General features: G+C 45.2%; 4 protein-coding genes across 7 annotated transcripts in view; all 4 read left to right on the forward strand.

Moving 5' to 3' along the window:
* Positions 1 to 3,759: 3,759 nt before the first annotated feature.
* LOC311118318 (protein capicua homolog) lies at positions 3,760 to 38,132 on the forward strand. 2 transcript variants are annotated; one of them, XM_084157612.1, is made up of 19 exons: positions 3,760 to 7,615; positions 15,826 to 15,957; positions 16,455 to 16,623; positions 17,201 to 17,300; positions 17,592 to 17,774; positions 20,061 to 20,193; positions 20,675 to 20,850; positions 21,158 to 21,296; positions 21,789 to 21,871; positions 22,175 to 23,072; positions 23,974 to 24,113; positions 26,141 to 26,301; positions 28,099 to 28,658; positions 30,449 to 30,672; positions 30,851 to 30,996; positions 34,590 to 34,741; positions 35,861 to 36,004; positions 36,296 to 36,421; positions 36,634 to 38,132. In XM_084157612.1, the coding sequence occupies exons 1-19, from the start codon at positions 3,856 to 3,858 to the stop codon at positions 36,918 to 36,920; spliced, it is 7,713 nt and encodes a 2,570-aa protein (XP_084013738.1). In that variant the 5' UTR covers positions 3,760 to 3,855; the 3' UTR covers positions 36,921 to 38,132. The 2 variants fall into 2 exon arrangements, with proteins under 2 accessions (XP_084013738.1, XP_084013739.1); XM_084157613.1 differs by having other exon boundaries at positions 22,175 to 22,628.
* Positions 38,133 to 40,707: 2,575 nt separating this feature from the next.
* Positions 40,708 to 56,163, forward strand: LOC311124283 (glycogen synthase kinase-3 beta-like). Of its 2 annotated transcripts, none has more exons than XM_084158279.1 (10): positions 40,708 to 41,055; positions 44,916 to 45,103; positions 48,990 to 49,073; positions 49,299 to 49,409; positions 49,639 to 49,769; positions 51,403 to 51,607; positions 51,832 to 51,927; positions 52,034 to 52,220; positions 52,386 to 52,457; positions 53,022 to 56,163. In XM_084158279.1, exons 1-10 carry the CDS (start codon positions 40,881 to 40,883, stop codon positions 53,090 to 53,092), a joined length of 1,320 nt encoding a protein of 439 aa, XP_084014405.1. In that variant the 5' UTR covers positions 40,708 to 40,880; the 3' UTR covers positions 53,093 to 56,163. The 2 variants fall into 2 exon arrangements, with proteins under 2 accessions (XP_084014405.1, XP_084014404.1); XM_084158278.1 differs by having other exon boundaries at positions 40,743 to 41,055; positions 53,025 to 56,163.
* A 2,298-nt stretch (positions 56,164 to 58,461) lies between these two features.
* On the forward strand, positions 58,462 to 59,959 carry LOC311106921 (ladderlectin-like; the record flags this gene model as incomplete). The annotated part of the gene is made up of 5 exons (XM_084149313.1): positions 58,462 to 58,489; positions 58,683 to 58,810; positions 59,224 to 59,358; positions 59,574 to 59,685; positions 59,859 to 59,959. The coding sequence occupies 5 exons, from the start codon at positions 58,462 to 58,464 to the stop codon at positions 59,942 to 59,944; spliced, it is 489 nt and encodes a 162-aa protein (XP_084005439.1). The 3' UTR covers positions 59,945 to 59,959.
* A 5,244-nt stretch (positions 59,960 to 65,203) lies between these two features.
* Positions 65,204 to 71,303, forward strand: part of LOC311126894 (ladderlectin-like) — an 18,615-nt gene continuing 12,515 nt past the window's right edge. The window contains exons 1-2 of one of the 2 annotated variants that reach the window (XM_084158586.1): positions 65,204 to 65,406; positions 65,513 to 65,602. In XM_084158586.1, coding sequence (XP_084014712.1) covers positions 65,548 to 65,602 — 55 coding nt within the window. In that variant the 5' untranslated portion in view covers positions 65,204 to 65,406; positions 65,513 to 65,547. The remainder of the gene's footprint in view (positions 65,407 to 65,512; positions 65,603 to 71,303) is intronic. The other variant, XM_084158585.1, reaches the window with a different exon arrangement.

Consider the following 71,303-nt stretch of genomic DNA (forward strand, 5'->3'; position numbering starts at 1 on the left):
AATTTCCCGTGTTAAATGTTGCACGAAGAAGATTTTTCTAAGCGGCCTTGTGTTGTTAGACCTGCGTCACTGGACTTCACGGCCCTGTTGTGTAGTAAGCTGATAGTAATCGCAAAGCACTACGACCAATAAGAGTGCTTGACACATATACCGTACGGTACTATTTAGCGAAACTAACAGTGACGCCATTCTTGCATTCGTTTGCATTTTACAGTACTTCACTTTAGGGTTGTTGTTAATAATAATAATAATCTACATTCAGCCTAAGTACTTTGGTAGGTAGGCCCTACGTGACGTTTGTAAGTTATCCGGTAGTTGCACGATAGATCCATATTCTCCACTAGTTATCATGGTTTTATAGTTATGTATTGATGAATCGAAATTGTCGAGGTGTAAATTCATCCCACTGTGCACACACTGGTTGAATCAACGTTTTTTCCACGTGATTTAAATGAAATTATGTTTAACCAACGTAGAATAGACGTTGAATAGACGTCTGCCCAGTGGGATGTTATGCGAATATTGATTTTAATTATGCTCACATAGGATATTACCACAAGTTATCCAATGGTGACAAATGGCAATGCTATAACATGGTAATAGTTCAGCATGCTAGTTTTATACAGCATTGAAATGACAACATTTATTGAACATTGATATAACACAAGATTGAACATTGATGCAATATTGATAAATGGATAAGGCTCATACATTTAGAAGGGAAATGCGTTGTGCCTTCTTTTTTCGAAATTGTTATCACTATGACACTCACCCACATACTTGCTGGTGTGCATAGTGCACTATTGAGTAAACAATGTGCACACTTTCAACTTGAAAAAAGTGAGGCAACAAATTATTTTTATGATGACAGTTCTTTGAATGCAATCTCAAGTCTCCTGAATATAATTTCCATAATACAGATACTGGGTTGTAACTGTGTATTATCAAACAGCAGTTTACATGTAGTGTGGTCACAACAATACAGGTCTGTAGTTTCTCATTATAAGTAGATAGATACCTTGGAGTTCTGTAGAGCTAAATTAATTAAATTACTAGACGTACATGACACTAATATTCAATAAATATCATAATTTGTCCCAGACATGATGTACATGTCTCAAACATTCCATGACATTTAGCATTAAATCCCATGTGATAAAAGCAAACTCATACTCCACAACATAATTTTGTCTAGACTTTGATGTTTGTCTTTGGTCGTGCTTTGTTAGAGGATTAGATAGGCTTTTTGTTGAATCATGGCGTTGTGTTGTCTGAAACTCTGAGGCGGATGGGAACTGTGTGCTGGAATAAGGCAAGATAGGCCTACAACACATGGCGCTGCCTGTTTCAATGGAAAACCCAAATCAAACCTGTTGGTTTTCAGTTAGTTTCTGTCATCCACATAGGTCAGCATTCCAGCAACATGAAAAATGCCTCTAAATGAGAGAGTGGTTGGTATGAAATCTAAGGGGAAAGAGAGGACTAAAGAGAGAGGGTAATGAAGTAGCAGGAAGTTAGGTAATGTTCCATGACAGGAAGTGTGGATTGTAGGGGTGGATTGGTTCAGCTATGAAATAGATAAAGGTCACCACGAGAACGAGTGAGAGAGAAAGAGAAAAAGAGAAATGCTAGTGAACAAGAAGGAATTCCCCCTCCTCAACTGCCATAGCCAAGAAACCAGAGAGAGGGGGAGAGTGTGTGTATGTGGGTGCAGACTTGTCTGGACAAGCACTTCCAAATGTGCTCCCCACTATTCTGCTAAATTGTTATATTACTTTACACACTATATAAGATTGCTTCATTATGGTTTAATTTGTATTCACACAGTGTTAGGTGTATAATTATATGTGATATACAGTTTAAGTTGGAAGTTTACATACACCTTAGCCAAATACATTTAAACTCAGTTTTTCACAATTCCTGACATTTAATCCTAGTAAAAATTCCCTGTCTTAGGTCAGTTAGAATCACCACTTTATTTTAAGAATGTGAAATGTCAGAATAATAGTAGAGAGAGATTTATTTCAGGTTTTATTTCTTTCATCACATTCCCAATTGGTCAGAAGTTTACATACACTCAATTAGTATTTGGTAGCATTGCCTTTCAATTGTTTAACTTTGGTCAAACGTTTCGGGTAGCCTTCCACAAGCTTCCCACAATAAGTTGGGTGAATTTTGGACCATTCATCCTGACAGAGCTGGTGTACTGAGTCACACGCTTGTTCAGTTCTGCCCACACATTTTCTATAGGATTGAGGTCAGGGCTTTGTGATGGCCACTCCAATACCTTGACTTTGTTGTCCTTAAGCCATTTTGCCACAACTTTGGAAGTATGCTTGGGGTCATTGTCCATTTGGAAGCCCCATTTGCGACCAAGCTTTAACTTCCTGACTGATGTCTTGAGATGTTGCTTCAATACAATAAATTGTCTACAATTCATTTTGATTTTCCCATGATGTCAAGCAAAGAGGCACTGAGTTTGAAGGTAGGCCTTGAAATACATCCACAGGTACACCTCCAATTGACTCAAATTATGTCAATTAGCCTATCAGAAGCTTCTAAAGCCATGACATCATTTTCTGGAATTGTCCAAGCTGTTCAAAGGCACAGTCAACTTAGTGTATGTAAACTTCTGACCCACTGGAATTGTGATACAATGAATTATAAGTGAAATAATCTGTCTGTAAACAATTGTTGGAAAAATTACTTGTGTCATGCACAAAGTAGATGTCCTAGCCGACTTGCCAAAACTATAGTTTGTTAACAAGACATTTGTGGAGTGGTTGAAAAACAAGTTTTAATGACTCCAACCTAAGTGTATGTTAACTTCCGACTTCAACTGTAGGCAACATTATGTAATGTACACATTATACACTGAGCGTACGAAAAAGTAGGAACACCTTCTTAATATTGAGTTGTACCCCCTTTTGCCCTCAGAACAGCCTCAATTCGTCAAGGCATGGACTCTACAAGGTGTCGAAAGCATTCCACAGGGATGCTGGCCCATGTTGACTCCAATTCTGGCCCATGTTGACACCACCCAAAGGACATCCAGTTGGCTGGATGTCCTTTGGGTGGTGGACCATTCTTGATACACACGGGAAACTGTTGGGCGTGAAAAACTCAGCAGCGTTGCAGTTCTTGACACACTCAAACCGATGCGCCTGGCACCTACTACCGTACCCTGTTCAAAGGCATTGAAATATTTTCTCTTGCCCATTCACCCGCTGAATGGCACACATACACAATTGTCTCAAGGCTTAAAAATCATTCTTTAACCTGTCTCCTCCCCTTCATCTACACTGATTGAAGTGGATTTAACAGGTGACATCAATAAGGGATCATAGCTTTCACTTGGATTCACCTGGTCAGTCTATGTCATGGACAGAGTAGGTTTTCCTAATGTATATTCATGTGAAATTATTTTGTAATAAAATGGTAATACCCATTACTTCTTGAGTTGAATTATATATCATTCCTATCAATAATAAATGCATTACCAAGGACTCAAACTATATGGTTTTATAGAATAGGCTTGTATTTGAAATTATTTTGAAAAACTGGGCCCAGTTTTGCTTTGACAACCACTTCACCCCACCGCTACCTTGTCCGGTGAATAGGCTTTGTATAATGTCACAATGCATTCAAACATGAATAATCCAGCCCTTGTTACGTTCTGCTCTGTTTCAGGGTCTGGAATAAGGTGGAAAGAGCTGGAGAAACAGAAAGAGGAAAGGACGTGATGAGAAAGAGAGTGGCTAGAAGAGCAGGGAAGTAGAGGGAGGAGAGAGGAACAAAGATTCTGGATTCTGGAAAAATAAGCCACTGTAAATAGTAAAGAACTCCAATGCAGAGATGAAGCCGATTAAAAAGCAAGGAAGGCGCCTGCCCCCGTCGACCCGGGCCAAAGGGGGGAAGAGACGGGGGGCGGGGGACAATGGGGAGAAAAGAGACTCGGACGAGAACAAAGATAGGTCCCCCAAAAGTCAGACCTCACCCCAAACCTCATCTCACTCAGAGTCTTCTCAGGAGGAGTCGGTGACACTCAAGGCGAGGGCCACGCCAGAGAGGGATGACCACAGAGAGGGGCCCCGGCTCCCAGAGACAGCGGCCGCAGCAGCAGGGTCCCTCCCTGGGAAGTTGGAGGACTCCCACCCAGGGAGCGTCAAGTCGCTGAGCACCCACAGCACAGACAGCAGCAGCAGCACCGCCAGTGCTGCCAACAGCCCCAACCCCTCGTCTAACCGCAAGACGGCCACCTTCAAGGCCCGCGTCCCCAAGAAGAAGTACACCTCTGAGCACTGTGCTGCCGCCGCTGCCGCCGCCAACCACGGCAACCCCGGCACGCCTCCACTGAGCAGCAATAGTGCTCACTGTGGCAGTAACACCGGAAGTCAGTCGTCGGGCTTCTCTTCGGCAGCGAGTGAGGGCGGTTCGCTCACTGACATCAACAGTCAGATCAGGAGACCAGCGGAGGACTACACTACCACTATAGCTCCATCACAGGACAGGGACAGCACACCTGGACCCCCTCCCATAGGAGACAGAGATAGGAGAGTCCCAGAGGGAGGCAGAGAAATCTCCCCCAGCCCTGTCCGCTGCTCTTCTACAGACACAGCCAGCGAACACGACCTGGATGTGAGCGAGCCACACCGCTCCAACTCTCACCACACCAATCCCACCACCGAAGCACACACCCTAGCCCTGGTGCAATGTAGCACCCCACACACTCCGACCCCACAGAGCCTGTCGGACGCGCTAGCTGACGCCCTGGCCAAAGGTTTAAAAAACCAGCGGGTGCTAGCCAGGCAGGCTAGGAGAAGGAGTGGAAAAGAGGAAGAGGAGAACGGAGGAGGGGGGAGGGAGAGCATGGACTCAGTGTTCCGAGCGGGTGTGGTGCGGAGGGTGAGCGGCGAGCATGGTAGCCTGGAGGTGCAGCTGAACGGCGAGAAGGAGCTGTACCGGTACCCGTTCCGTGAGGGTGCCCAGGGGCCAGTGGACATCATCATGGATGCCCCGCCGCCTGGCTCCCAGGCCGTGCCCATCGGCACCCCTGTGTGCGTGCCCTTCGGAGGTAACGAGGACAGCGGCACCACAGAGGCCCAGCGCCAGTGGTACCGAGAGGGCCTGGTAACCCAGGTGGACACCCACCCGGCTGTGTCCTACCCCTATAGAGTGTTGTTGGAGGATAGAGCGCCGCCAGGGGATGAGGAGGGGGATGGCAGTGTGGGCACTCCGACGGCTGTGTGGGTGTCCCGTCAGAGCCTCCGCCTGCTGGTGCCCCCCTGGGACCTCGACCTGGGACCCTCCGGAGGGGGGCGAGAGGAAAGCAATGCCGCCGCCGAGAGAGGGAGAGAGAGGGAGAGAGAGAGAGAGGACAGGGACGAGATAGAGGTGGAGCAGGAGCTGTGTCGACTCAGCCATGGGATGGGGCTCAGCGCGACTGTGACTGGGTCCGTGTTGGGGAGGCTTTCATACCCTGGAACGGCCCCCGCCTCCTCATCTTCCTCTACTGTCAGCTCCCCCGTTACCCCTGCCTCGGTGCTGAGTCTGGTGCCCGGAAGAGAATGGGAGCGAGAGAAGGACCTGATGGAGAGAGAGAGGGAGATCAAGAGGAAACAAGAGAGAGATAACCGAGAGAGGGCCAAACAGCACCACCACTTCATGCCCCTGACCCCTGAGGAGGACATAGAGGTGTCCAACTTCAGCATGGTGCCCATGGGGGCAGCGGGGGGGGAGGTCAAGGCCCTGGCGGTGTCCCAGCACAGGCACATACTCTCCAAGCCGCCCCCTGGCTACCCTAGCCCCCACCTGTCCGTGGTCCGGGGCCTCGGAGGCACTCCGCTGGTGGGCCCCCACCTGGCCCTCAACCACCACCCCCCTCCCTCCCCCACGGTGCTACTGGGCCTGGAGTCGGGAACGCTGGCAGTTGGGGCGGCCGTCATCGCCACCCCTCAGCTGCCCCCTCTGCCCCCCTTGTCCTCCTCGTCCTCCTCGTCCTCCCGCGGCTCCCTGGATAAGCCGCCCTCTTCAAACTCCAGCTCCCACGGTGCATCTGGAGGAGGTGGAGGCTCGTGCTCGGGTTCGGCGTCCTCATCGCGCTCCCGCACCCCGCTCACGGCAGCCCAGCAGAAGTACAAGAAGGGCGACGTGGTGTGTACCCCCACAGGCATCCGCAAGAAGTTCAACGGCAAGCAGTGGAGGAGGCTGTGCTCCAGAGAGGGCTGCTCTAAGGAGTCCCAGAGAAGAGGCTACTGCTCGCGTCATCTCTCCATGAGAACTAAAGAGATGGAGGCCAGCGGAGGGGGCAGAGAACGTGGCGGGGCCAGCAGTACGGGCACCCTAACCCCGTCAGACCTGAGACTGGGCGGCGGCCGGACCAGTTCGGAGTTCGACTGGGACAACACGTCGCGAGACAGCAGCGAAGCGAGCAGTAGGGGAGGGGATTCACGCCCCCGCCTGGTCCTGCCCTCGCTCCTGCCCCAGGACTTATCACGCTTCGACTTTGATGAGTGCGAGGCGGCCACCATGCTGGTGTCTCTGGGCAGCTCCCGCTCGGGCACGCCCTCCTTCTCTCCCATCTCCAACCAGTCGCCCTTCTCGCCCACGCCGTCGCCCTCGCCTTCCCCGCTTTTCGTCTTCCGCCCGGCCACCTTCAGCCCCATCACGGCGCCGCCTTCGCTCACCCCTCGCCGCCACCGTCACCTGAGCGGCACTAAGATTGGCACGCCGGGCTCGGAGCGTGAACGCCACCTGTCGGGCATCGTACCCACCTTCCAGACCAACCTCACCTTCACCGTGCCCATGAGCCCCAGCAAGCGGAAACTTGATGCCCTTCCTCCGCCCCTGCCCCTCTCTGCCCAGGATTACGCTAAGCCCGACCAGCAGTTAGGGGAGACTATAGGCCTCAGCCCAGCTGCCTTCAGGGTGCTCTCTCCTCAGAGCCAGCCCACCACTCCCTCCTCCCTCTCCTTCCCCCGGCCACGGAGCGCCACTAGCCGCCCCCCGTCCTCCGCCGCCTCCACCCCCCCACCCATGCTGGTGTCCCCCACCCCTCCCTCCCCCCTGCCCCAGGACCCCAGCCCCCGCCGCATTGTGCCCCTGCGAGACTCCCCTGTCATCGTGCGGAACCCCGACGTCCCCCTGGCCAAGTTCACAGATGGACCCCTGGGGAGGAGGGGAGGAGGGGGCCGCTCCTCCAGAGAGCACATCCAGCCCCTGCACCTTGCCACCGGCCTCCAAGCACCCGTGCCCATCAACGGCGCCGCCACCAATGGAGCAGTCCTCCTGCGAAACCCCGCCTCCACCCTGGTCCTTGTAACCTCCTCCCAGTCCCTGATCCCAGCCGTCGCCGGACGCCCTGCTCACTCCAGCCCAGCCCTCAGTGGTGGCTCCGCCTCCATCTCCTCTACTGGCTCCGCCCTCTCCAGCTCTGGATCAGGCGGTAGGGAGTGGGAGAGGAAGCCCGGCGGGCACCAGGACGCCATTGGAGGGGCACTGCCCCAGCCGGTAGCCTGCCACCCCTCGCCAACCGCCCTGCTGCCACTTATCCTACCAGCCGAGTCCCCTCACCCTGCACCCCGCAAGGACATCATCATTGGACGGCCCGGGACAGGTAAGACAACAATCATTATAGGGGTGTATAGGGTTTAGTATATAGGGGTTAGTATATAGGGGTTAGTATGTAGGGGTGTATAGGGGTTAGTATGTAGGGCTGAATAGGGGTTAATATATAGGGGTTAGTATATAGGGGTGTATATAGGGGTTAGTCTATAGGGGTTAGTATATAGTGGTTAGTATATAGGGGTGTATAGGGGTTAGTATATAGGGGTTAGTATATAGAGGTGTATAGGGGTTAGAATATAGACGTGTATAGGGGTTAGTATATAGAGGTATATAGGGGTAGGTGTATAGGGGTGTATAGGGGTTAGTATATAGAGGTGTATGGGGTTAGTATATAGAGGTATATAGGGGTAGGTATATAGGGGTGTATAGGGGTTAGTATATAGAGGTGTATGGGGTTAGTACAGTGCATACAGAAAGTATTCAGACCCCTTGACCTTTTCCACGTTTTGTTACGTTACAGCCTTATTAAAAAATCGATGAAATTGTTTATTTTCCTCATCAATCTACGCACAATACCCCATAATGACAAAGCAAAAACAGTTTTTTTGATTTTTTAAAGAAAAAATACATTTACATACAGTTACAGTCGAAAGTTTACATACACTTAGGTTAGAGTCATTAAAACTTGTTTTTCAACCACTCCACAAATTTCTTGTTAACAAACTATTGTTTTGGCAAGTCGGTTAGGACATCAAGTAATTTTTCCAACAATTGTTTACAGACAGATTATTTCACTTATAATTCACTGTATCACAATTCCAGTGGGTCAGAAGTTTACATACACTAAGTTGACTGTGCCTTTAAACAGTTTGGAAAATTCCAGAAAATGATGTCATGGCTTTAGAAGCTTCTGAAAGGCTAATTGACATAATTTGAGTCAATTGGAGGTGTACCTGTGGATGTATTTCAAGGCCTACCTTCAAACTCAGTGCCTCTTTGCTTGACATCATGGGAAAATCAAAATAATTCAGCCAAGACCTCAGATTTTTTTTTTGTAGAACTCCACAAGTCTGGTTCATCCTTTGGAGCAATTTCCAAACGCCTGAAGGTACCACTTTCATCTGTACAAACAATAGTACGCAAGTATAAACACCACAGGACCACGCAGCCGTCATACCACTCAGGAAGTAGACGCGTTCTGTCTCCTAGAGATGAACGTACTTTGGTGCGAAAAGTGCAAATCAGTCCCAGAACAACAGCAAAGGACCTTGTGAAGATGCTGGAGGAAACAGGTACAAAAGTATCTATATCCACAGTAAAACGAGTCCTATATCAACATAACCTGAAAGGCCACTCAGCAAGGAAGAAGCCACTGCTCCAAAACCGCCATAAAAAACCCAGACTACGGTTTGCAACTGCACATGGGGACAAAGATTGTACTTTTTGGAGAAATGTCCTCTTGTCTGATGAAACAAAAATAGAACTGTTTGGCCATAATGACCATCGTTATGTTTGGAGGAAAAAGGGGAATGCTTGCAAACCGAAGAACACCATACCATCTGTGAAGCACAGGGTGGCAGCATCATGCTGTGGGGGTGCTTTGCTGCAGGAGGGACTGGTGCATTTCACAAAATAGATGGCATCATGAGGAAGGAAAATTATGTGGATATATTGAAGCAACATCTCAAGACATCAGTCAAGTTAAAGCTTGGTCGCAAATGGGTCTTCCAAATGGACAATGACCCCAAGCATACTTCCAAGGTTGTGCCAAAATTGCTTAAGGACAACAAAGTCAAGGTATTGGAGTGGCCATCACAAAGCCCTGACCTCAATCCTATAGAAAATGTGTGGGCAGAACTGAAAAAGCGGGTGCGCGCAATGAGGCCTACAAACCTGACTCAGTTACACCAGCTCTGTCAGGAGGAATGGGCCAAAATTCACGCAACTTATTGTGGGAAGCTTGTGGAAGGCTACCCGAAACGTTTGACCCAAGTTAAACAATTTGAAGGCAATGCTATCAAATACTAATTGAGTGTATGTAAACTTCTGACCCACTGGGAATGTGATGAAAGAAATAAAAGCTGAAATAAATCATTCTCTCTACTATTATTCTGACATTTCACATTCTTAAAATAAAGTGGTGATCCTAACTGATCTAAGACAGGGAAACTGAGTTTAAATGTATTTGTCTAAGATGTATGTAAACTTCCGACTTCAACTTTAAGTATTCAGACCCTTTACTCAGTACTTTGTTGAAGCAGCTTTGGCAGCGATTACAGCCTTGAGTCTTCTTGGGTATGACGCTACAAGCTTTGCACACCCGTATTTGGGGAGTTTCTCCCATTCTTCTCTGCAGATCCTCTCAAGCTCTGTCAGGTTGGATGGGGAGTGTCGCTGCACAGCTATTTTCAGGTCTCTCCAGAGATGTTAGATCAGGTTAAAGTCCGGGCTGTGGCTGGGCCACTCAAGGACATTCAGAGACTTGTCCCGAAGCCACTCCTGCGTTGTCTTGGCTGTGTGATTAGGGTCGGTGTCCTGTTGGAAGGTGAACCTTCGCCTTAGTCTGAGGTCCTGAGCGCTCTGGAGCAGGTTTTCATCAAGGATCTCTCTGTACTTTGCTCCGTTCATCTTTCCCTCGATCCTGACTAGTCTCCCAGTCCCTGCCACTGAAAAAGATCCCCACATCATTGTGCTGCCATCACCATGCTTCACCGTAGGGTGGTGCCAGGTTTCCTCCAGACGTGATGCTTGGCATTCAGGCCAAAGAATTCAATCTTGGTTTCATCAGACCAGAGCATCTTGTTTCTCATGGTCTGAGAGTCTTTTAGGTGCCTTTTGGCAAACTCCAAGCGGGCAGTTATGTGCCTTTTACTGAGGAGTGGCTTCCATCTGGCCACTCTACCATAATGGCCTGATTGGTGGAGTGCTGCAGAGATGGTTGTCCTTCTGGAAGGTTCTCCCATCTCCACAGAGGAACTCTGGAGCTCTGTCAGAGTGACCATCACATTATTGGTCACCTCCCTAACCAAGGCCCTTCTACCCCGATTGCTCAGTTTGGCCGGGCGGCCAGCTCTAAGTAGAGTCTTGGTGGTTCCAAACTTCTTCCATTTAAGAATGATGGAGGCCACTGTTTTCTTGGGGACCTTCAATGCTGCAGAATTTTTTTGTCAACTGTGGGACCTTATATAGACAGGTGTGTGCCTTTCCAAATCATGTCCAATCAATTGAATTTACCACAGATGGACTCCAATCAAGTTGCAGAAATATCTCAAGGATGATCAATAGAAACAGGATGCACCTGAGCTCAATTTCGAGTCTCATAGCAAAGGGTCTGAATACTTATGTAAATTAGGTATTTCAGTTTTTTTTTATTCTTAATACATTTGCAAACATTTCTAAAAACCTGTTTTCACTTTGTCATTATGTTGTATTGTGTGTGGATTGATGAGGGGAAAAAATATTTTATCAATTTTAGAATAAGGCTGTAACGTAACAAAATGTAGAAAAAGTCAAAGGGTCTGAATGCTTTCTGAATTCACTGTATATAGAGGTGTATGGGGTTAGTATATAGGGGTATTTAGGGGTTAGTATATAGAGCTGTATAGGGGTTAGTATATGGAGGTGTATAGGGATTAGTATATGGGGGTATATAGGGGTTAATATATAGAGGCTTACGTGGTTAGTATATAGGGGTGTATGGGGTTAGTATATAGGGGTGTATGGGGTTAGTATATAGAGGTGTATATAGGGGTTATTATATAGGGTGTATAGGGGTTAGTATATAGGGGTGAATGGGGTTAGTATATAGAGGTGTATATAGGGGTTAGTATATAGGGGTGTATGGGGTTAGTATATAGAGGTGTATATAGGGGTTATTATATAGGGTGTATAGGGGTTAGTATATAGAGGTGTATATAGGGGTTAGTATATAGGGGTGTATGGGGTTAGTATATAGAGGTGTATATAGGGGTTATTATATAGGGTGTATATGGGTTAGTATATAGACGTGTAAAGGGGTTAGTAAATAGGGGTGTATAGGGGTTCGTATATAGAGGTGGTTATATAGGGGTTAGTATATAGGGGTGTATGGGGTTAGTTTATAGAGGTGTATAGGGATTAGTGTATAGGGGTTCGTATATAGAGGTGTATAGGGGTTAGTATATAGAGGTGTATGGGGTTAGTATATAGGGGTTATTATATAGGGTGTATAGGGGTTAGTATATAGAGGTGTATAGGGGTTAGTATATAGAGGTGTATGGGGTTAGTATATAGGGGTTATTATATAGGGTGTATAGGGGTTAGTATATAGAGGTGTATAGGGGTTAGTATATAGAGGTGTATGGGGTTAGTATATAGGGGTTAGTATATAGAGGTGTATAGGGGTTAGGGGTGTACAGACATCATAGTAACATACATCAGTGATAAGGGAAATGGGAAGAGTTATTATTGCAGGTATGCGACACCATTCTTCCACAATAAATTCCATCATTTGGTGTTTTGTTGACGGTGGTGGAAAACGTTCCAGAATCTCCCATAAGTGTTCAATTGGGTTTAGATCTGGTGACTGAGACGGCCATGGCATATGGTTTACATCGTTTTCATGCTCATCAAACCATTCAGTGACCACTCGTGCCCTGTGGATGGGGGCATTGTCATCCTGGAAGAGAGTGAGACCACTCCCATCGGGATAGAAATGATTCACCACAGGTTGAAGGTGATCACTCAGAATGGCTGTGTATTTATTGGCGTTTACCTTGCCCTCTAAGGGGTTGAGTGGATCTAAACCATGCCAGGAAAATGCACCCCACACCAATAACAGAGACGTCAGAACCCTCATTTACTCAAGTGTTTTCTTTATTTTGGCAGTTACCTGTGTGTAAAAATGAGTGACTTCAGTGACAAGAAATGTACATTTGAGTGTGGTGAAATTGTTCAACATGGCTGCAAGAATGCTGTGTCAGGCATAAGGTAGTAGGCAGACAAATATAATGTTTGTGGTTCAGTCGTTCTGGTATGTCTTTCATAATGTTTGTACTGGTGTGGCTCAGTGTGTGTGTGGTGTAGTTTGGTGTGGGGATGGGTGGGGGTCAACGAGTGTGTGAGAAGGGGTGTTGGTCTGTGTGCTTCAGTTTCAGTTAAACTTTTAAAAGGACTTGTCTAGACATGCAAGGCTGCTGAGCACAGGGAGGACACTCACACACAGTTCTTAATATAGCAGACAATACACAACCTCGGGCAGAGCACCAAGGGCATGTTTTTTTTTTTATCCCACTGAACTGAAAAGGAGTAATGGTATTTCAGTGTTGTCATGGATACTTTGTCTCTGGATAGAAATAGTGCAGTTAAGTGTAGAGCTCTTTCTGCTTATTGGATTGTGCTTCTCTCCTCTATTCTATCAGTTATTCTCTATGGGGGCGAATCCTAACTTCCACTTCAAATCTTCACTTAGTCCCGTTGAAGTCAATGGGAGATGAACGGTTAAAGCTAGCCCGTCTAGACCAGTAGTCTCAATTTGTGTGAAATAACAAGCTCCCCCATGACCCTCCCACATGTCATGAGATTATCTGAGGAGCTGTCGCAAGTTTAAGTTCAAACACTTCTGAGAAGAAACCCCTCTATCCTGGAAACACAACTCATGTACAGTATCTCACCTGACCAACATCAAATCAAATGTTATTTGTCACATGCTTCATAAACAACAGGTGTAGACTAACAGTGAAATGCTTACTTACGGGCTCTTCCCAACAATACAGAGAAAAAAATAGAAATAATAGAAAAATAATAACAATGAATAAATACACAATAAGTAACGATAACTTGGCTATATACACAGGGTACCAGTACCGAGTAGATGTGCAGGGGTATGAGATAATTGAGGTAGATACACTATATATACAAATTTATGTGGACACCCCTTCAAATTAATAGATTCGGCTATTTCAGCCACACCCGTTGCTGACAGGTGTATAAAATCGAGCACAACGCCATGCAATCTCCATAGACAAACATTGGCAGTAGAATGGCCTTACTGAAGAGCTCAGTGACTTTCAACGTGGCACCGTCATAGGATGCCACCTTTACAACAAGTCAGTTTGTCAAATTTCTTCCCTGCTAGAGCTGCTCCGGTCAACTGCCCCGGTCAACAATGGCTCAGCCGCGAAGTGGAAGGCCACTGGAAGCAACGTCAGCACAAGAACTGTTCGTCGGGAGCTTCATGAAATGGGTTTCCATGGCCGATCAGCCACAAATGCCAAGTGTTGGCTGGAGTGGTGTTTAGCTCGCCGCCATTGGACTTTGGAGAAGTGGAAACGCGTTCTTTGGAGTGATGAATCACCCTTCACCATCTGGCAGTCCGACGGACTAATCTGGGTTTGATGCCAGGAGAACGCTACCTGCCCCAATGCATAGTGCCAACTGTAAAGTTTGGTGGAGGAGGAATAATGGTCTGGGGCTGTTTTTTCATGGTTCGGGCTAGGCCCCTTAGTTCCAGTGAAGGGAAATCTTAACGCTACAGCATACAATGACATTCTAGCCGATTCTGTGCTTCCAACTTTGTGGAAAAAGTTTGGGGAAGGCCCTTTCCTTTTTCAGCATGACAATGCCCCCGTGCACAAAGTGAGGTCCAAATAGAAAGGGTTTGCCGAGATCGGTGTGGAAGAACTTGACTGGCCTGCACAGAGCCCTGACCTCATCCCATCGAACACCTTTGCGATGAATTGGAACACAGACTGCGAGCCAGGGCTAATCGCCCAACATCAGTGCCCGACCTCACTAATGCGCTTGTGACTGAATGGAAGCAAGTCCTCGCAGCAATGTTCCAAAATCTAGTGGAAAGCCTTCCCAGAAGAGCGGAGGCTGTTATAGCAGCAAAGGGGGGACCAACTCCATATTAATGCCCATGATTTTGGAATGAGATGTTCGATGAGCACGTGTCCACATACTTTTGGTTATGTAGTGTATGTGCATATAACTAGGAATAAAGTGACAGATAATAAACAGTAGCAGCAGCGTATTTGATGAGTTAGTGCAAAAAAGGGTCAATAGTCCGGGTAGTTATTTGGTTAACAATTTAACTAACTATTTAGCAGTCTTATGGCTTGGGGGTAGAAGCTGTTCAGGGTCCTGTTGCTTCCAGACTTGGGGCATCAGTACCGCTTGCCATGCTGTAGCAGAGAGAACAGTCTATGACTTGGGTGGCTGGAGTCTTTTACAATTTGCAGGGCCTTCCTCTGACACCGCCTTGTAAAGAGGTCCTGGATGGCAGGAAGCTCGGCCCCAGTGATGTACTGGGCTGTACGCACTACCCTCTGTAGCACCTTTAAGGTCGGATGCCAATCAGTTGCCATACCAAGTGGTGATGCAGCCAGTCAAGATGCTCTCAATGGTGCAGCTGTAAAACTTTTGAGGATCTCAGGTCCCATGCCGAATCTTTTCAGCCTCCTGAGGGGGGCATTGTCGTACCCTCTTCATGACTGTGTTGGTCTGTGTGGACCATGATAGATCCTTAGTGATATGGACACTCAAGGGTCACTTGAAAATGTCAGGGGATCAATCTCAATGTGACTCAAAAATCTTAAGAAGCTGCAATGTGTAAAACCCCATATTAGTATACGTTGTTCTTGACCAACTAGGTTGTCATTGTAAAATATAATTTGTTCTCAATTATATACTTGGCTAAATATCTGAAATAATTGAAGCATATTATATACTAAGCAAGACCTGTGTTGCTTTTCCAATAAGACTCTATATATTAGTGTTCCCTTTGACTGTTTGACTGTATTACTGTTAACCAGTGCACTCTTAGAAGAAAAGGTGCTATCCAGAACCTAAAAGGGTTCTTCGGCTGTCCCCATAGGAGAACCCTTTGGAGAACCCTTTTTTGTTCCAGGTAGAACCCTTTTGAGTTCCCTGTGGAACCCTTTACACAGAGGGTTCTACATGGAACCCAAAAGAGTTCTACCTGTAACCAAAAAGGGTTCTCGAATGGGGACAGCCGAAGAACCCTTTTGGAACCCTTTTTTCCTAAAAGAGTGTGTTTTCCAAAATGGTGGGTCAATACCCAATGGGGCTGAGAGGGTCACGACTAAAGACTGTGCTCAGACAGGAAATATTTTGTTTTTCTTAAGGGTCACAAGAGAATTCAAATGGCGGAGAATTCAGTATAGTCATGCCGTCACTGCACAAATACGTTTGGGACTTAAAATAAATCACCAACTATTCTTAATATTTTCCTTTCGAATCTGCCCTTTCCTCCCACAGTATGGACCAATGTGGAGCCCCGGTCAGTGCCAGTGTTTCCTTGGCATTCATTGGTCCCTTTCCTGGAGCCTAGCCAATCGAGTACGGCTGCCCAGCCCGCTGATGGCCAACAGCTTGTCAATCAGAGCAAAGGTGAGGATTTGTTCAACACTTCACTTATGTGTTGAATAAATAGGCCTATTCTAGTCAGGTTGCATACACAACTCATGTGTTGTACTTACTTCTTTTGTAAAGATAGTTATGGAGAAAAGTTCAGTATACCATATTGCATTTTTCACTGTTTACTGCATCACTTCATAAATAAATAACTGTTAAATAACTGAACTAATATCAATAATTCTCAGTACAAAAAAAACAAAAAAATATTTATGTTGGTGAAATTCAACCTGCCTGTTTTTGCAATTACGTTGAGATTTAGTAACATGGGTTACATTGAGTTGATTATTGAGTCCAATAATCATAATTTCTCTATTAAACCATTTTAGCTACTTAATGTAAGGGATAATCAACAAGGGGCTATGCGTTCTCTGGAAAGAATGCACGGCGCAGAAGGTGGGTGCCACGACACGGAGCAGAGTGATAATAAACCACCAGCATCCACCAACTAACTCCCTTCTCTCTTGTCTCAGAGCCTCGTTGCGGGGTGGCCCTAGTGAGTGACGGATGGGTGGGTCCACCAGACGCAGAGCGAGGGTCTCCATCCTGCCCACCACCCTCCTCCAATGACAACAACCCCCCAGCTGAAAGAGCAGAAAGAGGTGGAGCCGACAGCGAGACAGAGAGCGATGCAGACGACCCGTACGTTTTTTATAGGTTGTTTAATGGTCATTCGAAAGTGTGTCAACTGTTGTATTGCAGGTGACACACTACGAGTGTGTGGTAAAAGGAAATAATGTTGTCTGTAATCTTTGACAGCCCCACTTTGGCTTTCAAGAACATTCCATCACAAAGGCTTGCATTGCAGTAGGAACCAGGAAAGACCAGTTCTCTTTCAATTGCCCTGGTTTCATTGATTGTTGAATCCACTTAGTTTGATGGAGAGACCTACATAGAGAAAATGTCATAGTTGTGTTTGTACACAGTAGAATGTACCACTTAAAACCACAAAACGGACTTAGAAATTAAGTGATGAAGAAGGATAAATTCTTATTTACAATGACGGCCTACCCCAGCCAAACCCGGACGACGCTGGGCAAATTGTGCGCCGCCAATTGAAGAAGATTGGAAAACCTGCCCTTTTTGCTCATACACATTCACACATTATTACATGTTTCTGATTGGCAGGCCATAATCATTAAGTTTCTGATTGGCATGCCATATTCACATTGAGTTTCTGATTGGCAGGCCATAATCATATTGAGTTTCTGATTGGCAGGTTTTTTCCGGGTGTAGCCAATGATCCTGCCCCATCTACGGGCCCTATCAAGAGGCGCACTCAGTCCCTCAGTGCCCTTCCCAAAGATGGAGAAAGAAAGGTGAGCTCTCTGCTTGTCTGTCTCTGGCTTCTATTTTCTTATCTGTGTCTCTCAGTCTAATATCTCCCAGTCACATACAGTATGTGTCCCTCTCTCTGTGTGCTATTAGCTCAAACTAGAAATTGCCATTATCTACAGATCGAGGATCAGATTACCTGACCCCCAATCCCAATCTTACCATTAGGGGGATAAAAAATATCTTACCCTGTATCAGTGATTAGGGGCAAATTCGACCTACTCCTTGTGGCTCATCCCTTCCATGCACCCTCTTACCACATCTCTCTCTCTCAGAGGGAAAAGGACCACATTCGGCGGCCAATGAACGCGTTCATGATCTTCAGCAAGCGTCACCGGGCGCTGGTGCACCAGAGGCACCCCAACCAGGACAACCGCACGGTCAGCAAAATCCTGGGCGAGTGGTGGTACGCCCTGGGGCCCAAAGAGAAGCAGAAGTACCACGATCTTGCCTTCCAGGTACATACCAATGATGTATATAAACCCTGGATGACTGACAGGGGGCGCTGTATTGAAGCCACCGTGCAGCCATCTTGGTACTCCTCCACCATTGTGAAAAACGATTTTGAAAGCTATAGAAATGCATTTATTAATGTCTACATTAATTTTCTATTACAGACACCTTAATGCAAATTCAATTATGTTATCTAAACATAAAAAAATTAATATATACAGTACCAGTCAAAAGTTTGGACACACCTACTCATTCCAGGGTTTTTCTTTATTTTTACTATTTTCTACATTGTAGAATAATAGTGAAGACATCAAAACGATGAAATAACACATATGGAATCATGTAGTAACCAAAAAAGTGTTAAACAAATCAAAATATATTTTATATTTGAGATTCTTCAAATAGCCACCTTTTGCCTTGATGACAGCTTTGCACGCTCTTGGCATTCTCTCAACCAGCTTCATGAGGTAGTCACCTGGAATGCATTTCAATTAACAGGTGTGCCTTGTTAAAAGGTAATTTGTGGAATTTCATTCCTTCTTAATGCGTTTGAGCCAATCAGTTGTGTTGTGACAAGGTAGGGGGGTATACAGAAAATAGCCCTATTTGGTAAAAGGCCAAGTCCATATTATGGCAAGAACAGCTCAAATAAGCAAAGAGAAATGACAGTCCATCATTACTTCAAGACATGAAGGTCAGTCAATCCGGAAAATTTCAAGAACTTTGAAAGTTTCTTCAAGTGCAGTCGCAAAAACCATCAAGCACTATGATGAAACTGGCTCTCATGAGGATCGCCACAGGAAAGGAAGACCCAGAGTTACCTCTGCTGCAGAGGATAAGTTCATTAGAGTTAACTGCACCTCAGATTGTAGACCAAATAAATTCACAGAGTTCAAGTAACAGACACATCTCAACATCAACTGTTTTTTTTTTTTCAACTGTTCAGAGGAGACTGTGTGAATCAGGCCTTCATGGTCGAATTGCTGCAAATAAACCACTACTAAAGGACGCCAATAATAAGAAGAGACTTTCTTGGGCCAAGAAACACGAGCAATGGACATTAGACCGGTGGAAGTCTGTCCTTTGGTCTGATGAGTCCAAATTTGAGATTTTTGGTTCCAACCGCCGTGTCTTTGTGAGACAAAGAGTAGGTGAACGGATGATCTCTGCATGTGTGGTTCCCACCGTGAAGCATGGAGGAGGAGGTGTTATGGTGTGGGGGTGCTTTGCTGGTGACACTGTCTGTGATTTATTTAGAATTCAAGGCACACTTAACCAGCATGGGTACCACAGCATTCTGCAGCGATATGCCATCCTATCTGGTTTGCGCTTAGTGGGACTATAATTTGTTTTTCAACAGGACAATGACCCAACACACCTCCAGGCTGTGTAAGGGCTATTTGACCAAGAAGGAGAGTGATGGAGTGCTGCATCAGATGACCTGGCCTCCGCACTCCCCCGACCTCAACCCAGTTGAAATGGTTTGGGATGAGTTGGACTGCAGAGTGAAGGAAAAGCAGCCAACAAGTGCTCAGCATATGTGGGAACTCCTTCAAGACTGTTGGAAAAGCATTCCAGGCGAAGCTGGTTGAGAGAATGCCAATAGTGTGCAAATCTGTCATCAAGGCAAAGGGTGGTTACTTTCAAGAATATCAAATATATTTGGATTAGTTTTTAAAAAAAATGGTTACTACATGATTCCATATGTGTTATTTCATAGTTTTGATGTCTTCACTATTATTCTACAATGTAGAAAATAGTAAAAATAAAGAAAAACTCTTGAATGAGTAGGTGTCCAAACTTTTGACTGGTACTGTGTATATATAACTACATTTTCCTTAAAGTAAAATTTTGGGGGAGAGTACTAATGTTACTGTCCCCACTACAGCAAAAAAAATACTTAAATACATGTAATTTTGTCCTTGAAACATTTAATTGAAATACTGTAAAATTCCATTCATTCCTATGGAGGACTGCTCCTATTGGGGAGTGCCAATATGGCCGACCGGCGGCTTCAAAGCCTCTCAATGGCCAATACATAGCATCAGCAATCCAGGGTTTATACACATCATTGGTACATACACCATACAGCACAAACAGCTTTGGGACCAGGCTGTAATAATGATGTTAATATCAATAGATTGTATTGTTTATTGTGCCTTTCAAAACACCCAAGGACTCTAAACCAGAGAATAGAATATTCTGTTTTCTTTCCATCCTTCCTTCTATCCTTTTCATGTTATGACTCTGTGTCTGACTCCATTTTCTCTCCCTCCCCCTCTCTCTCCCAGGTGAAAGAGGCTCACTTCAAGGCCCACCCAGACTGGAAGTGGTGCAACAAGGACAGGAGGAAGTCTATCTCTGAGGGCCGAGAGACCCCAGGGGCCAAAGAGACACGCGAGAGGAGCATGTCGGAGAGCACAGGTCAGAGAGTGCGTGTGTTAATGTGTGTGTGTGAGTCTTTTCACTATAGCTGTGTTTGCATTTGTGTGTGCTTATTTATCATCGTACATTTCTTACACTTTACTTACAGGAAAATGTACATAGTAATGAGAGCACTTTGATGAAAAGTGTTACCTACTTATTTGTATATTTCCGTGCTCCACTCCTCTGAGGGTGCGTGTGGGTGGGTTTGTTTTTTCCTGTGCTTGTACAAGCTATTTTTAATCTTCTTCGTTGTGTGTGATTGTGTGCTTGTATGAGTGTATTTACAATTTTGGTATGTCTTGTATACAATGTACTCTATTGACCTGTTTCCCGGACACTGGACTAAATGGCAAGCTCAATTGAAAATCTCCATTGAATGTGCTTTTTAGTCCAGGAGCATGCTTAATCTATGTCCGGGAAACCAGCCCTATTTAATGGGATTTTACTAAGACTCTTTCGCCTCCCTCCTCCACCGTAGAGCCTGAGTCAGGGTCTCAGGGCATGGAGGTGAAGGGTGCGGCAGGCCCGGACTGGCCTGGGGGCTCTGAGCGTTGTGTGGGGGCCAACAGTGGTCAGCTCCCTCGCCCCCGGGCCTTTTCTCAGAGTGCAGTACACAGCCTGGAGAGGAGGGAGCGGGCTAGAGATCTGGAGAAGGTACAGAGGACTGATATAGTTAGTGGCATCACTTTTTCTTCTGTTCTACCTGTTTTGTACGCAATTTCCCCCCCTTTTTGTCTTTTATTTTTTCTTATTTTTCTATCTTTCTTCTCTCTCTGTTTAGTAATAGTTATCCAGTAAAAGACTGCATTATATCTCAAAGCACTTAGCATAGTAAGAAGGGAACTCACTCACCTTCACCACCAATGTATAGCAACCACACCTAGGTGATCCACGGCGGCCATTTTGTGCCAAACCTTCTATCACAGTGGAGCTAACTTCTAGCTCTGTATTTCTCTCTCAGTTGTGTCGAGAAGGGGCAGGCTCATTCCGAAGCCGCCCCCCTACTCTCTCCCTGGCACAGTGTGGGGCCAGCGAGGACGTGACCAGCGACGAGGAGCGCATGGTCATCTGTGAGGAAGAGGGGGACGATGATGTCATGGGTGAGGTCACAGTCATATTTAGTGTGGCTACCATAGAATTAGGAAGTAGAATTTAAAAAGTAAAAGCAGGAAATGCATCACCTATGCCTCTACCGCCATTCATTTCAATTAGACTGGTTTGGATTTCTCCCTGACCAAAATGGCTGCCATTATCATTCCATTCTGGAACTTTGAAGGTTAATGACATGGTGGCTACTCTGTGTGTCCACTGTCTCATTCGTTGAAATAGAATAGAGTAGATTCCCTATTCTATTTATATGGTCTTAATACTGTTCTATAGCTGTTCTAGGGCTTCTCAATGTCTTGCACATGTAGTCTATAGATGTTTTTTCTACAGTAACTATCCTAGAGACAGCTCCTATAGCCGCTATGTTGCTTGTCTGTCTCATATTCGTCCGTTTTTAATGGCACATTCACTGTTGTTTTATTTATTTTATGTCTTTACTGTCCTATCATGTCTGATTGTACCTATTGTATCCTCTTCATTTCCAGAGGACTCGTGCCCTGAGGGATCCATAGACCTCAAGTGTAAAGAGAGAGTGACTGACAGTGACGAGGATGAGCCGGATGGACAGGTACCCTACCCGTTTAGCCATATAGCCTCTTAGCCTTTTGGACTGTAGGTGCTATTAACTTGTTAAAATTTAGATTTCATGGGTAATGGAACTGCCAAATGAAGTAGCATTGCCATACTGAATTTGAACAGATATCTAATAGATAGATATTCAATTGCCACTGTTTCCTCCCACCTATGCTAAGATGGTGTGAGTCTGATCTGTTTCATTCCCCCACCAGTTTAAATTCTACGTTGGTGCACTGAGAGACTTAATTCAGGAGGGACCATAGTTAACGTTTCTCGTTGATCTCTCCCCCTCCAGCGAGCCTTCCAGCCAGTGGTCCGCTCCTCTCTCCCCTATGCCACCAGCACCTCCCACCCTGACTCTCACTCCGACTCTACCAAGGGGAAAACAGGGGGGAGCACCGGAGAGAGCTCTGAGAGGAAGCGAAAGCGAGGGATGGAGGGAGGAGAAGAGGGAAGTGGAGAATCCAAAAGAGGAGGAGGAGGAGGGGGGCAGGTTCCCTCTAATTCCATCCCTGGATCGGCGCCCAACACCCCCGCTCTGGATTATGGACTCACCCAGGTGCTCGGTGCAGTCCGGATGGCCCCCACCATGGTGACCAACGTGGTATGCCCCATCGCCAGCATGCCCATCCCCATCACCAGCAAGCCAATGGAAGGCCCCATCGCCTTCAGTGCCCTCCCCGGGGAGAAGAAAGCCACGCTTCTGATTGGAGGACCGGGAGCAGGAGGCGGGCCTATCACAGCAGGGGGTGGGTACTTGTCCTCGTCCTCTCCCAATCCCGTGAGTGTGGGGCCGGGGGGGCTGCAGGTCACCAGTCTAGTGCTGGGAGGAGCATTCCCCAACCAGTCTATACAGCTCATAGCCCCGCCTCAGCCTCTCTTAAGCCCCACCCACAGCACCCTGCCACTCCCCCTCCCCCTGCTGCAGCCCCAGTTCCTTCCTGCCGCCTCTCTCACCCCTGCTGGCGGTGCCAAGCCTGGCCTCACCCAGGTGCAGTACATCCTGCCCATCCTGTCTTCTGTCAGTGCCAACCCCAAGAGCCCCTCCCCCCAGCTAACCCAGCAGCCAACCGGCGTCCTCACGCTGCCCTCTACTCCACCCACCCATGTCTCCCTGGCCAATGGAATACATTCGGGGGCAGGAGCGGGAATAAGATATGCCGCAGTGGGAGGGGTCAGCCCTGGAGCAAGAGGTGAGAGAGAGGAGTGATTGGCTGACAGGGATGGAAAAGGGGAGGACCTATGGAAAAGGGGAGGGGACTTTGCTATATACAAGGGGATATGCTTACGACCATCCAAAATTCATAGGTCTAAGTGTTATTTTTTGGGAGAAATTAGTTGAATTCCCCTTCAAACCCAGAATAAGTGTAACCTTCTATTTAGTCTCGCATATCCCTACTCTTTAATATTAACTGTCAGTGAGTACGTTTACATGCACACTAATAATTCGACATTAAACGGGAGTAGACAGATTATGCAATAGTCATGTAAACACCTTACTCTGTTTATCTTAATCGGCGTAAGGTCAAAATCGAAGTAAGCATATGCCGATTAAAACACCTGGCTTTCTGAGCAATCTTTTGAATTATTAGGACATGTAAACACCTTAATCGACGTTCGAGCGGTGTATTTTATCTGTGCATGTGCTAGCACCAGCCGAGCGAGCCTCCCTCTTTAGTGTGAGTGAACAACTGAATGTATGCAAGGTAGTTTTCACGTACAAACGTTATATGTCCGAACTCAGAACCAAATTATTTGCTGTGGTAGAACATTTATTTTGATTGCCGATTTTCTGCATTTATCAGAGTGCCATCAGGTAGCCTGATTTCAGTGTGTCCATGTAAACAGGATTATTAGGGCAATCGTTCTTCTTGCAAAGCATGTAAATGTTTTAATCAAACTGCTATGTTAATCTAACTATCCACAATAATCGCATACTCGGTGAGAGATAGAATTCATCACCTTATGGTTGTCATTAGTTATCATGTCAAACCAGTCTTACCTCAACTGCTCTCTCTCCCTGTCTCTCTCTCTCTCTCTCTCTCTCTCTCTCTCTCTCTCTCTCTCTCTCTCTCTCTCTCTTTCTCTCACCAGTCCAAGCCCAGTCTCCAGTCTTACAGAGCAAGATGTTGGTTCCCATGGCAACAGTGAGAACAGGCTCTACTCCTCCTCAGCCCATCTCCCTCGTGGCCCCTCCCCTTCCTGTTCAAAATGGTGCTCTTCCAGGAAACAAGGTAGTGATTATTACACACAAGCATACCACATAACAGCAACTTGTAGACCTCTTTCCGAAAAAAGGCTTGAACATACTCATTCAAGGGTTTTTCTTTATTTTTACTATTTTCTACATTGTAGAATAATAGTGAAGACATCAGAACTATGAAATAACACATATGGAATCATGTAGTAACCAAAAAAGTGTTAAACAAATCAACATATATTTTATATTTGAGATTCTTCAAATAGCCACCTTTTGCCTTGATGACAGCTTTGCACGCTCTTGGCATTCTCTCAACCAGCTTCACCTGGAATGCTTTTCCAACAGTCTTGAAGGAGTTCCCACATATGCTGAGCACTTGTTGGCTGCTTTTCCTTCACTTTGCAGTCCGACTCATCCCAAACCATCTCAATTTGGATGAGGTCAGGGGATTGTGGAGGCCAGGTCATCTGATGCAGCACTCCATCACTCTCCTTCTTAATCAAAGAGCCCTTACACAGCCTGGAGGTGTGTTGGGTCATTGTCCTGTTGAAAAACAAATGATAGTCCCACTAAGCCCAAACCAGATGGGATGGCGTATCGCTGCAGAATGCTGTGGTAGCCATGCTGGTTGTGTGCCTTGAATTCTAAATAAATCACAGACAGTGTTACCAGCAAAGCACCCCCACACCATAACACCTCCTCATCCATGCTTTACGGTGGGAACCACACATGCGGAGATCATCCGTTCACCCACACCGCGTCTCACAAACACATGGCGGTTGGAACCAAAAATCTCAAATTTGGACTCCAGACCAAAGGACAGATTTCCACCGGTCTAATGCTCGAGTTTCTTGGCCCAAGCAAGTCTCTTCTTCTTATTCCTTTAGTAGTGGTTTCGACCATGAAGGCCTAATTCACACAGTCTCCTCTGAACAGTTGATGTTGAGATGTGTCTGTTACTTGAACTCTGTGTAGCATTTATTTGTCCTGCAATTTCTGAGGCTGGTAACTCTAATGAACTTACCCTCTGCAGCAGAGGTAACTTTGGGTCTTCCATTCCTGTGGCGGTCCTCATGAAAGCTAGTTTCATCATAGTGCTTGATGGTTTTTGCGACTGTGCTTAAAGAAACTTTTAAAGTTCTTGAAATTTTCCGGATTGACTGACCTTCATGTCTTAAAGTAATGATTGACTGTCGTTTCTCTTTGCTTATTTGAGCTGTTCTTAAGACCATCTTCTGTGTACCCCCCTACTGTCACAGGTGTAGAGAGGAGTAGGTAGGAGGCAGTCACAGGTTTAGAACTACTGAATTTATTGAAGCACCATATATCAAAGCGGGACAAAACCCAAAGTGAAAAATATAAAGTACTCAGGAAATAGTAGGAGAGATACCTCTCAGGAAAACAAGGAACATTTACAATGACCGACAAAGACAAACGACAGAGGGAGTAAATATACAGTGATAGAGTGGAGATTGGAACCAGGTGTGTGTAATGATGACGAGACAAGTCCGGGGTTGATGAGTGAAGGGCATTTGCCAGCAGCAGGTTCGGCAGCAGCTAGAAGGCTGGCGACGCCGAACGCCTGAGCTGGACAGGAGGGGAAGTCAAAGCGAAGGCTGGTGTGACACCTACCTTGTCACAACACAACTGATTGGCTCAAACACATTACGTGTTTAACTTAATTAACTTTTAAGAAGGCCCACCTGTTAATTGAAATGCATTCCAGGTGACTACCTCATGAAGCTGGTTGATAGAATGCCAAGAGTGTGCAAAGCTATCATCAAAGCAAAGGGTGGCTATTTGAATATTATTTTAACACTTTTTTGGTTACTACATGATTCCATATGTGTTATTTCATAGTTTTGATGTCTTCAATATTATTCTACAAGGTAGAAAATAGTAAAAGTAAAGAAATACCCTTGAATGAGTAGGTGTCCTAAAACTTTTGACCGGTAGTGCGGGAATAAAACCACAACTCTGGTGGTACAAGTATGCATGCAACTGATGCATGGGGACCACTAGCCTCCTGGCTGACCTGTATGTGTGTGTTGTCCTGCACAGATCATCCAGATTGCCCCCATGCCGATGGTCCAGACAAATGTCCACCCTGCTGGAGCATTGCATCCTGGGGGTCCCTTCCCTGTATCCATGGCAACAGCCACTGTGATGACTCCGGGCATCAAACCCCCTCAGACCGTGTTGCTGACCTCGCCTCCAACAAGGTACTCACTTTAACCTACAAGAAACGTCTGATTATACAGTATATTCAGTGCAAGTATTCAGACCCCTTGACTTTTTCCACATTTTGTTACGTTACAGCCTTATTCTAAAATGGATAAAAATAAATACATATTCTCATCAATCTACACACAATACCCCATAATGATAAAGCAAAAACAGGTATTTAGAATTTTTTTGCAATTGTATTAAAAATAATTAAATGAAATACTTTATTTACATAAGTATTCAGACCCTTTGCTATGTGATGCGAAATTGACCTCAGTGGCACCCTGTTTCAATTGATCATCCTTGAGCTGTTTCTACAACTTGATTGGAGTCCACCTGTGGTAAATTCAATTGATTGGACATGATTTGGAAAGGCACACACCTGTCTATATAAGGTCCCACAGTTGACAGTATATGTCAGAGCAAAAACCAAGCCTTGAGGTCAAAGGAATTGTCCGTAGAGCTCCGAGACAGGATTGTGTCGAGGCACAGATCTGGGAAATGTACCAAAACATTTCTGCAGCATTGAAGGTCCCCAAGAACACAGTGGCCTCCATCATTCTTAAATGGAAGAAGTTTGGAACCACCAAGACTCTTCCTAGAGCTGGCTGCCCGGCCAAACTGAGCAATCGGGGGAGAAGGGCCTTGGTCAAGGAGGTGACCAAGAACCCAATGGTCACTCTGACAGAGCTCCAGAGTTCCTCTGTGGAGATGGGAGAACCTTCCAAAAGGACAACCATCTCTGCAGTACTCCACCAATCAGGCCTTTATGGTAGAGAGGCCAGACGGAAGCTACTCCTCAGTAAAAGGTACATGACAGCCCGCTTGGAGTTTGCCAAAAGGCACCTAATGACTCTCAGACCACAACATTCTCTGGTCTGATGAAACCAAGATTGAACTATTTGGCCTGCATGCCAAGCGTCACGTCTGGAGGAAACCTGGCACCATCCCTACGGTAAAGCATGGTGGTGGCAACATCATGCTGTGGAGATGTTTATCAGAGGCAGGGACTGGGAGACTAGTCAGGATTGAGGGAAAGATGAATGGAGCAAAGTACAGAGAGATCCTTGATGAAAACCTGCGCCAGACCCGCTCAGGACCTCAGACTGGGTCTAAGGTTCGCCTTCCAACAGGACAATGACCCTAAGCACACAGCCAAGACAACGCAGGAGTGGCTTCGGGACAAGTCTCTGAATGTCCTTGAGTGGCCCAGCCACAGCCCAGACTTGAACCCGATCGAACATCTCTGGAGAGACCTGAAAATAGCTGTGCAGTGACGCTCCCCATCCAACCTGACAGAGCTTGAGAGGATCTGCAGAGAAGAATGGGAGAAACTCCCCAAATACAGGTGTGCCAAGCTTGTAGCGTCATACCCAAGAAGACTTGAGGCTGTAATCGCTGCCAAAGGTGCTTCAACAAAGTACTGAGTAAAGGGTCTGAATACTTATGTAAATGTGATACATCCAGGTTTTTTTTATATACATTTGCAAGAATTTCTAAAAACCTGTTTTTGCTTTGTCATCATGGGGTACTGTGTGTAGATTGATGGGGGGGGGGGAAACAATTTAATCAATTTTAGAGTAAGGCTGTAACGTAACAAAATGTGGAAAAAGTCAAGGGATCTGAATACTTTCAAAATGCACTGTGTGTCCCACTATTACTTTCACATGGCATGTTTTAATGACAAGAGAAACTCAGCAGACTTTTAGTTTATTGTGGTTGGTCAATTGACGTTCATCAGAACAATGTGTTCATAGCTAAACCATCTGCTTTTTGGCTCTTTTTTACTCTAGGATCACTTATGTCCAATCCAGCACCGGAGTGGTCTCCACAGCAACGGTCCAGGCCCCTCTCTCTCCAGGCCCAGGCTACCTGCCGTCGTCCCTGAGAACCCTGGGCTTCACCACCATTGCCCCGGCCGGCCAAACCCTGATGCAGCCTCTCGTAGCGGGCCAACCGCCCTTGCTAGCCCCAGCCCTTTCCCCTGGAGCCCCGGGGACCGGACGTCAACTCCTAACCGCCATTTACCCAGCCCCGAGCGTCACCCTGGCGCCAGGTATGGTTTCCATTACCTCCGTGCCCCCCAATTTGGCTCAAGAAGTGTCCGGCCAATCATCACTCTCGGCTGTTGGCGTCCAGGGTTCAAAGGTGACCCAGTCACATGAAGAGGGAATGCCACACCTGACTGCAGAGATGGAACACAAGCCACAGGTGGAGGGCCAGGCCCAAAGGAAGACCAAGACTGAGATAAAGAAAGAGCGCATAAAGATAGAGAAGATGATGGAGGATGTCGAGGCACATAGCCAACCCGGTGCTAACTCAATGGGTACGTCCAGCAGCAATATACCAACAGGTACGTCAAAACTGAAGTCCGTCTCCCCTCACTTTCACGCTGTACTTTTGCACCTACCCTCCTCCTCTCTCACCTCCATTTCTCCTTCCATCTCTCCTCTCTTCACTTCTCTGCGTATGGCCTTTTTGAATGTACTTTCAGTGCATCTCTTCTGCTGGTTTTTCAACCACTCCACAAATTTCTTGTTAACAAACTATAATTTTGGCAAGTCGGTTAGGACATCTACTTTGTGCATGACACAAGTAATTTTTCCAACAATTGTTTACAGACAGATTATTTCACTTATAATTCACTGTATCACAATTCCAGTGGGTCAGAAGGTTACATACACTAAGTTGACTGTGCCTTTAAACAGCTTGGAAAATTCCAGAAAATGATGTCATGGCTTTAGAAGCTTCTGATAGGCTAATTGACATCGTTTGAGTAAATTGGAGGTGTACCTGTGGATGTATTTCAAGGCCTACCGTCAAACTCAGTGCCTCTTTGCTTGACATCATGGGAAAATCAAAAGAAATCAGCCAAGACTTCAGAAAAACAATTGTAGACCAGAAGTCTGGTTCATCCTTGGGAGCAATTTCCAAACGCCTGAAGGTACCACGTTCATCTGTACAAACAATAGTACGCAGGTATAAACACCATGGGACCACGCAGCTGTCATACCGCTCAGGAAGGAGACGTGTTCCGTCTCCTTGAGATTAACGTACTTTGGTGCGAAAAGTGCAACTCAATCCCAGAACAACAGCAAAGGACTTTGTGAAGATGCTGGAGGAAACAGGTACAAAAGTATCTATATCCACAGTAAAACGAGTCCTATATCGACATAACCTTAAAGGCCGCTCAGCAAGGAAGAAGCCACTGCTCCAAAACCGCCATAAAAAAGCCAGACTACAGTTTGCAACTGCACATAGGGACAAAGATCGTACTTTTTGGAGAAATGTCCTCTGGTCTGATGAAACAAAAATAGAACTGTTTGGCCATAATGACCAACGTTATATTTAGAGGAAAAAGGGGGTCGCTTGCAAGCCGAAGAACACCATCCCAACCGTGAAGCACGGGGGTGGCAGCATCATGCTGTGGGGGTGCTTTGCTGCAGGAGGGACTGGTGCACTTCACAAAATAGATGGCATCATGAGGAAGGAGAATTATGTGGATATATTGAAGCAACATCTCAAGACATCAGTCAGGAAGTTAAAACTTGGTCGCAAATTGGTCTTCCAAATGGAAAATGACCCCAAGCATACTTCCAAGGTTGTGCCAAAATTGCTTAAGGACAACAAAGTCAAGGTATTGGAGTGGCCATCACAAAGCCTTGACCTCAATCCTATAAAACATTTGTGGGCAGAACTGAAAAAGTGTGTGCGAGCAAGGAGGCCTACAAACCTGACTCAGTTACACCAGCTCTGTCAGGAGGAATGGGCCAAAATTCACCCAACTTATTGTGGGAAGCTTGTGGAAGGCTACCCGAAACGTTTGACCCAAGTTAAACAATTTGAAGGCAATGCTATCAAATACTAATGGAGTGTATGTAAACTTCTGACCCACTGGGAATGTGATGAAAGAAATAAAAGCTGAAATAAATCATTCTCTCTACAATTTATTCTGACATTTCACATTCTTAAAATAAAGTGGTGATCCTAACTGACCTAAGACAGAGCATTTTTACTAGGATTAAATGTCAGGAATTTTGAAAAGCTGAGTTTAAATGTATTTGGCTAAGGTGAATGTAAACTTCCGACTTCAACTGTATTATTACTAGGAATCATGAGCCGCTATTTTGTGTTTTCCTGCAGGGAATGAAGAAGATGGTGGTCGAGCCAGCCACATGAAAGAAGAGAATACGGACGATGACAGAGATTATGCCAGAGAGAAACAGACAGACGTGGATGGAGAGAGGGAGAGGGGGATAAAGAAGGAGAGGGGGACGCCTGAACCAGAGGAGTCCAGGAAGGCAGAGGATTGGCCCCATGAGGGCCACAACAAAGGGGACAGTGGCAACGGGGGCCACAGCAAAGAGGTAAGAGACTCTGGGTTTTGCTGAAGATCGCGCACCCATCGAAAACAATGACTTCTGTAGATATTGCAAAAAGCAATACGAACAATTATATTATCGCGATGCAAGCAATTATCGCAAACACTTATTATAAGGCTGCTGGTAAGGTTACTGATCCCTCTACCTTTTTGTGTCTCTCCAGGCTGGACCGAGGGAACCTCTCCACCCTCCCACAGGACTGGACCCTCCTCTGCCTCCCTCACAGACTGACAGGAACGCGCCCCCCTCAGCCAAGAAGACCAAATTCCGCCCACCGCCACTCAAAAAGCCCTCTGACTCCGTTGAAAAGTGAGTGACAGGGATGGGGGGAGGGGCAATGGGAGGAAATTAAAACACATCACAATCGCGTTGCTTCTCTCTGTGGTCACTATTTGGTAGATTACATAGTTGACAGTAAACGTGTATTGACAGTTATGACCAAGTGGAGAAGAATTTGTAGCCAGGGAATCAGTTGGTTGGAGCTTGGTGCTTACATCACTAGCGTTGAGGGTTCGATCCAGACCAGGATAAAGTGACTAAGGGGGCAGTTGAAATCGGAAAGGGGCTACATTTTTGGGGGTTCTTGCATTGGAATTATATTGGATTCTGTTTAAATGATGCTATACCACAATAAACATGAAGTTCAAATGCAGAGACTCCAAGATCATTGAGTGCTTTTGAAGTGACAGGTTGGCACGAAATCTGTAGCCTTTCTCCGCTGCACTGTATCAACATAAAATAGGGGCCTTCTAGCAGTCGTAAGGACAAAGATTCAACAGGAGGCATACAGGTATAGATGCAAATTATTGTTGGATTTATTTACACAGCGCTGGTGTTTCAAAGATGACGATGATATTTACAAATATATATATACCAAGTTCTGACTTCAAAATGTCAACATTCAAAAGAAAAAGCCTCTCATCAGACAAAACCTGTCTTAACTAATAAACCACAGGTGGGGTCCACCAGGCTCAGATACAGCCTCCCCTTGAGTTACCCAAAAGTGAACTAACTAGAATATCCCCAAACGGGGCATTTAAATACATTTGGCAACACCTATTCTTGGCACGCAGGCCAGGTGTATCTATGCACGCTAAAGCTTGTTCACACATTTTACATTTACGTCATTTAGCAGACGCTCTTATCCAGAGCGACTTACAAATAGGTGCATTCACCTTATAGACAGTGGGATACCCACTTTACAATGTTTTTTTTTATTATAATAAAAAAAAATTTTTGGGGGGGGGGGGGGGGGGGGGAGTAAAGGGGGGGGGGGGGGGGGGGGGGGGTAGAAGGATTACTTTATCCTATCCCAGGTATTCCTTAAAGAGGTGGGGTTTCAAATGTCTCCGGAAGGTGGTGAGTGACTCCGCTGTCCTGGCGTCGTGAGGGAGCTTGTTCCACCATTGGGGTGCCAGAGCAGCTAACAGTTTTGACTGGGCTGAGCGGGAACTATGCTTCCGCAGAGGTAGGGGAGCCAGCAGGCCAGAGGTGGATGAACGCAGTGCCCTCGTTTGGGTGTAGGGACTGATCAGAGCCTGAAGGTACGGAGGTGCCGTTCCCCTCACAGCTCCGTAGGCAAGCACCATGGTCTTGTAGCAGATGCGAGCTTCAACTGGAAGCCAGTGGAGTGTGCGGAGGAGCGGGGTGACGTGAGAGAACTTGGGAAGGTAGAACACCAGACGGGCTGCAGCATTCTGGATGAGTTGTAGGGGTTTAATGGCACAGGCAGGGAGCCCAGCCAACAGCGAGTTGCAGTAATCCAGACGGGAGATGACAAGTGCCTGGATTAGGACCTGTGCCGCTTCCTGTGTAAGGCAGGGTCGTACTCTCCGAATGTTGTAGAGCATGAACCTACAGGATCGGGTCACCGCCTTGATGTTAGCGGAGAACGACAGGGTGTTGTCCAGGGTCACGCCAAGGCTCTTCGCACTCTGGGAGGAGGACACAACGGAGTTGTCAACCGTGATGGCGAGATCATGGAACGGGCAGTCCTTCCCCGGGAGGAAGAGCAGCTCCGTCTTGCCGAGGTTCAGCTTGAGGTGGTGATCCGTCATCCATACTGATATTTCTGCCAGACATGCAGAGATGCGATTCGCCACCTGGTTATCAGAAGGGGGAAAGGAGAAGATTAGTTGTGTGTCGTCAGCGTAGCAATGATAGGAGAGGCCATGTGAGGATATGACAGAGCCAAGTGACTTGGTGTATAGCGAGAATAGGAGAGGGCCTAGAACTGAGCCCTGGGGGACACCAGTGGTGAGAGCACGTGGTGCGCAGACAGCTTCTCGCCACGCCACTTGGTAGGAGCGACCGGTCAGGTAGGACGCAATCCAAGAGTGAGCCGCGCTGGAGATGCCCAGCTCGGAGAGGGTGGAGAGGAGGATCTGATGGTTCACAGTATCAAAGGCAGCAGACAGGTCTAGAAGGACAAGAGCAGAGGAGAGAGAGTTAGCTCAACATTAAACGTGACGGAGAAACCGGGCGTATAGTCTCCAAACAACTACAACAAAGAAATGGACAGTAAACTGGTAAATGCAATTAAATAAACCAAAGGTTCTTCATCACAAGTGTTGCACAGTTTGTGCGCTCTCCAAACGACGTTTCCACTTGGAGAATGAGAATGGGATGAATATATATTATATTTAATGACTTTTCAACATTTCCGTAATCAAATATTCTAAATGAATGCTGGAATATGTTGGGATTAAAGGTAACTTCACTGATGAATGTATATTTCACGGGGCATTGATAAACATGGACAAACAATTGACACGGTGAAACAAATAGTGCTCACGAATTAGCAGGAGTCAGTGCGCAATAGTGGAGAGAGACGTGGCTATAGCGCGTCTTGACCACATACCCCTCCCCTTATTCTGGTCTCGACATTTTAAATTATGTCCGAGACACGTTCCTCACACATAAGCAGTAACCTCATAAACATTGTCAGGATGTAGCAGTGGTCATTTTCCCTTCAACTGAAATCATTACGGTTCAGTATTTCTTACCACCCCCCTTAAATGCACACACAACCCAAACTAATGGACATGTGACAGCGAGACAGAATGGCACATTCCAAACGAGCACTGGGTACATGATACATATTGACCAACATGGTATGGAGAAAATAAAGGAACATCATAGCAGTTGCCCCGAGGCAGATGGCACAAACTTCCCCGCATGGGCCTTTGTTGAAGCAGGTAAGGGAGCATTCTCTCCCGAACGATACACAGTCGACACTGGGGTTGTCTCCAGACCCCCCAGCAGTGACACAACTTCCGTGCCACACCAAGGAACATTTTGCGGTGCAATCATTTTCTCTCCAAGCCGGGGAAAAGGTCAGAGCACAACCTCTCCTCTCCAGGCTCCGGAGAGAGCTCGGTCATAATGAGTCAATGTCGACATGAAAACCTCACACACCCCATCATAGGGCAGACACTCCTGCAGAGCCCCCCATAGGAACAGCAGAGAAGCAGGAAGGAGACAGTTCAGTCTCAAACACGGTGTCCTCACCAGGGCCCGACTGGTAAACTTGAACCTGCCTTTATAAATCAAATCAAATATTAAAGGGTGGAGGCGTAAATCACATTATTCACTTAGCCTACCACAGAGATGAGAAGTGTTTTTACCGCTTTTTATAGAAACCCAAAGGAGTTATACCTAACCACCCCAGTGGCTTTCCAGAGCCCCCCTACACACACTGCGGCGCTCTCTCCACGGCGGAGATACATCTTTTTTGGGCCCAACCTGTCACTCAATCATTTGAACTTTTTTACTCTTTTTATATAGGGACATAAAACTAAAACTGAGGAGGCACAAGCACCCTTTTAGCCCCCTCGTGGAGCCGGGTACAGTTTGATCCCAACATGGGCCTCATAAAATCAAACTATATTTCAACTGTACAGGGTCCTGTTGGGGTCCTATTTCGAGGAGCGCTTTGCCGAGCTGCCAGAGTTCAGGCCGGAAGAGGTGCTGCCCTCTCCCACCCTCCAAAGTCTGGCCACCTCCCCCCGAGCCATACTGGGCAGCTACCGCAAGAAGAGGAGGAACTCTACAGGTGAGAGAGAGAGAGAGAGAGATAAGTAAGACTGTGTTGACATGATAACTCTTGTCGTGATTTGCGTTTTGTCCTACTTTAAAAAAATATGTATATCCCGTCCCCGCAGGAGGCCTTTTGCCTCTTGGTAGGCCGTCATTGTAAATAAGAATTTGTTCTTAATTGACTTGCCTAGTAAAAAAAAAAAAGTGCTTCTGCTTCCACATAAATACATAGAATCAATTGAGAATAACATCATACACCCCCCTCCCCACCCACACAAAAAGTTAATAAGTTAATGTCAGGCAAGGCTGTGACTAGGTGGCAGTTCCACATGATTAAAGGGATACTTTGGGATTTTGGCAATGCTAGCAGATACCCATAGACTTCCAGTCATTGCGCTAACACTAGTTAGTATTGGCTCGCGAAACTACCTCTAACTTACTTCATACTGGACACAGAGACATTAAAATGGTTTCCACAAGTTCATCTGACTCTGGGGAAGTAGATAAAGGGGCTCATTGCCAAAATCCCAAAGTATCCCTTTAAGGCCTGCAGGCCATCTCCAGTCCGTCATTGCCGTCTGCCTCTATGTCTCCCCTGCTGTTAAGCAGTTTTATTGACGGGGACAAGCTAATGTTTATAACTGTTCAGCCTGCATATAGGTACCCTATAACGCCTCATCAATGGCATCAGCTGGAACTCTGTGTTCAGTGCATGTGTGGGGTCCGATATTACCTTTCTGGCCTGTCTGATGATGGTCTCCTGGAAAATGTCCTGGAGAGAGGAGGGAAGTGTCATGCCAATAATCTTCCCTGCTGTCTTGGTCAGTCTCAAGATTTGGGCTTTGAGCTGCACTGTCAGGTTAAGCCATATCCTGAAACAAGCATGACAAGGGAGAGATTTGTCGAACATATTCAAAAGAAAATGTATTAAGAATCTAGCACAGCCACTAACATGAATTTAAACAGATTTCTTTCCTCCATTAAGAACAGAGGTAGAATACATTATTATTCCATGTTCTATTGAATTCTGTGGTTAAAACACCTTCTCTTCATCCTATATCCCCATCCTCTTTCTTCACTCACTCCACCACCACCTCCTTTTCCTCTGTATCTTCCTCCTCCTCCTCCCCTTCAGACCTGGACTCGTCAGCAGAGGACCCCAGCTCTCCCAGGAGGAAGACTGCAGCTCGGAGCCGTCTCTCCAGCTGCAGCTCGGAGCCCAACACACCAAAGAGCGAGGCCAAGTGTGAGGGGGACATCTTCACCTTCGACAGAGCTGGTACGTAGTGTGGAGTGCACGACAGTCTGTTATAGGGTATGTCTTGTGTCCTAAATGGCACCCTATTCCCTATACGGTATAGTGCACTACTTTTGGCTAGACCCCTATAGCTATTTCCTTAGTTACTTGTCCCTTCCTCCTTGCATTATTTTCTCACTCATCCGTTTTGATTCCCCTTGTTACCCCCTCTTTTCTCTATTCTTCACTTCTCTCAATCACCATCTTTTCCCCTCCCTCCTTCCCCTCTCTTCTCTCCTCTCATCTCTCTCCTCTGTCCTGTCATTTCTCTAGGTGCTGAGTCTGAGGATGTCTTGGGGGAGATGGACAGAGTACCGTACTCCTCTCTCCGGAGAACTTTGGACCAGCGCAGGGCTCTTGTTATGCAGCTCTTCCAGGAACATGGCTTTTTCCCTTCAGGTAACCACCCGGCACCATCTGCTTCTCTCATTGGCTCATGTAGCCAAATTGTTTACTGTCATTGGTCACCTTGTATACTGGTTTTGTGGTTGAGCAAGACCAGATTACAACCAACTAGTCTCTGATACAACCAGGCAAAGGTTGCACTGCAATAGTTTTCTTCAGAGGGCTCATCTTCTTTCCCTCTCTTCTCCTCCTGTCCCCCCTTCTAGCCCAGGCCACTGCAGCCTTCCAGGCGCGCTATTCGGACACCTTCCCCACCAAACTGTGTCTGCAGCTGAAGATCAGGGAGGTGAGGCAGAAGATCATGCAGACAGCCACACCTGGAACCCCCGGAATCTCTGAGCCCGGCGGGTCAACAACAGGGGTCATGGGGTCAACAGACTCTGCCTGCGCTGCCAATAGCTCCTCCAATACCAACACTCGAGATGGTACAGGGACGGAGCCCGGAGAAAGAGGGCGGAGTCCCGAGGAGCCCAGGTGCATGGGTAAATTGTAGAAAAGGAAAGAAAGAGAGATGGAAAGAAGGAGAAAAACAACAAGAGAATGGAGATGGTGGAGAGAAAGTGACAAAAGAGAGAAAGGAGTGTTGTTGTGACCCACAGCATGTCCTTGTACATGTAGTAACTGGCACAGTTCTGCACTGGCTGTACTCTCAGCACATTTGTAGTTTGTAATTTGACACAGAAAATTCTGTGGTACACGCCAGTGGAGGCTGGTGGGAGGAGCTATAGGAGGACAGGCTCATTGTAATGACTGGAATGGAATAAATGGAACGGAGTCAACCATGTGATTTCCATATGTTTGATGTGTTTGATACCGTTCCATTGATTCCATTCCAGCCATTACAATGAGCCCGCCCACCAACCTCCTCTGGTACACACATTATTAACGTCTCTCTTGCACATACACACACATCCCACCAACTCAGACTGTTACTTTTGGGTGGCAGTCACAAGCACTGTCACACAAAAGACGACTATACACAATGGCACTTTGTAACAATTTGTGCGGATGCTGTGTGCAGCCCTCTGTTGCCATTGACTTGACTTGCCTCCCTCCACTCCTCAGCACAGTGGTTGGGATGTATGCAATGTAACCTCCACTGAAATTCCACAGCCCCTGTATGCTGCAACAACAGACAGCACTGAACTGGACACACACTGCACACACAGAGTCTGCCAGTCAACTCAACACTCGCCTGACCAAGCCATTGGCCTGCACAGTTTTTAGCGATTGTAGAAAATGAGTCAAGCATGGATACCATTGGCTCCCGAAAAAGGGAGGCTGGAGTCAGTGTGACCATTGACCAATCCCTGGCCCAATCAGTTATCAACGTCACAGACAGACTGAGTTCCGATTGGCTGGAGAGGATGTTGTATATTGAGGTGTCCCCCCTTGTGAACGCCATTATGAGATATGAAATATGTAAAGATTGAAGGGTGATGCGTGACAAAGCAACAAACTCAACATTGGTTGGCTGTAACTGATTACAGAGAAAGGCTGAACGAGACAATCGTCCATTCATTGGTCAACTCAAGAGGCTGCGGATTCCACCAAGGACACTGCAAGCAGATGATGCGACATGGCTTCCAAGTGACAGTTCACAAGCAAAAGTAGATTTTTAACCAACGTCTAGGAGTCACCCAGTGGATATGTTGCTTTATCTTGTATTGTTGCAGTGGAAATAACAAGTTTTCTGTGGCCTGTTTTCTCTCTTGTGGCTCTCATTGGTGTTTCTCCAGCATAAACTTATATAAAAGGGGTTTGGAAACAGCCCACGCGACCCCTCTTCTAAATGTTACTTTGGGCCATTCCCCCTCTCCCATGACTTCTCAGTAGACATGTAGAGGAGGGGGCAGGGAGTTTGTTTTTAAATGTTGAAATCAGGTGTTTGCACAATGTGTGGTCATGTGACTGCAATTTAAATCAGGAAAGTATTGTTTTTAGAGATTGTTTCATAGAAATAACCTTGTTGTTCCATGTTATCAATCCCCCCTCTTCCATTTGGAGCCCCTTTCCCCCTCGCTTCCGCTCCCTGCCCTTCTAGCCAAGTGTTGTTAGAAAGTGCCCTTAAGCACTGGTCCAGGGTCAGTTCTGTTATGTAGCTCAGGATGGCTCTGGTTAGAGTTTAGTTCAGGGAAAGCAGATCCTAGACCAGCCCTGTAGGGCATTCTCTGGAGCCCTCTCTCTTCCCTCTCTGCCACTTTATTTTTTCCTTATTAAATGGTGCAATAGGATATTTGGAATGGGTGGGTTATGTGGGTCTGTGCCATAGATATTTACAGTACAGTCAGAAGACCCATTCTAATAACTATGGTATAAGAAGAACTCTCTGAGATTGCTATATTTGAAGAGATAGAGCATAGCTAACTAACTAAAGTCAAAGAAATTCAAATAGCACTTTTTGCCTCTTCACTTGTTTTGGGAAGAGTTGGGGTAGTTATGGGTATACCTTTATTTCTCTGTATACAGTTGGATGTGTGAAAAAAAAAAAGTATATATATATATATTTCCATATGTGCATATAGATTATGTGTATGTTTGCGCACATGCATGTATGGACTCGGCCACACCCTGATTCCTTCACATACCATACAATAAGACATTATAAATTTTATGTTCTTCACATATTCTAGAGGCAGTATTTTTACAGTCACCAGAACTATTATATGACATCTTGACTGTTATATAATGAGATAGTCCAAGATCAAACACATAGAATTTATCAGAGATTTGTTGAATCTTGCAAAGGTGAGGCCTGAAATGTTTCCATGCACATGCATGTGCGCACGCAAACACACAGACATACATACACACACACACGTATGCGTGTACACTGTATGATTGTGCTTAAAATAAACTGTCCATACTTTGGAGAAGGAATTTTAGAATGAGAGAGATGAGTGTGAGCTCATAAACAGGCATGTTGACCATGTGCAATATTTCTAAACAAAATAAACAACTAAATATTGAAAATATTAAAGACCTAACACAATATCCTTGGTCTTTGACTTTGTTCTGAGTCAGATTAGTGAATGTGAGTGTGCTGGTTTAATGGAATCCATCTCTGTACAACTGATCCAAGATTCCAACGGAAGTGCCCCTGTAAGGTCGGTAATAACAAATAACTACTTTATCCTATGTGGATGGAGACGCCCCATGTTATGCCTAAAGGTGTGAGCGCGTAATGATACTTGAAATGATGACTAGAAGAGAATCTGAATTCAGTGAACGTGAACCAGTGACTCCCCTACACAGTCAACTATGGTTGCTTCCACAAAGTGAAATCACCAGTATTTTGAGATTCCCTTTGTTGATTGATTTTCCATAAACAAGTAGAAGTCTCACACCTGTCCATCAGTCATGTTAAAGTGGGATTACCTGCAATTACAATGTCAAGATCAATCCTGCAAAGGCAGGTGGAGATATTTTACATTTTACGTCATTTAGCAGACGCTCTTATCCAGAGCGACTTACATTATTTATTTATTTTCATACCCCCTGTGGGAATCGAACCCACAACCCTGGCATTGCAAACACCATGCTCTATCAACTGAGCTACATCCCTGCCGGCCATTCCCTCCCCTACCCTGGACGACGCTGGGCCAATTGCGCGCCGCCCCATGGGTCTCCCAGTCACGGCCGGCTACGACAGAGCCTGGATTCGAACCAGGATCTCTAGTGGCACAGCTAGCACTGCGATGCAGTGCCTTAGACCACTGCGCCACTCAGCCTTTAGCAGGCGCTCTTACAGTTAGTGAGAGTGCATTAAAAAAAAAATCATACTGGCCCCCCATGGGAATCGAACCCACAACCCTTGTGTTGCAAGCGCCATGCTCTACCAACTGAGCTACACGGGACTCATAATCTCATGCTCGTTAATCCACAACTTCAATTGGTGTACCAGACCATTCAGAGATCTTGGACAGTGTGTTGAGGAAAGAACCAATACCTGGGTGACACTATTTGCATCATCCATTAGTTGACATCAGGCACTACATTTGAGTCAATTGCCACCTCTGACATCATTGTTGTGGAATTCGTACTCTCCTCTTATCCAAAACATTATGGGATTTGTAGTTTTCATGTCTGTACTCCCTTTCGTGTATACATAATTTTTACAGTAACGGTAGATATCAAGAAATCCCAGACGGAGCGCCACCTCTGGTGAAACTCAACACTGTTATTTTAGCAGTGTAGTTCTATAGGTATTTTCAAAGACAAGGGAACAGTCGTGAGCAGCAGCCAAATCGAACTTCATTTCCCAGGAGAAAATGCAATTTGTCCGTTTCTACTGTCTACGAGCTCAGACAGGCAGCGCAAGGGAGGACTCATCGGAACGGTGTCAATTTTGTCTGTTTTACAACGATTATTGCATTTGCAGTCAAAAGAGACAACATTTAAACTCACTTGGTGTGAATCCCTAGCCCCCCGCCCGCTACCCTTGCACAGAGATATGAGCGGCAGCGGGCGGCCCAGAACTAGCTCGTTTGCTGAGCCACAAGGTAATCTCGGAGCCGCTGCAGCATCCACCGGATCAGCCGCTGCGGTGGGGAGCAGCACAGGAAAGACCGGGGTCCAGCAGGCCTCGGGGAGCAGTTCGTCTGGATGCTCAAATTTAAAGCTGGCCAGTAAGTTCATTATGATGTGTTTTATGAAAAATATTGCCTTGGATGATTAAAATACACATATTGTAGCTACATCCCAGTGTCCAATGTTGTAGCTAATGTGGGCAGTTTTGCACGATTACCACGGCAAACATTGTTGTTGTAACGTTAGTTTGGAAAAGCTAGTTAGCTAACGTTAGTTGGCTAGTTAACTGCCTTGATTAACTGTCGTTGGCTAAACGGTTAACTTGTCAATTAACAAGCTAGTTACTGTAACTTGCTAACCCACGCCGAAAACCAAGTCATTCGCGTTAACTAGTTAGTTAGCTTGCTAGGTCTAGGTTAGTTATACTGAACAAAAATATAAATGTAACAATTTCAAAGATTTTACTAAGTTGCAGTTAATATGATTGAGGAAATGTCAATTGACAAATTCGATAGGCCCTGATCTATGGATTTCACATGACTGGGAATACAGATATGCATCTGTTGGTCACATAAAAAAAATGGATGTCATGGTATTTCTGTGCATTCAAATTGCCATGGATAAAATGTAATTGTGTTCGTTGTCCGTAACTTATGCCTTCCCATACCATAACCCCACCGCCACCATGGGGCACTCTGTTCACATTGACATCAGCAAACTGCTCGCCCACACGACGCCATACACGTGGTCTGCGGATGTGAGGCCGGTTGGACATACTGCCAAATTCTCTAACACGAATTTGGAGGCGGTTATAGCAGATCAATTAACTATAAATTGTCTAGCAACAGCTCTGGTGGCCATTCCAGCAGTCAGAATGCCAATTGCACGCTCCCTCAAAACCAAAGACATCTGTGGCGTTGTGTGACCACTGCACATTGGCCTTTTATTGTCCCCAGCACAAGATGCACCTGTGTAATGATTATGCTGTTTAATCTGTTTCATGATATGCCACACCTGTCAGGTGAAAGGAGAAATGCTCACTAACAGGGATGTAAACACATTTAGTACTCAATTTGAAGGAGATGAGCTTTTTGTGTGTATGAAACATTTCTGGGATGTTTTATTTCAGTTCATGAAACACTGGACCAACACTTTACATGTTGCGTTTATATTTTTGTTCAGTGTATATTAGCATGACAGCTAATTAATGACCTCACGGTACTGTAACTAGCTAGTCAAGTTGACTTGCTAGCTAACTAGCTAGTTACATAAATATAAAGAAAGCATAAGCAATGCAAACAACCTTAGCTACGTGTACTAAGACATGCTAGCTAACTTGTAAGCAGCAGCTAGAGCAGATGGATAGCTAGCATCTAAGATGGGTTTAAGATGGCTAGGTACTAACGTTAGCTAATTTACAAGGGGATTCGATTTAGTTAGCTAACATAGCTACAGTAGCTAGCTAACGCTAGTTACACCATTTTTATATTATAACAAGCAAACGAGTCAGTGATAACTAGCTAACTAGTTCAAACAACAATTAACTTTACCTAACGAGCTAGCTATTTGACACTACAAACCCCAGGCTAACGTTAATGTCACAGACTTGGTAGGTGTAGGCTAGCTAGCTAGGTAGCCTAATTGTTCATAACAGTTGACAACTAAGCTAGCCAGATAACTAGCTTTGTGCTTTCCAACACAGATTAATGTTAAGAGCACCCTTACCTACAGTTCAAATTAGGTCGATAGTGGAGACTTATCTATCCAATAGCCCAGATAAGTAACCAGCCTAGAAAGATCTCTAGTTATGCGTTGACTGTTAACAGGTGATACAGAACTTGATAAAAAGTGAGGAAACATGTAACCCCTAGCCAACTGTATAATATATTATGAGCTAAAAATTCTCCAAGAAGTAGGCTAGTAGATATACAGAAGAAAGTTGACAAGCTGAAATACTTGCTTACATAGCACATCAACAACTTCCTTGTGTCCTTTGCAAATGTTTTTGTTTCATAGAGCATGCTTCCACTTTGCGCCTTGTAGTGCACATTGGAATTGGATGGCTTTATCCACCACGATGATCCACGTTTGTCATGCAGAGTACATTTTGTTGGCTGCGGATCCGACTTTTCCCAGACCTCCTTCCCCCTGAAAAGGTCCTGAAGCTTCTGCTTATGTGCAGATCACGCTCTGCACATGTTTCTTTACTGCACACATTTGTGGTCCCCTTGACATTTCTCACTGTCAATGGTGAATGATAATTCTTCAAGTTTTACTGGTGAAACGTCAGTATACATTAGTTATAGTGTTGTTTGAAGTAGCCTACAGTGTTGTTTTGAGTGATGTACAGTGAATGAATTTTAGGGTAGATGGCGTTAACAAACTGTAGCATAGCCTACCTGTGTATTTTGCTTAGTGGCGGGCGCCCGCTGTTGAGTTTTGGCAGCATGAGAGAAATATGGTGGTGTTTTTGTCTTACAGTAACGTCATACTATGCTATTATATTCGGTTCTGTTAGGTAGAATACTATCATTATGTGGTCTTGTAGACATTGATTCAGCTTTTATCCATCTTTATTAAATGACCACCATTCGCCAAAGTAGCCTGTTCTCTACGGATAGAGCAGAGACTGTGCGTAAAGCAGATAATAAACACATGCGCAGAACCTTTGGGATCTTTAGTCCGGGGGGGAAAAGTTCTGGGAAAAGTTTGATCCGCAGCCACATCGTATTATATTTGATAATGAAAGTTGGAGCTCAAACCTCATGGTATAATTCAATCTTGGTGAAACATTGAGCAAAGATGTGGACAGCAGGACATGCTGATGCTTTTGAAATGGTGAAGTGGCATTCCAAAAGTTGACAGGTCTCCTTTTTTGTCAATTTGTTAATGCTTCATGTGGGACATTGACACCTGTGAAGTCATTATAACATTTCTGTGGTTTGTATTTGACACTAGCAAGAATATAGGCTACTAGTCTAGCCATGGATTGCGTTTCACTAAATTAACCTAAGTCACATTTTGTCTCAGATCTCTGGTATCTATGGCGCAAGTTCGCAGGACCATAAATTCAACAATTTCTTTAAAAACAACAACTCCCTCTATTTCTGCACGTCCAGGTGTTTCAATTCCACAACCCTCATGTCATTCTGCAGGAGCACACTGTGTATTATGTCTCATCACCATGGTGATTGTGCGCACACACGCACGCACACACACACACATCATTTGTTTGTGGGAGGCTTTGTGATATGAGCGGAGTTAGAGCAGGGTCATTCTCAGTGCTAAGGTCTCCAGTTCAACCAGCCATCTGGCCCTGTCCTGTCCTCATACAGGGAATTAACCTCACATGAAGCAGGCCTGCCTCAGAACTCTGACCCAGGCCACCAAACACACAGTTGTTTGAGGTGGCCTGGACTTAACTGTTGTTTGAGTTCAAGTGTATTAGATGAGATCGTTGATGGGCCTATTGGATGATCGCAAGTCTTGTGTTCCTTAGGTCAAATGATGTTCAAAAGAGCACAAAATAGCCCTGGAATAGTGATATTGGATCTTACAGTAAAGCATGAATTTGGTTCGTCTTCCGACAAAGCAGGCGGCTACTGTAGTGATTGCACAAACACAAGAGGTAGTTAATAACACGAGCCCTGGGTCCACTAATGTGACCCACATTAGGTCTACATTCCTTCAAAAGACCATGGTTCCTAATAACTGTAGAAATTAACCATATATTAGAAACAATGTCCTTGGTCATGTTCATTATGTCACACGTAGCAAAACAGCTTTTCTTAGAGTTATGATAATAGGCCTACCTCCCTGTTTCACTCAAGTTTTGGGCCGTTTTCTTCGGTTTCGTACCTACTGAACACAACCCTCTTAGTCTCTCTATTTAAAATCTGAAAATCTCAATTTCACATCTGAAAAGAGGACTATTTCTTTGACATTACTTGTTTCCCAGGGGACAGTGGAAAGGTGACTACGGTGGTGGCCACATCTGGGCAGGGTCCCGACCGCCCACAGGAGGTGTCCTACACGGACATCAAGGTGATCGGGAATGGCTCTTTCGGTGTGGTGTACCAGGCGCGCCTCATCGACAGCCAGGAGATGGTGGCCATAAAGAAGGTGCTGCAGGATAAGAGATTCAAGGTATGGCGGCCAGTCTCTTGGAGACATACAGCCTTGTTGTCACCCAGAGTCACATTTGTTTATGGCACATAATTTACAGTGTATTCGGAAAGTATTCAGACCCCTTCCCCTTTTCCACATTTTGTTACGTTACAGCCTTATTCTAAAATTGATTAAATTATTAATTTTTCTCATCAATTTATACACAATACCCCATAATGACAAATGAAAACAGGTTTTTAGATTTTTTTATTTATTAAAAATGAAAAACAGAAATACCTTATTTACATAAGTATTCAGACCCTTTGCTATGAGACTCTAAAGTGAGCTCAGGTGCATCCTGTTTCCATTGACCATCCTTGAGATGTTTCTACAACTTGATTGGAGTCCACCTGTTGTAAATTCAATTGATTGGACATGATTTGGAAAGGCACACACCTGTCTATATAAGGTCCCACAGTTGACAGTGCATGTCAGAGCAAAAACTAAGCCATAAGGTCTGTAGAGTTCCCGAGACAGGATTGTGTCGAGCATTGAAGGTCCCCAAGAACATAGTGGCCTCCATCATCTCCATCATTCTTAAATGGAAGAAGTTTGGAACCACCAAGACTCTTCCTAGAGCTGGCCGCCCGGCCAAACTGAGCAGTTAGGGGAAGAAGGGCCTTGGTCAGGGAGTTGACCAAGAATCCGATGGTCACTCTGACAGAGCTCCAGAGTTCCTCTGTGGAGATGGGAGAACCTTCCAGAAGGACAATCATCTCTGCAGCACTCCACCAATCAGGCCTTTATGGTAGAGTGGCCAGACGGAAGCCACTCCTCAGTAAAAGGTACATGACAGCCCGCTTGGAGTTTGCCAAAAGGCATTTAAAGGACTCTCAGACCATTAGAAACAAGATTCTCTGGTCTGATGAAACCAAGATTGAACTCTTTGGCCTGAATACCAAGCGTCACGTCTGGAGGAATCCTTGCACCATCCCTACAGTGAAGCATGGTGGTGGCAGCATCATGCTGTGGGGATATTTTTCAGCGGCAGGGACTGGGAGACTAGTCAAGATCGAGGGAAGGATGAATGGATCAAAGTACAGAGAGATCCTTGATGAAAACCTGCTCCAGAGCGCTCAAGACCTGAAAATAGCTGCGGAGAAGAATGGTAGAAACTCCCCAAATACAGGTGTGACAAGCTTTTTTTTATTTTTATACATTTACAAAAATGTATAAACCAGTTTTTGCTTTGTCATTATGGGGTATTGTGTGTAGATTGATGAGGGGGTTATAATTTAATGCAGTTAAGAATAAGGCTGTAACGTAACAAAATGTGGAAATAGGCAAGGTGGACTGAACAAAAATATAAACGCAACATGCAACAATTTTAAAGATTTGACTGAGTTACAGTTCATATAAGGAAATCAGTCAATTGAAAATAATTCATTAGGCCCTAATCTATGGATTTGACATGACTGGGAATACAGATATGCATCTGTTGGTCACAGATGCCTTAAAAATAAACGGTAGGGGCGTGGATCAGAAAACCAATCAGTATCTGGTGTGACCACAATTTGCCTCATGCAGCACGACACATCTCCTTCGCATAGAGTTGATCAGGCTGTGGATTGTGGCCTGTGGAATGTTGTCCCACTCTTCAATGGCTGTGCGAAGTTGCTCGATATTGGCGGGAACTGGAATATGCTGTCATACACTTAGATCCAGAGCATCCCAAACATGCTCAATGGGTGACATGTCGGGTGAGTATGCAGGCCATGGAAGAACTGGGACATTTTCAGCGTCCAGGAATTGTGTACAGATCTTTGCGACATGGGGCCGTGCATTATCATGCTGAAACATGATGATATGGCGGCAGATGAATGGCACAACAATGGGCCTCAGGATCTCGTCACGATATCTCTGTGCATTGAAATTGCCATCAATAAAATGCAATTGTATTCATTGTCTGTAGCATATGCCTGCCCATAACATAACCCCACCCCCACCATGGGGAACTGTGTTCACAATGATGACATATGCAAACCGCTCGCCCACACAACGTCATACACGTGGTCTGCGGTTGTGAGGCCAAATTCTCTAAAACTGTTGGAGGCAGCTTATGATAGAGAAATTAACATTAAATTCTCTGGCAACAACTCTGGTGGACATTCCTGCAGTCAGCATGCCAATTGCACGCTCCCTCAACTTGAGACATCTGTGGCATTGTCATGACAAAACTTCACATTTTAGAATGGCCTGTGTAATGATCATGCTGTTTAATCAGCTTCTTGATATGCCTCACCTGTCATCTGTTTGTCTTAGTGAAGGAGAAATGCTCACTAACAGGGATATAAACAAATGTGTGCACAACATTTTAGAGAAATAAGCTTTTTGTGCATATGGAACATTTGTAGGATATTTTATTTCAGCACATGAAACATTGGACCAACACTTTACATGTTGCATTTATATTTTTGGTCAGTGTGTATGTACAGTGGGGGAAAAAAGTATTTAGTCAGCCACCAATTGTGCAAGTTCTCCCACTTAAAAAGAGAAAAATTTTTTGGCCCATTCCTCATGACATAAGTATTTGATCACCTACCAACCAGTAAGAATTCCAGCTCTCACAGACCTGTTAGTTTTTCTTTAAGAAGCCCTCCTGTTCTCCACTCATTACAAGATTTGGGGATGCTTTTCTGCAAAGGGGACAGGACGACTGCACCGTATTGAGGGGAGGATGGATGGGGCCATGTATCGTGAGATCTTGGCCAACAACCTCCTTCCCTCAGTAAGAGCATTGAAGATGGGTCGTGGCTGGGTCTTCCAGCATGACAACGACCCGAAACACACAGCCAGGGCAACTAAGGAGTGGCTCCCTAAGAAGCATCTCAAGGTCCTGGATTGGCCTAGCCAGTGTCCAGACCTGAACCCAATAGAAAATCTTTGGACGGAGCTGAAAGTCCGTATTGCCCAGCGACAGCCCCGAAACCTGAAGGATCTGGAGAAGGTCTGTATGGAGGAGTGGGCCAAAATCCCTGCTGCAGTGTGTGCAAACCTGGTCAAGACCTACAGGAAACGTATGATCTCTGTAATTGCAAACAAAGGTTTCTGTACCAAATATTAAGTTCTGCTTTTCTGATGTATCAAATACTTATGTCATGCAATAAAAGTCAAATGAATTACTTAAAAATCATACAATGTGATTTTCTGGATTTTTGTTTTAGATTCCGTCTCTCACAGTTGAAGTTTACCTATGATAAAGTGGTCCTCTGTAGCTCAGCTGGTAGAGCACGGCGCATGTAACGCCAAGGTAGTGGGTTCGATCCCCGGGACCACACATACACAAAAATGTATGCACGCATGACTGTAAGTCGCTTTGGATAAAAGCGTCTGCTAAATTGCATATTATTATTATTATTATTATTATTATTATTATTATTATTATTATTATAAAAATTACAGACCTCTTCATGCTTTGTAAGTAGGAAAACCTGCAAAATCGGCAGTGTATCAAAAACTTGTTCTCCCCACTGTATATGGTCCATTAAAAAAGCAGCTATATATATAGCTTCTTTTTTAATGGGCCATAGTATCGTGATACTGTATCATGAGACCATCATAATAGTTATGATGAATATCCATTTTTAGATTGGTCTCGTAAATTCCCATAATAATGTTGTTTTTCTGAATACAGGACGCACCTTTTTAATTTTACAGGGAACATTTCCATATGACCTTGTGGGAGAATTTGTATTGTAGCCTACATTTTTCTGTGACAGAAATGTGCAATTTGTCTTACTTACTGAACAAACACATATCACATGCATTGAAAAGATCAATGCACTTTCAGGGCAATCAGAAACCCTTGACATTTTCCATTGTTCAATTCCAAAACGGTTCTTTGTTTAATACCTTTCCTATGCAGAACCGAGAGCTACAGATTATGCGAAAGTTGGACCACTGCAATATCGTGAGGCTACGCTACTTCTTCTACTCTAGTGGTGAAAAGGTAGGTTGCCATCCATTGTTTTTGGCACACCTTAATGCAGAAATGAAAATGCTGAGGACCTGAATGCTCTGTTTCCTCTTCTTATGAGTCATTTTTCCCACTACAAAGTTTATTACATTTGTAAAGAGCTTTTCATTATACAAGAATAATCTGAGTACATATTGAGTTATGACGAGTGTAGTCATTTAGCATATAGTGATTTTCAGTTGTCTTCCCCCTATACAGAAGGACGAGGTGTTTCTCAACCTGGTGCTGGACTTTGTCCCAGAGACTGTGTACAGGGTGGCCCGGCATTTCAACAAGGCCAAAAGCATCATTCCTATAATTTACGTCAAGGTAAACTCCCTCACCCTCCCTTTCACTTTCTCTCTTTCATTGTCCAACTTTTGCTTGCCTCAGTGTCTTTTCTTTGTACTTTGATTGTCTAGTATGTCATTCAACTATGAACCATACATTTATTTTTTACTCTCCCAGACAGGCTTGGCATTGACACAAAATAACCCCCCACTTATTGATTTGTTTATGGTTCTAATTGGTCTACGTCGGCCATTTTTGGTCTCCTCAGGTGTACATGTACCAGCTGTTTCGCAGCCTGGCCTATATCCATTCCCAGGGTGTCTGCCACCGAGACATCAAACCCCAGAACCTGCTAGTGGACCCTGAAACTGCCATCCTAAAGCTCTGTGACTTTGGGAGGTAAGCTGGTCAGGTATTTCCCATTTCCCTCGACACAGACATTGTGTTTAATATACTATTGAACCGATATGACTGACTGGTACCGAGTATTGAAGTAAACCTGGGTCATATGTGTCCTGACTGAATGTGTTGAATAAATGGGCTCAACCAGACACAATGTGAAATGGATCTATGCCCTTCCTTGAATGGGGTTCTGTAACACTGATCCAGTTGTCCTTAGTTACAATCTCCTACTCACACCCTTTTCATTGTGTATTTTGCCCGTAGTACATCCATTGCTGTTACTGTGCAGACACAGGGCTGCTTTCTATAGAAAGTATACACTGAACTTCTTAATTGTAAATCAATAAGTATAAATCTCATGAAGATATTTACTTCAGCATTAAAAAAGAATTTACACTGATGAGACGTGTGAGCCCCACCCCTCATTCATCGGTTTATCAAGCGCTGTATACAACAGTTTCCACCAAATGTCAAAGGGTAGTGTGGTCAGGTGGTCTCAAGGAGACGCCAAAGAGTCAGGTATAATCCCATACCACATGGTTAGACCTGCATGGCTCAGGATTAGCCTCTACTGCTGAGCATCTACTGCTTATCTTACCAGTGAAAACTGTTGCAGTGGTTAGAGATGGAAGTATTGTAAGAAGACTGTATTAGCATAACCTAGACTTGGCTTAGAAGACTAGTAGCTTAAGCTAGTTTTATTTTAGAAAACAAAAATCTGTAACAAACAGAGTGGACTGCGTTTTGTAGACTTTACCCTTTGCCAAAGTTTCCCCCAAAACGGTGTTGTTTAGAAGGAGTGTTTAGGGCGAAATGAGTTATTGCAGACACGCACTTCACAAAGTAAGTGTTCCCTAACGCAAATATGCAAATAAATGCTCGAAAACACCAATAGGATCTCACTAGCTCGTGCTTGGCTCTGCCCACCTCCTTCCTTGTTCTTCCCACTATGATTAATTTGCTCCCACTGGAAACGACAGGCTCTGGTCTATCTTGGGTTAGTTATACAAATCTTTGGTATTAACCTAACCTAGACTTAGCTTGGAGGACTGTATTAGCCTAACCTAGACTTGGCTTGGAGGACTGTATTAGCCTAACCTAGACTTAGCTTAGAAGACTGTATTAGCCTAACCTAGACTTAGCTTGGAGGCCTGAATTAGCATAACCTAGACTTAGCTTGGAGGACTCTATTAGCCTAACCTAGACTTAGCTTAGAGGACTCTATTAGCCTAACCTAGACTTAGCTTGGAGGACTGTATTAGCATAACCTAGACTTAGCTTGGAGGACTGTATTAGCCTAACCTAGACTTAGCTTGGAGGACTGTATTAGCCTAACCTAGACTTAGCTTGGAGGACTGTATTAGCATAACCTAGACTTAGCTTGGAGGACTCTATTAGCCTAACCTAGACTTAGCTTAGAAGACTGTATTAACCTAGACTTAGCTTGGAGGACTGTATTAGCCTAACCTAGACTTAGCTTGGAGGACTATATTAGCCTAACCTAGACTTCGCTTGGAGGACTGTATTAGCCTAACCTAGACTTAGCTTAGAAGACTGTATTAACCTAGACTTAGCTTAGAAGACTGTATTAGTCTAACCTTCAACCTCTGCGGTTTACCCCTACCATCAGCGCTAAGCAGCTGATTCGTGGGGAGCCCAATGTGTCGTACATCTGCTCGCGGTACTACCGCGCCCCAGAGCTCATCTTCGGCGCCACCGACTACACGGCCAACATCGACATCTGGTCGGCGGGCTGCGTGTTGGCCGAACTGCTACTGGGACAGCCCATCTTCCCTGGGGACAGTGGAGTGGACCAGCTAGTGGAGATCATCAAGGTGAGTAAATAGGAAGAATGTCTGTTTGTATATGGTTTACACTACAGGGACAAAATACCTGACATTCTGATTGCATACAAACATTAGGAGGACATTTGGCTTATGAGGATATTTTGTGTGAGTGGTGGGGGAAAGCTAGGGGAGTAATAATCAGTGACGTGGAGAAAAACAAAATAACAACCATTGTACACTGCTAACTGTATACTTGTATGTCTGCTACTTAGGTTTTGGGAACTCCGACGCGGGAACAGATCCGAGAAATGAACCCCAACTACACAGAGTTCAAATTCCCCCAAATCAAAGCACATCCCTGGTCAAAGGTAAATGGTTATCAAAAACATTTTGTTATATTTTTGGCTTTCAAGTAATGTCTTTCTTTTTTATGAAACTGTTTCATGTTGTGTGTACTTGTACCTCCTCTCGCAGGTGTTTAAGCCTCGCACCCCTCCAGAGGCCATCGCCCTGTGCTCGCGCCTGCTGGAGTACACCCCGGTCACGCGCTTCTCGCCCCTGGAGGCCTGCGCTCACGCCTTCTTCGACGAGCTGCGCCAGCCCAACGCCCGGCTGCCTAGCGGCCGAGAGCTGCCCCTGCTCTTCAACTTCAGCACCACCGGTCAGTACACCTTGTTGACCCCTGGCCTTTTGTGACCCAAAAGTGGTTGATTCAATTTAGGGAATCAATTGAAACTCCCATTCAAGACCTGACCCCAACTTTGTTTTGTGACCCATGCATATATTCTGCTTTTCTTATATTTGTTTTTCTCTCCTATCCTTCCAGAGCTGTCAATCCAGCCCCAACTGAACTCCACCCTAATTCCTCCTCATGCCCGCGCACAGACCGCTTCATCTGGTATGACAGCCCCCCCCCCCCGGTCTCCAAACATAGTCATTGGCTACCCATGTCACTTCAGTGCCTCACAGTGGATAGAGTAGCTGTCAATCATTCATTTCCATATCTGCACCTAGTGTCATGGAGTAGTAATTGGCTTGCAGACATTCTAGGTTAGGTGGAGCTGTAGGCTAAATCCAAATGCAATGAAGGGAAGAAATGGATAGTAAGATGACTGCTTTTACAAATGGCAAAAATAATGTCGCCTCCCTTATCACTTTGACTATTCTTTGCCCATGTTTCTGGTCATTGTAACGTTTCTGTATAAGACAGCAGCCAGCCAAAGGGGCTCCAGCCTGAGAACCACACCTGTGTCTCTTTCTGCATTAATAACCACACCTTTGTGCATTGTAAATGTTTGTAGCCTTAAGGAGGTCCTCTAACTGGAAATCTGGAGAAACATTTTCTGATCAGTTTTAGTGGAGGTCTTACTACGATTAGCTGTGTAATTGCATATGTTTACAGTTTATTCAATTATATCTCTCCTCTTCTCTACCACATTCCTCTCTTTCCTCTATCCCTCAGTAGATGGCTCTGGGATAGACGGCTCCTCTCAGCACAGTTCAGTACCCGGATCACTCAACAACAGCACCTGAAACATCCCTGCAAACCCTCTGTTTGTCTGCCAGTCCGACCACACATACACACACTGTATTGCTTATTTCTCCCTCGCTGCTTGTTATTTCTCCCCATTGGTTACAAACATCCCTTTTTGTACTGTACATACATTGAACAAACCATTCATACAGTTAGAGAGTATCATTAGCTGACAAGGTAGTTTTGTTACATTCTATTTAAACTAGATCAGCTCTACAGGCAGAGAGTTGGACACACACACACACACACAAACACACACACACACACACTTATGTACTGACGACACCTTAAGTATTATTCCACTCCCTCACTGCATCTCCTTTGGCCCAGCTGTCTCGTTCTCTCTATGCCTGTTTATAACACTCATGTTCCTGCTGTTGGGGGTGGCATTTGAAGGTTCACTAGGTGGGGCAGGTCCTCTGTATAATAATTGTTTTTTTAATCAAGGTTTTTTGTTGTCTTTTTATTCTAATGTTTATTTATTTGACTGAAGACTTCATGAAGAGTTCTGCCACCACCACACACAAAGTAAACAGGAGTTTGTCTCTAGAAGCTAATTGAGGTGCTTCCCAGTTAGAATAATTTGGTTGCATTGTAGACAAATGGGATAAAATGGTTCTGGTTGCAAGATGGAGGGAGGAAGAGGCTGTGGTTTTTATACTTTTTATAAAATTATATTTAAAAAGATGAAATGCCAGCTGCTTTTTTATTTTACTTGTAAATGTATTTATAATTTTTTAATTTGCTTCGAAGGCACTGTGAATTTTTACATGGAAAGGGGCGTTCAAGTTATAATTGGTAGCCATACTTGCTAGCAAATTCCCAGTGTGTGTGTGTTCTTTGAGGACCTGAAGGAAAGGTTTTGACAGATGGTGAGGGTGGTGGTGTTTGTGTGGAAACGGAGACATCCATGATTCACATCTATGTAGCAGCATCTCTCCCACTGACAGTCCCAAACTGAGCCCCCCTTTACTGTCAATGGGAAGACAATCAAATACAGGAATCAAGGTCCTATGGATGGTTAAGACTGCTGTGGTAGTGAAATGTCGCCTTCCTATTGGCTTCAATATATGGCATACCATAAATATCTTGTATGGTGAGGTTACATGTTTGATTTCAAAATCAGGTTCTGGCTAATTTGGCACTCATGCATTCATAGCATGAACTCTTCAGAACTCCTGATTTGTAAGAGGGACCTTTTTTTGAAATGATATACACGCCGTGAATAAAGTGGACTTCCTGCAGCACACTTGTAAGAATCGTTGTCAGTGTTCCACCCATCTAGAGGACAAAGGAATTATCAAATATGGGTTCAGCCATATGGACATAAATATATCCTATGGAGTAGTTGACTCCAGTTTGGACTTTGAAACAGACCATGATTCCAGTTACGTTCTATTCATTCTCAAATGGGAGTCAAGTTCGTGTGAAGACGTATACTTTGTTACTGGTGTAGTATGGCGGATAGCGAGTTCATAGTAGTTCTACAGTCTATGTGCTTGTGGGAGTGAATGAGAAATTGAAGTGGGTGGGGGAATGGCTGAGTATTTGTGTGTGATGATAATGTGTGTTGTTCATGTGAATAATTGTACTCCAATCCAATCTGCACCGTTTAATAAGCCAGTGTTGTAGGTTTAGATCAGTTCTCAGTACTGACCACTTGAAAGCTTTCTAGTGCAAGAGTCTTATGATATTGTACCAACTCTACCACCCCCTTGTATAAACAACCCTCATGTGCTGACATAGATTTAAATAACACATTTTTCCTCCCTTTCTCTCTGAAGCCATCTTCTTCCTAGCCCGGAATCCCAACTGATTTGCGTGAAATGGAGCATATCGTTTTGGATTCCGGTTTCTTCCTGCCCTGTAAATATCACCTTTTTATTTCTTTCTCATTCTTTTTATTACAGTGTTTTTTCTTTTCCGTTACCTGTTGAAGCCGGTCTTGACTGACCAGTTTCATTTCCATTCAATAGTCTGTAAATACAATTAGTTTAAATGTCCTGATTTCAAGATGTAAATAACCCCACCCAAAAAAAGTTCCACTTTTTTCTCCGTTTGTTGATGTCTCTCTCTCTCTCCATCTCTCTCTGGTTGTGTGCCCCTATAACGTGATTGTACTGTATCTCAACGCTTTATTTATTACTCACTTGGTGTTCTGGTGTAGGGAGAGGTTGAGGCACCGACTGTTTTGTGGGCATTATGTAAAATGTTCCAGTATACAAGTACTGTACTTGGCACCCACAACATTGGTATTTTTTGAATAGGGAAAAACACTGTAAGTGTTTGGTTGGACATATCAGAATTTGTTCAGACTATATCTGTGGTAAGATTCCAACTAATACATTTCCCTGGTCTGAATTTTTTTAAACCTTAAGTCACCTATGTACTGACCTTTGACAGGGAAATGTGATAGTGGGCTATTTGAGTTTACCAGACAACCATTTGGCCAATGCACTGCCCCTGTACCCATTCATTACAATGGGCACCTAATGTAAGAGATTTAAAGTGTGTGAAAGTGCCATGTTGTGATGCAGAGAAGCCATAATACCTTTATTTACCCACTGAATGTGAAGGGTAAACCTGAGGGCCATGATGGCGACACAGGGTCAGATGGTGCAGCCAGCCTCCCTCCCTTGACAATGCCTACACCCATCACGGACAATTCCGACTTCTGCTGTGTTCAAAATGTCAGCCATGGACAAAATGCAGCGACTGCAGTATGAGCCAGTTATCAACCCCCTCCCTCCTGTTCTGTGTGTGTTGATGTACATGCCTATCTGTTGGTTTCATAACTCAGCAGTATCAGGCTACTAGCCAATTATCCTATAATTACCATGTTTTGTGTATCTCCATGTGTATAGCAAACCAAGTGAGGTCACTTTAATAATGTTCTGTGAGTAAAACTTGTATCAATAATTTGTCATTCCAATCCTGTTTCTATTGCGTCATCCTGGCCAGGAGACCTGGAGTTTTTGGGATGATGGAGGGAGGAGAGTGAAGGAGGGAGAGAACCCAATTGTTTGTCTGTATGAAATGAGCTCATTTAATAAAGTGATAACTCCTGTGAGCCCATGTTGTTACTGTGTCAGACTGAGTAACATGTTAGAAATATCACTTTCACATTTCACCCTTTGGTCATTTTTGATGAAAGAACAAACATATCCTACAAATCCAGAAGTATTGATTGCTAATAGTCACACAGCAGCTCCAATGGAAGTTTATTTCTGCATATTTATCATTATCAGTTCATTATTTTTCATCAACAACACAAGTGCAGAGACCAGCAATCCAACAGTGTTTCTATGGAATCATCCTCAACAGCCACTTACATCTGAATCTTTCTACAACCTTGACTCCGGGGTAGACGTAATTGGTTTTTGAGGTCCTCCTGTTGGCTGCAGTTACAATTAGCGGTTTTAAAGCAAATTCCCTGCAATTCTACACATCTTGCCATGGGGCTGAGAGAATTTGCTGTTTTAAAGTTTATTTACTGCAATGATATCTGAGTGTGTCAAACATAACAAAATCCATTGAGGCCTCATGCCATGACAAAAATACTCAGAATGCATAATAGCTTTTAGTTTAGTAATTGTTAGTTCCCAAATATTATCTTATTTAAGTTATCTTGTCTACATACTTTATATCTGGTTTTAGACGTTTTAAGTTTACACTGAAAACATTTTCCATCCCAATTTTTTTTATTTCTAAAATAAAATGGATACAGTGCTGTGAAAAAGTATTTGCCCCCTTTCAAATGTTCTTAACATTCAGTATGAAAAATATGCAAAAGTTATCAGGTCTTTAACCAAAACCTAATATTAGATAAAGAGAACCTGAGTGAACGAATAACACAACAATTACATACTTAATTCATAAACCAAGTTATGCAACACTCAATGCCCCTGTGTGAAAAAGTAATTGCAATGACTCCAACCACTTCCTGTAGTTGTTGATCAATCTCACGTCACTGTGGAGGAAATTTGGCCCACTCTTCCATGCAGAACTGCTTTAACTCAGTGACATTTGGGGGTTTTCAAGCATGAACTGCTTGTTTCAAATCCTGCCACAACATCTCAGTTGGGAATAGGTCTGGACTTTGACTAGGCCATTCCAAAACTTCAAATGTGTTTCTTTTTAGCCATTTTCATGTAGACTTGATTGTGTGTTTTGGATCATTGTCTTGCTGCATGACCCAGCTACGCTTCAGCTTCAGCTCACAAACAGATGAACTGACATTCTCCTGTAGAATTCTCTGATACAGAGCAGAATTCAGGGTTCCTTCTATTAAGGCAAGTCGTCCAGGTCCTGAGGCAGCAAAGCATCCCCAAACCATCACACTACCACCACCATGCTTGACTGTTGTTAGTCTGGATTGCAGTGTTTGGTTTTCGCCAGGCATAATGGGACCCATGTCGTCCAAAAAGTTATACTTTTGACTCAACTGTCCATAGAACATTCTTCAAAGAGTCTTGATGATCTTCCAGGTGCTTTTTGACAAAGTTGAGTCAACTTTTTGGACGAGATGGGTTTATTTTTAAATTTAATTTTCCGTACTGTTTGGACATAAGGGTGCCCGAAAGAAAACACTTAGGTGGCCCGCCCAAGACTTTTCTTTGCAGAAAAAACCCTGGGTATGTATTAATTTATGGGTGTCCTTCACACATTTCGTATGATATGTTACGAATTCTAATTAGCTAGGTCGCTAACGTTAGCTAGGTTAAGGTTATTGTTAGAATGCTTTGTTATTGTTTCGATTGCTGATTGCCCCTTTAAGGTATTTTTGTTGCAATTCTAATTGAATACCACGTAAATTCTCCACTTCATAAGTGATGTACCCTCCAAGCTCATCATTAAGCTCGGGGCCCTCGGTCTGAACCCCGCCCTGTGCAACTGGGTCCAGGACTTCCTGACGGGCCGCCCCCAGGTGGTGAAGGTAAGAAACAACACCTCCACTAAGTTGATCCTCAACACAAAGGAGCTGATCGTGGACTTCAGGAGACAGAGGTAGCACGCCCCCATCCACATCGACAGGACCAGTTCTTGTTTCAGAGCCTTTGCTGGAGAAAAACACTGCGAAAAAAGCATAGTTAGCTGCACTTGTTTTGAATTTGGCCAGTATGATAGTAACTTTTTCACACTGCTGAGATGAGTCGAACTGCACTGGGCTGGCCTGGTTACAAATCCACCATAGTTGCTGGAACTGTGCTGGGAAAGGCAATGTGAAAAGAAGATATCTGAGCCAGCACATTATAGTTTGGGTCGGCAAAGTGTATAGAACAGTCCTATGAACATTGCAAAGGCAGCTTTGATTTCATGTGTTTTCTTGTCTTTAACTGTATACTCTATAGAGCCCATTGAGAAGACAATGGACTTTGAGCAGGCTTTGCATCTGGGTAATTGTAGTTTTTAAACTCTGTCTATGAAACTTATGTCAGTCGATTCATCTGCAGCACCACTAGGTAGACACCTCTCACAGGTTGATACTTCTACTAATCAGAATAAGAATTGTGTGCAGGGGCGGTTGTTTGTGAACAACATTGCTATGACTGGTCCATTTGAATTCCTGCCTGTCTGTCCTTCTTCCAGGAGCTAAGGTGGCAGAGGAGGCCGTAGCGGCAGCAGAGAACAGGAACCAATGCCCCACAGGCTGGTTCCAACTTGGATCGCGCTGCTTCAAGTACATCGAGAATGCAAGGACATGGCCCCTAGCAGAGGTATCATGGTTACTCTCTACTGTGAATTAAAGGGAAAGTTTAATCGAAATCAGCTCGCTTATTTGGTTCGAGGTTACCCTTAAAGGTGATTTGCCCTTTTTTTTTTTGAGGCACTGCATGCGTCATGTAAAATACTGAATCTCCCCTTTAAGTTAGTTTTATTGGAATTTTCTTTAAGCGTGGAATATTTATTGATATATTTATATTATGTAAGGCCTACTGTATATTGGAACCCACAGGACATTGGTTAAGACAGAGATCATCTAATATATCTAAGAGCATTTTTAAAGAGCATTAATTGCGATGGACAATATTTGATTGTGAGAGTCCAGAAGATAAGTTATCACAGACTGGACTACTGACTAATACTTACATTATGAAATGTCTTTGTCCCTGTCTACCTCTCACTGTAGCGCCACTATGTGTCCCTTGGAGCAAACCTGGTGTCTGTGCACAGCTCTGCGGAGGATCAGTTTCTACAGGTTGTGGTGGGGTGCAAGGCTGGCGGTTTCTCTCCTACCTGGATTGGAGGATTTTATGCTGTTCAGGTGGAGTATACTCACAGATCAACAGTATCTTTGGTATACTCATCAATATCTCAAGGGTCACTGGTAAAGTCAGATCTAGGTTTGGAAGATCTTATAGATGTGCTAAAAAAACAACAACAACACTGCAGTATCCACTGGCACACTATTATAATAATAATAATAATAATAGTAATATGGGATTGCTTTGATACTGAGACCTCACTTCTTCACCACAGGACAGGCTATGGTTTTGGAGTGACGGCTCCAAATTTGATTACCAGAACTGGAAGAAAGGAGAGCCCAATAATAGCGGTGGCAGAGAGCCATGTATGGTGATGAACTGGGGAGGTACAGTAGGCCCACTATCATTCACTGATACATTCATCAAATTAAACTTTATTCATAGTACATTTAACAAATAAAACTGACACACACACCACACACCGCAAACACACTATTATATTGTTGTGTGAACATCTGAGATTATTTGAGAGGTAATTTCTGTTCTGTTTCCTTTTAAAATGAATACTGCTGGAACGATATAAACTGTGGAAACAGCTTTCCCTCTGTGTGCTCCAAAATAATCTGTGAAATCCAGAGAAACTGAAACCATAAATGCTACTCCATAGTGTCAGCATCCAACTGAACACTTTTTATGGTAAAGTCAAATATTTAGTAAAGTTTATTTGTTGCTGTAAATTTGAGTTAGTTGTTGTTCATAAATGTTGAGTAATGGTTTTGTTGTTTATTATTGTCAATAAAACAGGTTGTACACATTATTTGTTTCCTCTAATGAGTCATTATTAAACATGAATGATACTGCCATAATTGTAAGAGGATTCTTAAAGGTACATTCTAATAATAATAATATGCCATTTAGCAGACGCTTTTATCCAAAGCGACTTACAGTCGTGCGTGCATACATTTTTGTGTATGGGTGGTCCCGGGGATCGAACCCACTGCCTTGGCGTTACAAGCGCCGTGCTCTACCAGCTGAGCTACAGAGGACCACACATTCTAGGATCTCAGAGTTTGTTCAATGGTCATTTAAATTCTTGATATTTATCCATTGATTCAATGTTATTATAGTAAACAAAAACTGAAACAAAAATAACAATTTAATTTGGATAAACAATTTAGTAAACTGAAATAAAATAATTAATAAAAACATTTTAACTTCATAAAAATATCCTGAAACTATTATCTTTGACTGCAAATTAAAATAAAAACCATCATAAATTGTTTAGTTTTAGTTTTTTCCCCTTTGGGCGAAAATCTAATTGGGTTTTCAAGCTTTTCTTTCTAATGGGGTTTTCCAGCTACTGAATCTGACGGGTAAATGCTGCCAGTAAATGGCAATGTTTCAAATAGGCCTAGCTTGTGCATCACTATCACTAGCTATCAGTAGCTAATAGGGATGAAATCCGAGGGCGAGCGCCGAGCGTGAGTGTGAACCATAGGTGTGAACAATGGCGGCAGCAAAAGGTACAGCCCTGTATGGTTGTTTTGAGTATGTTGCTGCAAAGGACAAAAGCAAATGTATTTAAAGTGTCAGAAGATGGCAGCGTGTGTGGAACAGAGATAAAAAGGAAAACCCAACCAACCTCAAAGTTCATCTGAACAGCGCCCACAAAGAATCATACAAACAATTTCAGGATATGTTTTTGTTTCAGTCGCCTCCATCTCCTCTAACTGAAGCTAATTGTAGAGATTTTCTTTCTATTGATAATGTAAAATTAACAGCCGTACAGAAAGACTCATGTGAAGGTACACAGGAAGTGGCACAGGTCCTAATCCAGGCACTTGTCATCTCCCGTCTGGATTACTGCAACTCGCTGTTGGCTGGGCTCCCTGCCTGTGCCATTAAACCCCTACAACTCATCCAGAATGCCGCAGCCCATCTGGTGTTCAACCTTCCCAAGTTCTCTTACGTCACCCCGCTCCTCCGCACACTCCACTGGCTTCCAGTTGAAGCTCGCATCTGCTACAAGACCATGGTGCTTGCCTACGGAGCTGTGAGGGGAACGGCACCTCCGTACCTTCAGGCTCTGATCAGTCCCTACACCCAAACGAGGGCATTGCGTTCATCCACTTCTGGCCTGCTGGCCCCCCTTTCAATGACACAGGTCAAACGTTTTCTGTAAGTCTTCACAAGGTTTTCACACACTGTTGCTGGTATTTTGGCCCATTCCTCCATGCAGATCTCCTCTAGAGCAGTGATGTTTTGGGGCTGTCGCTGGGCAACACGGACTTTCAACTCCCTCCAAAGATTTTCTATGGGGTTGAGATCTGGAGACTGGCTAGGCCACTCCAGGACCTCTAAATGCTTCTTACGAAGCCACTCCTTCGTTGCCCGGGCGGTGTGTTTGGGATAATTGTCATGCTGAAAGACCCAGCCACATTTCATCTTCAATGCCCTTGCTGATGGAAGGAGGTTTTCAAAATCTCACGATACATGACCCCATTCATTCTTTCCTTTACACGGATCAGTCGTCCTGGTCCCTTTGCAGAAAAACAGCCCCAAAGCATGATGTTTCCACCCCCATGCTTCACAGTAGGTATGGTGTTCTTTGGATGCAACTCAGCATTCTTTGTCCTCCAAACACGACGAGTTGAGTTTTTACCAAAAAGTTATATTTTGGTTTCATCTGACCATATGACATTCTCCCAATCCTCTTCTGGTTCATCCAAATGCACTCTAGCAAACTTCAGACGGGCCTGGACCTGTACTGGCTTAAGCAGGGGGACACGTCTGGCACTGCAGGATTTGAGTCCCTGGCGGCGTAGTGTGTTACTGATGGTAGGCTTTGTTACTTTGGTCCCAGCTCTCTGCAGGTCATTCACTAGGTCCCCCCGTGTGGTTCTGGGATTTTTGCTCACCGTTCTTGTGATCATTTTGACCCCACAGGGTGAGATCTTACGTGGAGCCCCAGATCGACGGAGATTATCAGTGGTCTTGTATGTCTTCCATTTCCTAATAATTGCTCCCAAAGTTGATTTCTTCAAACCAAGCTGCTTACCTATTGCAGATTCAGTCTTCCCAGCCTGGTGCGGGTCTACAATTTTGTTTCTGGTGTCCTTTGACAGCTCTTTGGTCTTGGCCATAGTGGAGTTTGGAGTGTGACTGTTTGAGGTTGTGGACAGGTGTCTTTTATACTGATAACAAGTTCAAACAGGTGCCATTAATACAGGTAATGAGTGGAGGACAGAGGAGCCTCTTAAAGAAGAAGTTACAGGTCTGTGAGAGCCAGAAATCTTGCTTGTTTGTAGGTGACCAAATACTTATTTTCCACCATAATTTCCAAATAAATTCATTAAAAATCCTACAATGTGATTTTCTGCATTTTTTTCCCTCAATTTGTCTGTCATAGTTGACGTGTACCTATGATGAAAATTACAGGCCTCTCTCATCTTTTTAAGTGGGAGAACTTGCACAATTGGTGGCTGACTAAATACTTTTTTCCCCCACTGTATGCATTGCATTTCTTATCCAAATGAGCGGTTGTTTCTAAATGTAACAATGATAAGTTGAATCTCTGTCTCTCCCTTTCACTCTCTTTCTATTGACCCCTCCTTCCCCTAACCAAGCAGTCATGCTATTGTTAGTCCAGTCCACTAGGGACCTGTTTTCATTGTATTATGTTAGTAATCAATAACCTATGCAGTGTGTGTGTGTGTGTGTGTGTGTTTGTATTCTGTGTTATTATTTAGTTAGTTAGTAAATAAATAATTAAGCCAATTTGTGTATTGCTGATTCATCAATATGGTTAGGGTTCTTGCAGGTTCAAGGATTATGCGACGTTCAGAATGAGACTGATGAGGTAATGATTGAATAAGTGACTGTTATTGATATATAACATATATATATCTTCTAAGAGTTTAATTTGGGAGATGGTAACTCGTTAATTGTTACATGATTAATTTAATCGAGTGACAATTAAACATAGTTAGTTGATTCTATACATAACAGTCATCACATTAATGCAAGTCACGTTACGACAATAGTTTGTAGTAGAGTAGTTTGTAATAATGTGTTGTGAAATGTAATGTTTTAATATATGTAATTGCCTTAATGTTGCTGGACACCAGGAAGAGTAGCTGCTGCCTTGGTATAATAAAATACAAAATACAAAAACAAGGCATAGCATGCATTGCTCAACCTCCATCCGATTTAGCATCCACTTTGAACGCATGGGACATACCATTGGAGAATATCCTACTCTTCGTAACTCACAATGGGGCGAACATAGTAAAGGCTATTGTAGAATACACAAGAGAATAACCGTGATCAACAACAACCAGAGCTGGCCATAGCTTTGAACGGTGCGGCAGAAATGTCTGAATCTGAGTCAGACACCGACGATTATTCTTTTAAGGCTAGGCACCACACCCTCATATTTTTTCCCTTAATCATATAACAATCAACTTTTACCAGTTGGATGTAGACACAAATATCATACTTTTTTGTATTACAATGTTTCTGAAATGTTTTCAAAAAATATGCATATTAGCATATCGCGCAAATCAATTTTTCTGGACACTGGATGAAGTCAGCCTATATTTTGGTTTAATTTTGTTAAGACACTCCAGGACCGGACTTGTCCAGAGGAGATTGTGGATAAATACTTTTTTTTCTATCTGGAAAATACTAAAAACATGCACGTAAAATGCATTTATTGTGCATTTTCCCCCCAAAAATTATCTAGAATAAAAAATGGACAACATATCAACAAATCCTTCTGGGCAAATCTGGAGAATGTCTCTAAGGATAACCAAACAAAGTGTGGTATGTAGTATGATAAACTAAATAACATTTACATGATACTTCAGGAGACAGCAGAGGGAGCATGCCCCCATCGACAGGACAGCAGTGGAGAAGGCGAAAAGCTTCAATTTCCTCGGCATACACATCACTGACAATCTGAAATGGTCCACACACACAGACAGAGTGGTGAAGAAGGTGCAACAGCGCCTCTTCAATGTCAGGAGGCTGAAGACATTTGGCTTGGCCCATAAGACCCTGACAAACTTTTACAGATGCACAATTGAGGTTTTCCTGTCGGCCTGTATCACCGCCTGGTACGGCAACTGCACCGCCCCCACCTCACCGGGGGCACACTGCCTGCCCTCCATGACACCTACAGCACCCGATGTCACAGGAAGGCCAAAAATATCATCAAGGACATCAACCACCTGAGCCACGGCCTGTTAACCCCGCTATCATCCAGAAGGCGAGGTCAGTACAGGTGCATCAAAGCTGGGACCGAGACACTGAAAAACAGCTTCTATCTCAAGGCCATCACTGTTAAATAGCCTTCACTAGCCAGCTACCACCCGGTTACTCAACCCTGCACCTTAGAGGCTGCTGCCCTATGTACATAGACATAGAATCACTGGTCACTTTAATAATGGAACACTAGTAATAATGTTTACATACTGTTTTACTCATTTCATATGTATATACTGTATTCTACTGTATTTTAGTCAATGCCACTCCGACATTGCTCGTCCTAATGTTCATATATTTCTTATTATTTTACATTTAGATTTGTGTGTATTGTTGTGAATTGTTAGATACTACTGCACTGTTGGAGCTAGGAACACAAGCATTTAGCTACACCCGCAACAACATCTGCTAAATATGTGTATGTGCCCAATAACATTTGACTTGACTTGATTTGATGTCAATAATTTTATAGGAATTTATATTTTAATTGGCCCCAACCCTGGATGCAAAACTATTCCAAATAACATTATCATGAACATGGCATTTGAACTTTGTTCAACAGGACACTAGTTCCATGGAACACCAATACTAGTTATCCATTTATTTTTTGGGATAAACCTTTATAGCTCACACGATAGGTAAACATTCCAAAGAACATTGCCATGAAAAGTGGTTCATATCTGGAATTTGAACATATCTCAAATCAGCTCTATGGAACACCATTACCAGTTAACAATTGTTTGAAATTGCTAACTATTTATTTGTAGCTAACAATATAAAAGTGCTCCTCTTTCTTCAGATGAACAGAACCTGCAGAACTTACCAGTGATTCACATTAACAGGTAAGTCTTCAATTCATGTACATTACATCATAAACTGTTTACTCTCCTGTTATGCTCTTTTCCAGAGAATTCTGGATGTTTCTAGCATTATTTTCCTCGGTTATAGTACCTTGTTTTTAGGAGACCATCATCACCATTGCAATGTTGACCATATCTCTGCTGCTGTGTGCTGCCCTTGCTCTGAGTCAAGCAACAGGTAAGACGCACAGCAAACCAAGAATATACACCTTAATTCACACTTAACAACATTCTTTACATGACACTCCTTTCCTGTCGATCCCTGTAACTCCAGCTAGCTGGAGTTTTTGTTGTTCAGGTGCTGAGCTCTACCGTCATAATTTTTTGTGTACCAGTTCTTGTTTCAGAGCCTTTGCTGGAGACAAACATTGCGCAAGCTGGAGAAAAATACTGAGCAATAACATTTGACTTGACTTGATGCATAATTAGCTGCACTTGTTTTGAATTTGGCCAGTATGATAGTAACTCTTTCACACTACTGGGTCGAGTCGGACTGCACTAGGCTGTCCTGGTTACAAATCCACCATAGTTGTGTCACGGTTTCGGCCGAGGCTGCTCCTCCTCCTTGTTCGGGCAGGCTTCGGCGGTCGTCGTCCCCGGAGTACTAGCTACCACCGTTCGATGTTTCATGTTTGGTTGGTTTTGTCTGTTTGTACACCTGTCCCTTGTTAGTGTTTGATTTGGTTTCCTATTTAGTTATCGTGTGGTGGGTCAGGTGTTATGTGTGATTGGTTATTGTCTAGCTGTTGCTCTCGTTATTACTCTTGTGTTTTGTTGTTTTCGAGAGTCCGCACTGTGTGCGCTATTGCCTTTTACGCACGTTGTATTTTGTGCGTAATTTGTATTTTGCCTCCCGGTTGGGTTGGCTGTTCGCCTGTTTGGTGCTGACTTCATTTACTAAAGTCTGTTCACGAACGCCCGTGTTCCCTGCGCTTGATTTCCACACCGCATCTACACTCAGCTACTGACAGAATCACACATCACACCCATGGAATCAGCAGGAGCAACCGCGCCAACGGACATCATGGAGGACCGTCTGCGTGGGCAGGAGGACAGGATCAACCAGATCGGTCACGCCCTGGATCGGGTGATGAACACTCTCCACCGATGGGAAAGCAGCGGGGTACCCACGCCCCCACCTACCGGACCATCCCCATCGGTCAGTCCTCCTGTCCCCCTTCCGGAACCCAGCGGGATTCGGCTCTCGCTCCCGAGGGCGTACGACGGCTCCGCTGCCGGGTGTCAAGGGTTCCTGCTGCAAGTGGAGCTCTACCTCGCCACCGTACACCCGGCGCCCTCGGGACACGAGAGCGTCTCCGCCCTCATCTCCTGTCTCACCGGCAAGGCGTTGGAGTGGGCCAACGCCGAATGGAGGAGAATAGACGCCGCTACTATTACCTACGCGGAGTTCTCCCGCCGCTTCCGTGCCGTGTTTGACCATCCACCAGAAGGGAAGGCGGCGGGGGAGTGTCTATTCTACCTCCGACAGGGGATGAGGAGCGCACAGGATTTTGCTTTGGAGTTCCGGACTCTAGCGGCAGATGCAGGGTGGAATGAGCGGGCCCTCATAGACCACTTCCGCTGCAGCCTCCGGGAGGACGTCCAGAGAGAGTTGGCGTGCAGGGATACCACGTTGTCGTTTGACCAATTGGTCGACATGGCCATTCGGCTGGACACCCTGCTCGCCACCCGTGGACGTCCCGGGTGGGGGTTGCCCATTCCACCTTCCGGCACCTCCGAGCCGAGCCCTATGGAGCTCGGAGGTGCTGGCGCTAGAGAACGGAGGAGTAGGAACCCGAGGGGGGCCGTTCCCTGCACCAACTGTGGCCGTGGAGGGCACACCGCGGCTAGGTGTTGGGGAAGGTCCCCCGGTGGAGGTGAAGGCAGGCCACGCATTGGGGAGTCCTCCCAGGTGAGTAGGCGTCCTACTTACCCAGAGCTTTCTGTCGTTCACATAACCTTGCCTGTTTGTTTTCCACAGGTTGCACCTCGTTCCCAGCATAAGGCGCTAGTAGATTCAGGCGCAGCTGGGAATTTTGTAGATCGCCAGTTCTGTGTAGAGTTAGGGATTCCTCTCCTTCCCGTTGATAAGCCTTTCCCTGTACATGCCCTAGATAGCCGTCCGTTAGGATCTGGGTTAATTAGGGAAGTTACAGCGCCCCTTAGGATGAAGACGCAGGGGGGTCATGAGGAGACGATTCAGCTCTATCTGATTGACTCTCCTGCGTATCCGGTGGTGCTGGGACTTCCCTGGTTGATTACCCATGATCCTACTATTTCGTGGCGAGAGAAAGCTCTTAAAGGGTGGTCTGTTCAGTGTGAGAGGCTATGTCTGGGTGTTTCCATAGGGGCGACCTCGGTGGAGAGTCCAAATCAAATGCCCGCACTGCATATTCCCCCCGAGTATGAGGATTTGACACTGGTGTTTAGTAAGACAAGGGCGGCGCAGCTGCCGCCTCATAGACAGGGGGATTGTGCGATAGATCTCCAGGTTAGGAGCAGCACTCCCGCGGAGCCATGTGTATCCCTTGTCTCAAGAGGAGAGGAAGGCGATGGAAACTTACATCGCTGAGTCTCTGAGACAGGGATACATACGGGCCTCCACTTCACCCGCTTCCTCAAGCTTCTTTTTTGTGAAGAAAAAAGATGGAGGTTTGCGCCCGTGTATTGATTACCGCGGTCTCAATCAGATTACGGTGAAGTACAGTTATCCACTTCCTCTGATTGCGACTATGACGGAGTCATTACACGGTGCTCAGTTCTTCACAAAATTGGATCTCAGGAGCGCATATAACTTGGTGCGCATTAGAGAGGGCGATGAATGGAAGACAGCATTTAGCACGACCTCCGGTCATTACGAGTATCTCGTCATGCCATATGGGTTAATGAATGCTCCCTCAGTCTTCCAATCCTTTGTAGATGAGATTTTCCGGGACATGCAGGGGCAGGGAGTAGTCGTGTACATAGACGATATTCTGGTGTACAGTTCTACCCGAGCTGCGCATGTAGCCCTGGTGCGCCGAGTGTTGAGGAGACTGTTGGAGCATGACCTATATGTCAAGGCAGAGAAATGCCTGTTCTTTCAGAAGTCGGTCTCCTTTTTGGGTTATCAGTTGTCTGCGTCAGGGGTGAAGATGGAGGTTGACCGGGTGTCAGCTGTGCGTAATTGGCAAACCCCAACCACTGTGAAAGAGGTGCAACAGTTCTTGGGTTTTGCGAATTATTACCGGAGGTTTATCCGGGGTTTTGGACAGGTGGCAGCTCCCATAACGTCTCTGTTGAAGGGGGGTCCGGTGCGCTTGCGGTGGTCAGCTGAGGCGGACAGGGCTTTTGGGAGACTGAAGGACCTGTTTACCTCGGCGCCGGTGTTGGCACATCCGGATCCCGCTTTACCATTCCAGGTAGAGGTAGACGCGTCCGAGGCCGGTATTGGGGCCGTCCTCTCACAACGGTCTGGCACACCACCTAAGCTCCGCCCCTGTGCTTTTTATTCTAAGAAGCTCAGTCCGGCGGAGCGGAATTATGATGTAGGGGACAGGGAGCTGTTAGCCGTGGTACAGGCCCTAAAGGTGTGGAGGCATTGGCTTGAGGGGGCTCAACACCCTTTCCTCATTTTGACGGACCACCGTAACCTGGAGTACATCCGGGCAGCTAGGAGACTGAATCCTCGCCAGGCCCGCTGGACTATGTTTCTAGCCCGGTTTGTGTTTAAAATCACTTACATCCCTGGGTCCCAGAACGGGAAGGCAGATGCCCTGTCTCGGCGGTATGACACGGAGGAGAGGTCCGTTGAGCCCACTCCCATACTACCAAAGTCTTGTCTGGTGGCACCGGTGGTATGGGAGGTCGATGCAGAGATCGAGCGGGCGTTACGCACCGACCCAAGTCCTCCACAGTGTCCAGTGGGTCGGACGTACGTTCCACTCGAGGTACGCGATCGCCTCATTTATTGGGCTCATACGTCCCCCTCCTCTGGACATCCAGGTATCGGCCGGACAGTTCACTGCCTTAGCACTAAGTACTGGTGGCCAACGTTAGCCAGGGATGTGAGGGTTTATGTCTCCTCCTGTTCGGTGTGTGCACAGTGTAAGGCGCCCAGACATTTGCCCAGGGGTACGCTACAACCCCTGCCCGTTCCACAACGACCCTGGTCCCACCTCTCGGTGGACTTTGTTACAGACCTTCCCCCCTCACAGGGGAATACTACCATCCTGGTCGTTGTGGATCGGTTCTCGAAGGCCTGTCGTCTCCTTCCCATGCCGGGTCTCCCTACTGCCCTACAGACCGCTGAGGCTCTGTTTACCCATGTCTTCCGGCATTACGGGGTACCCGAGGATATAGTGTCTGATCGAGGCCCCCAGTTCACCTCCAGAGTGTGGAGAGCCTTTATGGAACGGTTGGGGGTTTCGGTGAGCCTTACCTCGGGTTACCACCCGGAGAGTAATGGGCAGGTTGAACGTGTCAACCAGGATGTGGGTAGGTTTCTGAGGTCTTATTGCCAGGGCCGGCCGGAGGAGTGGGCGAGATACGTTCCGTGGGCCGAGATGGCACAGAACTCTCTCCGCCACTCCTCCACCCAACTAACCCCTTTCCAGTGTGTGTTAGGGTACCAGCCGGTTCTGGCCCCTTGGCACGAGAGCCAGATCGAGGCCCCTGCGGTGGATGAGTGGGTGCGGCGCTCGGAGGAGACATGGAACGCTGCCCACGTTCATCTGCAGCGGGCCATCCGTCGGCATAAGACGAGCGCCGATCTCCACCGCAGTGAGGGGCCTGTATACGCACCTGGAGATCGAGTCTGGCTCTCGACCAGAAACCTGCCCCTCCGCCTGCCCTGCCGGAAGCTGGGTCGGCGGTTTGTGGGGCCATTCAAAGTCCTGAGGAGGTTGAACGAGGTGTGTTACAGGTTAGAACTGCCTATTGATTACAGGAATATTAACCCCTCGTTCCATGTGTCTCTCCTCAGGCCAGTGGTGGCTGGTCCACTCCAGGACTATGAGATAGAGGAGACTCCTCCGCCCCCGTTGGACATCGAGGGGGCTCCGGCGTACACTGTGAGGTCCATCCTTGATTCGAGACGCCGGATGGGGGGTCTCCAATATCTCGTGGAGTGGGAGGGGTACGGCCCGGAGGAGCGGTGCTGGGTGCCGAGGAGGGACATATTAGACCTGTCCCTGCTGACCGAGTTCCATCGGGGTCATCCTACGCGCCCTGCTCCGCGTCGTCCTGGTCGTCCCCGAGGCCGGGATCGGCGCACGGCTGGAGCCGCGCGTCAAGGGGGGGGTACTGTCACGGTTTCGGCCGAGGCTGCTCCTCCTCCTTGTTCGGGCAGGCTTCGGCGGTCGTCGTCCCCGGAGTACTAGCTACCACCGTTCGATGTTTCATGTTTGGTTGGTTTTGTCTGTTTGTACACCTGTCCCTTGTTAGTGTTTGATTTGGTTTCCTATTTAGTTATCGTGTGGTGGGTCAGGTGTTATGTGTGATTGGTTATTGTCTAGCTGTTGCTCTCGTTATTACTCTCGTGTTTTGTTGTTTTCGAGAGTCCGCACTGTGTGCGCTATTGCCTTTTACGCACGTTGTATTTTGTGCGTAATTTGTATTTTGCCTCCCGGTTGGGTTGGCTGTTCGCCTGTTTGGTGCTGACTTCATTTACTAAAGTCTGTTCACGAACGCCCGTGTTCCCTGCGCTTGATTTCCACACCGCATCTACACTCAGCTACTGACAAGTTGCTGGAACTGTGCTGGGAAAGGCAATGTGAAAAGAAGATATCTAAGCCAGCACATTACGGTTTGGGTCGGCAAAGTGAATAGAACAGTCCCATAAACATTGCAAAGGCAGCTTTGATTTCATGTGTTTTCTTGTCTTTAACTACATACTCTAT

Source organism: Coregonus lavaretus (assembly GCF_964263955.1).
Source record: "Coregonus lavaretus genome assembly, chromosome: 3".
In the NCBI taxonomy this organism is placed as follows: Eukaryota; Metazoa; Chordata; class Actinopteri; order Salmoniformes; family Salmonidae; genus Coregonus; species Coregonus lavaretus.

Excerpts from the sequence above, each read along its gene's own strand:
- LOC311118318 (XM_084157612.1), top strand. The coding sequence starts at position 3,856 with ATGAAGCCGATTAAAAAGCAAGGAAGGCGCCTGCCCCCGTCGACCCGG. Across the intron at positions 15,958-16,454 it reads GCTTGTCAATCAGAGCAAAG|AGCCTCGTTGCGGGGTGGCC; the intron begins GTGAGGATTTGT and ends CTCTTGTCTCAG. Across the intron at positions 17,775-20,060 it reads ACCACGATCTTGCCTTCCAG|GTGAAAGAGGCTCACTTCAA; the intron begins GTACATACCAAT and ends TCTCTCTCCCAG.
- LOC311124283 (XM_084158279.1), top strand. The coding sequence starts at position 40,881 with ATGAGCGGCAGCGGGCGGCCCAGAACTAGCTCGTTTGCTGAGCCACAA. Across the intron at positions 45,104-48,989 it reads TGCAGGATAAGAGATTCAAG|AACCGAGAGCTACAGATTAT; the intron begins GTATGGCGGCCA and ends TTTCCTATGCAG. Across the intron at positions 52,458-53,021 it reads CGCACAGACCGCTTCATCTG|TAGATGGCTCTGGGATAGAC; the intron begins GTATGACAGCCC and ends TCTATCCCTCAG.